At 39.6% G+C, this 72,089-nt stretch overlaps 1 protein-coding gene and 2 long non-coding RNA genes across 5 annotated transcripts; 1 reads left to right on the plus strand and 2 right to left on the minus strand.

Moving 5' to 3' along the window:
- Window positions 1-6,288: 6,288 nt before the first annotated feature.
- LOC114558087 (uncharacterized) lies at window positions 6,289-10,657 on the minus strand. 2 transcript variants are annotated; one of them, XM_028581827.1, is made up of 6 exons: window positions 10,429-10,657; window positions 9,872-10,063; window positions 9,487-9,531; window positions 7,800-7,837; window positions 7,552-7,710; window positions 6,289-6,933 (listed from the first exon to the last, which is right to left on the minus strand). In XM_028581827.1, exons 1-6 carry the CDS (start codon window positions 10,556-10,558, stop codon window positions 6,733-6,735), a joined length of 765 nt encoding a protein of 254 aa, XP_028437628.1. In that variant the 5' UTR covers window positions 10,559-10,657; the 3' UTR covers window positions 6,289-6,732. The 2 variants fall into 2 exon arrangements, with proteins under 2 accessions (XP_028437628.1, XP_028437627.1); XM_028581826.1 differs by having other exon boundaries at window positions 9,487-9,591.
- A 5,737-nt stretch (window positions 10,658-16,394) lies between these two features.
- Window positions 16,395-51,670, minus strand: LOC114558937 (uncharacterized). Of its 2 annotated transcripts, none has more exons than XR_003692998.1 (4): window positions 51,495-51,670; window positions 50,503-50,808; window positions 18,413-18,654; window positions 16,395-17,440 (listed from the first exon to the last, which is right to left on the minus strand). It is a non-coding gene; the product is annotated as an uncharacterized LOC114558937 (long non-coding RNA). The 2 variants fall into 2 exon arrangements; XR_003692997.1 differs by having other exon boundaries at window positions 16,395-18,236.
- Window positions 51,671-51,785: 115 nt separating this feature from the next.
- Window positions 51,786-53,689, plus strand: LOC114559363 (uncharacterized). The gene is made up of 3 exons (XR_003693082.1): window positions 51,786-52,154; window positions 52,411-52,549; window positions 52,904-53,689. It is a non-coding gene; the product is annotated as an uncharacterized LOC114559363 (long non-coding RNA).
- Window positions 53,690-72,089: the final 18,400 nt, after the last annotated feature.

Here is a 72,089-nt window from a genome sequence, read left to right on the forward strand (position 1 = left end):
AGGAAGAGAACAGGGCTTTGTATTAATATCAGCTGGTTGATACTGACACTAATGATGCTGAGATGTCCAGATGAACTCAAACTCACCTCTGTGACATTAGAGTACTCAGTTTCCAGAGGTGGTTCTGAAAATCATGCAGTTCAGAGGATTAGTCACAGCTTAAACATACGTTGTAAAGTGTGTTGTTTTGGGGTTTCATGAGTTTTCGATGTTCAGGTGCTTCTGTTATGTGTGTGTGTGTTTCCTGTAGTCTCACCGTTGGGTTTCCTGGCCCTCTTCCTGCAGAAAATCAGAGCAGCCGCTGATAATAAGATGACCAAGACGACCAGAGGGAGACGCACATACAGCACCAGCCCTGTGGTTGTTTCAGCAGAAGAACACGTTGGTTTTACACTTCTCTGGAATATGATGGTATACGTTACTACTGTTAATTAAAGAACATCTTCTGGCTCTGACATACACACTCGCAGAACAACATCAGCAACAGGAGCCCTGATGTCCAAACCAACAATAAATTCTGTTTTTATAGATGCACTTTGCACATACAACTGATTATCAACTCTAAATATACAACCATCTTCCTCAGGGTAGCTTTATTAGAATAAAAAAAAAAGACAAAACTCAGACAATAAATAAATAAGAGCTGTGGACACCATGGAGGGTGGAACAAGTATTATTAGGCTACATAAACTAAATGTACCTGGTGCTGTGTGTTTCTGTGGAGGCTGCTCGCTGGCTTCAGGGGAGGCTGATGAAGGTGTGGAGATTAAACTCTGTGATGTCATCAGTGTGGAGGCTGATGAAGGTGTGAAGCTTAAACTCTGTGATGTCATCAGTGTGGAGGCTGATGGGACTGATGGTGAAGAAGGTCTGAGAGGAGAGGTTGGAGCTGTGAAACATTAAAAACACAATCAAACAGTCAGATAGTGATTGTAGAGATCCAAAGAAGTGGTGATGATCAGATGCTCCCTGCAGAGAACTCTGTGCTAACATCCATGTGTTTTAATCCCACAGCTAAATGCAGAAGGTCATCAATGGGTTTGGTGCAACAAGATTCCAATCAGCTGCAGTGTGGGACCGTCTGAGTTTATCACATATTTTACACATCAACTGTTAAAGGAGCATTTATCAGAGTTCACAATGATGAAAATATGCAGCTCTAAATACAACTGTTAGACTAAACATGTTGAGTTATTTGAAACATCAGCAGCTGTCAGTGAACAGTTGATAATATGACTCTCAGTATAAACTCACCATCTCGTAATTTGGTAGTAACTCGGATCTCAATCTCCTGGTATGATGGTGGGAATAAAGATCTGTCCAAACGACATCTGTACCGTCCTGAGTCAGACTTATTCAGCTTTGTGATGCTCACAAACAGAACTGTAGCAGACATTATTGAATTTTTATATTCAATGCTGTATCTGTCTCTCTGAGCTGTGTCCTCTTCTGTCTCAATGAGAATGTCTCCATCTTTACATTCGTCCTTACAGAAGATCCTCCTATATCCAGAGAAAGTGAAGGAGCATCCAACTGTGATGTTTCCTCCTTCAGTTCCTGTACTCTCAATGATTTCTGCATTGAGGAGACCAATGTTTCCATCCTGCAGTGCTGTTAAAAAGATGAACAATCAATAGTTACTATCTGTATTTCCTGTAAGATGTTGCAGTCTGATTTGTTTCACATTTCCATAAATCATACATAGATCCCCACAGTCATACGGGGAGCTGCCCAGTTCAACCAGTCTGTGACTGAGGGGTAACAGTTTAAAACAACAGAGATCTGGATTCTTTAAGATTTCAAGCATTAAAATACTCTCACAGTCTGACTCTGATTTAATGTTCCCCAGAGAATAAAAACAACTCAAAAAGCAATGAAGTGATTCAGTCAACAATAATGAAACACATGGAAACATTACTGTGTTCCGACAGAATGGGAGGTCAGTTTTAGAGGCAGCACGATTACATACAAAGTCAAAGTTTGAGTTTATCCTGGGCTTTATGAATCTGCCTCGAAACACATCCAGACACAGTCAGAAGGACAGAAAGTTTGTTTGTTTGTTTGTTTGGAGCAAATCAACACAAACTGTCAAACCGGTACAGATGATACATTTGATGATAAGCATAAACATTATTGAGTGAGAGTTATGTTAATGAAAAGAAATTCTTTATGGCGATTGATTTTGATTGATCATAACTTGTCTGATTGTTTTCAAAAGATTGATTTTCTTCTCAACTATCTGCAGCTGTAGTCAGATAGCAGCTCCACTCGGGGCAGATGGATCTACAGAGTTCAAACAAACGCACCTTTTTGTTTTATCTTTTGTCATTTTATTTTCCTCTGTGAAACACTGAAACGTAACTTCTTACATCCCACTGAGCCACCACTGGTCAGTTATTACAAACTCACACTGATCATCCAAACATTGTTCACACAGAACTTTAGATGACTTTAGATTATTGTTACTTCTAAAGTTCTGATTGGTTGTTTCTCAAACCGGGGTGAGAACCCTCAATTCACATGACCACCAGACATATTGGAATTACTGAACAAACTGGACTTGTAGGCAGAGGTTTAAATATGTCTCCAATTCTGGCTAAAATATATTGAGGTGCTGATGGACTTGAGTACCTCAATATATATACATATTTACAACAGAATCGTCGCCAAGGTAACAGGCCAAACCAGCATCTCTTTATCCAAAAATAGATAGTAGCTGCAGTTTTACTGTTTTTTAATGTTTGCCTTAAATATATTGTTTTTATAAAATGTTGAGAGGGTAATGAACTTTTTTCCTCAGTCAACAGGAGGGTCCAAAGAAAATACTGAAAAGGCTGCAAAGGGCTTTTTAGGAATATAAGATTCTGCCTCTCTCCCACCAAAATAATTAGTTTACAGTCCCTAAAATAGCAGAACAAAATGTGTAAGAAATCGTACTGAAAAAGAACAGTTAAAAATGTTATTTGTACAAAATGTAGACCTATGAAACATTTTATATTATATATTAGTACATATTTATTTAAGTGCATTTTAGTTTTTTCTTCTCCTTCACCACTTCTCATATGAGAATGACGTTGCTGATTGGCTCTCTTGTGAAATGAGGTTTTGCATGTTTAGCTCAACATCCATCCTCAGCTCTAATATAACCCTCAAATATCAAACAATCATAACAGACAGGATCAAAAGCAACATTTAAACATGTTTTATTAAGACATAATGAACCAAATATTTTGTTTAATATCCTATTACGTCTGTGTATGTGTGTGTGTGTGTGTGTGTGTGTGTGTGTGTGTGTGTGTGTGTGTGTTGGTTTGCATGTTTACTGCTGCACTTCTTCTTTTGGAGGTTGTTCAAATAAAATCATTTCAAAGCATTATTTTCTCTCTACCTCTCTAAAAAGGTGAACACTATTATATACCGTAACTACTAAACAGTCTAAACAATATAAATCTACTCTAAAACTACAAGTACAGGAGATCAAGAGTTGACTGCAGATTGTCAGGCTAATTTGAGTAGATAACTTTTAAAGAACTCCATTTTAAAGAGACTCATACCAACTCTGAACATCCTGTTTGACCAGAAACCAACATGTTGTTAGACTGAGACAAGAGGTGATGAAACACAGTCCATCAATAAGAAACTGGTTCCCTTCTGCTGCAAAGTTGAACTGACCCACTGTAGATGAAGAAATAATAAATGAAAATGACATAATTAAGAGAGAGTAGAAGCTGAGTTTACTCACTGAGGAAGAAGAAGCAGATCAGAGACTGACAGACGTTCATGTTGGAGGATCTGATGGTTTAACGCTGCCTCTCTTTCTTCTTCACTGGTAAACCAGGAACTGTTCACTTCTCTAAATGATGGAGTCCCTCCTCCAAACACATTACACCCCCCTCTACTCTCCTCCACTCTTTATTCTTTATTAAGTCTTTTCTTTAATCTGCGAGTTTATGTCTGATTTTACATTAAAACTAGACTTGGTTGTATCTTTAAGTGGGAAATATTTGTGTAAAATCAATAAATGACTATAAAATCTCTACCTTGTTAACACATTTTTGAGTCTTATATTGAATCTTTCATGTTTATTCTTTTTTTTATCTACCAGTTTAACTTCAAATGATCAACATTTTTCAAAAATCCATTTTTTGTTTGTATTTTCCTGTATTAAATGTTTCATACTTCATGCAACATGAAGAATATGATTTATAATAATTTTAAAAGTTGTTATAGCTTTGTGTCTATAGAAGCTATGCAGTAACAATTGGTACAGTGTAATCCCTAAATGTCCTCTCATAATTCAATTGTTGTAGCCTTAGCGAGTGTTCAGACTGAAAACAGACCTGCATTAAAAATGCATGTTGTTATTTCAGGTAAAGGTGGGATGAATAAAAAAGCGGCCCCTTCAGTGTTTACCAAGCACAAACCTGGGGGGCTGAGACATGAAGCCAAAGTGGAGGCTGGCTCCAAAAACAAGCCCCATGTTCAAATGTCCTCCTTTACAGCAGAAATAAACATGTCTACAGCCCAGTACTAAAGACGGTTTTGGTCTCTAAAGCTAAGTTTATCCTTCCTAACAACTGTACAGTTTCAGAACTCTTTAAATTATATGAGAGCTTAAAGCTGCAGGGGGTAGAAAGAAAAGAAAAAATGCCAGAATTTGAAGTAGAGTGATACCTCTTCCTGCAGCTCTCTCTCTCTGTCCCCTCTCTGTCGCCGGGCAATGCATGTAACAGAACAGCCAATAGGAACTCTCTCTCTCTCTCTCTCTCTGAAATGACCTGTGATTGGCCAAAGAGAGAGAGAGAGAGAGAGAGAGAGAGAGAGAGGTGCACTGTTTGCACACTGCGCACAGACTTGTGGCGTTTTTCCATTACATGGTACCTGCTCGACTCGCCTCGACTCGCCTCGACGTGCTGTGCGTCCCTTTTCCATTGCAGATTTTAGTATCGCCTCAGCTTGGCTGGTCGTCATAGCGACTGCCGTGGGCGTGGCTTGGTAGTGTTGCATTTCCCCCGACTCATTTCCTGGTTCTACTTCTCCGTAAACAACATGAAATCAACAAGATAGTTAACTTCTGCTCCAGATTTCCCACCGTGGTCAGAAAGAACAGGGGAGACACTTTGTTTCTCTCACTATATGACGCTAGTCACTACTCGCTGCGGAGATAATCGCCGTCACTCTCTCACTTCTCCCTCGCTCACCAGCTCCTCACACACGGCGACTCTACACACACACCCAATTGCACCTCCACACACCAGCGCACAAGTATAAACATCAGGCCACTTGTATGCTACGGAGAAAGCTCTGCGTGGAGCCTCCGGCAGCAAAAAATCACCGCTGGCTAAACTATTTAAAATGCCGTATGTCGCTAGCAATGCAGTGATCAGTGGCGATTCTTTCCGACCAATCAGCAGCCTGCAGGGTTTCACGTCACCTTCTCGGCTCGCTTCAGCTCGCTTGGAACCTTGACTGAGGAGGTACTAAAAAAAGTACCTGTTAGCAGGTACCAGTTACTTTTTTTCGTAATGGAAAACCAAAAAAGGCGAGTAGAGTCGAGGCGAGGCGAGTAGGTACCATGTAATGGAAAAGCGCCATTGGAGAGACACTGTGCTCGCATGAACTCGGAGAGAAACTACAACAAAAGTATCGATCTCATCACGACAGTATCGATCCGATACCAATACTCATCTTGGTATCGATACTATCGATATTTAGATCGATACGCCCAGCCCTACTAACCACCCATGCTCTCTCCGCTATTAATGTGGTTATGTTGTTTTAACTTGAAACTGTGAGTTGTAATAAAGCAGAAAAGTATGTCTTTTATACTAGGCAAGGAAGGTTTCTTGCATTATTAAAGAAAATAAATTATTTGTTTTAACTTAAAGTATGAAGTTAAACCAAGTAATAAAAAGTTAAATCAACTAAAAGAACAACTTTAACAAAACTAGAACACTGTAGTTACATCAATCTTATTAACTTTAATTTCTAAGTTTATACAAAGGCAGTCTTAAAGTTGAGTGAACTTGAATTTCCAAATTAAACAAACCTGAAATTTCTTACAGTGTGGAATGTTTGCCCAATAACACCCAAAAAATACAGCTTATTACAGTTTCAAAGTTGTGCATAATTAGGGTGTGGCTGCGTTGAGTGACAGGTGGGTGACCTTACAGGTGGCTAGCTGCTTCTTGTCTGCTAGAGCCAAGAGATTAGATTATCTTAATTATTGTATAATGTGATTTAGTTCAACCTTTTGGATTGCAAAGATTATTTTAATGAGTCGTGCTGATGCAACAATAATGGTTACTGCCAGAAAACTAACAATGTTCATACAAAAAATTCATACAAAGTTCATAAATATGTAAATTACCATTGACTATTTGGTATCAGAAGATCAGGAACCTAAAATTGTACAGGCCATTGTTCTCATGATGACTGGATTCAGCACCTAAACACATCCACTACAGTTTGAAAAGTACAGAATAAATACAGTATATAATAATTTAATATATAACTGCTATAAGAACATGTACATTTTTGCAAAAGCAATGAACACATAGAGCTAATAAAAACATTTCATCTTCAAAAAAAAAACATTGTGAGCTGTAACTGACACAGTTTCCCCCAATAACGATAAAAAGAGATTTCTTTGAGTGAATGTGACTCATTCAAAGCCCTTTGTGTCCCCTGTTGGCCCCTGAGAGAGTAAATGTGGCACTGACAGCGTTGAAGCTACAGCTGATCTAAAGTAACAGTAGAGTACAGAGGAGGTGAAGAGTCTTGGGCGTGGCTGCCGGCCGATCTGGCTTCTAACCGAGGAACAGAGTAGACCACGTTATCTGGGTCACCACAGGGGGCGCTGTGCAGCGAGGCAGCTGTACCGTTGGGAAGATCCAGCTCAGAGTAGGTGAGGTCACTCCGGTCGTCTTCAGTCTGCAAGAAAACACAAAGCTCAAACTTCATCACCTGACTTTACTCGCCTGTTTCTTCACAAGAGCATCATTTCAGCGTGAGCTGCTTCATGTAAACTGTTCACAGGGTTTTATCTCTGAATCTATTGTTTAACATGAATATCTGTATCAGCCACACCTTTTCCTCCCTCTCTCTTCACACTTCCTCTTTCTCAATGGCTTTAGATACAGTACAGTATAATCACAAACTGGCCTGGTTCCTGTTCCTCAATAGGTTGCTTTTCTCTCTTGATGAACAAAATAGACAGATGGAAGTCCTCCTCCAACTATATTTATTTATCTTAACATATGAAAACATTAACTCAATTAAAACCCTATTTTTATCCACAATATTCTCTCTATTCTGCAACAAAAAAAGTCCTTTGCTGTACAATAACATTTTCATTTGTCTCAGGCCACATCTCAAAGCCTGCATCCAAACATAAAAAGGCAAATGAACATTATTACATGACTCATGATCACCAAAGATAGGTAGGTGCTAGAGATAGAGAAACAGCTGTGTAAATAAAAACTAGTACCTATCAGCTGCAGCCTGAAGGGGTTTACTAAAACCTAAAACCCTACCAGACTTTTGACTTACTTTCTTCTGAGAAGTGGGTGCAGTGACTAAGCTGTACTCCTCTGTGGTTTCCGCTCCATCTGGTTTGGTGTATTTGGCGTAAGTGTAAACTGTAGACACTTCTACAGGAGGAGATGTGCTCTGTCTGTCCTCTCTGATCTCCTCATACACTCGCTTGGCCTGCAGGAAGAGAACAGGGCAGTGTATTAATATCAGCTGGTTTCTCAAACACTAATGATGCTGAGATGTCCAGATGAACCCAAACTCACCTTTGTGACATTAGAGTACTCAGTTTCCAGAGGAGGTTCTGAAAAACATGCAGTTCAGAGGATTAGAATAAAGAGATGACTTTAAAAAAAAACTTTTGTGACATTTAAAAAAAGAGCAGACTAAACTTTCTGGGCAGACCTTAGTTTCTATATATGAGATTTAAAACATTAATATATCAGCAAACAACTAGCCTGTATGCATCCTGAGCAGAAAATGAAGTCACAGTGTGAGTTATCAGTTTCTCTGTTCTTAGTTTTGGAAGCCGGGCCGGTCGCGTGCCTGTTAGTGCATGTGAGTCCCTCCCTTTAAACTGTCAGCCCTCCTTTTGGTATTAATGAGATTTAAAGTGATGGTTCGGAGTAATTTCACCCTAGGGTCCTTTGCACCATGACCTCCAGCCAAACACCCCCCCCAGAAGCTTTTTTCAGCTGGGTCTAGCATTGGGAAAGTTAGCGTAGCAGCGTTATCAGCTGAATAGCTTAGCGCAGGGGCTAATGGACCCACGTTTGTATCTCGTAAATGACCCCACTAATAATGCCTGAAATGATACCAAACTTTTACACTAGTACAAATAGGTTATGTACTCATAAAACGATGGATTGGAAAGTTTGTAAGTACACCAGAAGTTTATAAACACTTGCCTGGTGGCTTCTGCTCTCTGTTGCTGCAGCTGCTGCTGCTGTGACCTGCAGTTAGACGAGTGCTTAGGGCCGTCTACAAATTACTACACCGAAAAGAGATACAACAAAAATATTTATTAATTTAATGATTAAATAAGGTAATGTCTCCAAACTTACCTCAGTTATTACTTGTCCCCTGCTAGTTATACTACAGCACTTAGTTAAAAAAAAAAAGTTAAATAAAAAAATATTTTTGTTGCATCTCTTTTCGTGTAGTAATTTGTAGACAGCCCTAAGCACTCGTCTTACTGCCGGCAGCAGCAACAACAACAGAGAGCAGTACTTACAAACTTTCCAATCCATCGTTTTATGAGTACATAACCTATATGTACTACTGTAGACATTTGGTATCATTTCGGGCATTATTAGTGGGGTCATTTACCAGATACAAATGTGGGTCCATTAGCCCCTGCGCTAAGCTATTCAGCTGATAACGCTGCTAGACCCAGCTGAAAAAAGCTTCTGGGGGGGTGTTTGGCTCGAGGTCATGGTGCAAAGGACCTTAGGGAGAAATTACTCCAAACCATCACTTTAAAAGTGTTTGATGCTTTTTGTGGTCTGGACGGTGTGGACGGTCCCCATGAACCTCTGGTCGTTCATACTGATTGAGGTTAAAGTGTCTCCAAGAATGGACCTCCTCTCTTCTGTCTCGCTCTGTTGTTGTAGATTAGTCTACTCTTTAGAAACGTCTCCTGAACTGGAGAATAAGAACTTCAGGGGACTGTAGCCAATCATTGCAATGCAGTCTAGGAGACCCCGTCCACGTTGATACAAAAGACCCTCCGTCCACAGTCACCCAGGTCACAGTTATTCAATATGAACATCCACAATGCCCGAGATGGAGAGCCCTACAAGCTTTTTTTTTAAAATGTGATTGTCTCTTTAGTGTGTAAATAGTTGTGATATGACTTCTTCACTGATATAGCGGGTGACATGTGTGTGTGTATGTGTGTGTGTGTGTGTGTGTGTGTGTGTGTGTGTGTGTGTGTGTTTCTTGTAGTCTCACCTTTGGGTTTCCTGGCTCTCTTCCTGCAGAAAATCAGCAAAGCTACTGATAACATGATGAAGAAGAGGAGCAGAGTCAGACCCAGATACAGCAGAGCACTTGGGGCTGTTTGAGCAGAAGAACACGTTGGTTTTACACTTCCTGGTTCATTATTAAATATATCTGGCAGCATAAACTGGACTCCAAGGTACATGAGGGACCTGAGAGATCATTCATGCTGTGTTGTCCAACTAATAGTAACATGAACTTAATATTTATAAATCAATACGTTATAACCATTTTATAACATTTAAACCAACAATGAATAAGTTATATACATACAAGCATACACATCAGTGTATTTACAATAACAGTATATTCACATACAAACAAAAACTAAATGTACCTGAAGGTGTTGTGTGTTTCTGTCGAGGCTGCTCGCTGGCTTCAGGGGAGGCTGATGAAGGTCTGGATCTTAAACTGTGTGATGTCATCAGTGTGGAGGCTGATGAAGGTGTGGAGCTTAAACTCTGTGATGTCATCAGTGTGGAGGCTGATGGGACTGATGGTGAAGAAGGTCTGAGAGGAGAGGTTGGAGCTGTGAAACATTAAAAACACAATCAAACAGTCAGATAGTGATTGTAGAGATCCAAAGAAGTGGTGATGATCAGATGCTCCCTGCAGAGAACTCTGTGCTAACATCCATGTGTTTTAATCCCACAGCTAAATGCAGAAGGTCATCAATGGGTTTGGTGTAACAAGATTCCAATCAGCTGCAGTGTGGGACCGTCTGAGTTCATCACATATTTTACACATCAACTGTTAAAGGAGCATTTATCAGAGTTCACAATGATGAAAATATGCAGCTCTAAATACAACTGTTAGACTAAACATGTTAAGTTATTTGAAACATCAGCAGCTGTCAGTGAACAGTTAATAACATGACTCTCAGTAGAAACTCACCATCTGTAACTCGGATCTTAATCTCCTGGTATGATGTTGGGAATAAAGATCTGTCCAAACGACATCTGTAGCGTCCTGAGTCAGACTTATTCAGCTTTGTGATGCTCACATACAGAACTGTAGCAGACATTATTGAATTTTTATATTCAATGCTGTATCTGCCTTTCTGAGCTGTGTCCTCTTCTGTCTCAATGAGAATGTCTCCATCTTTACATTCGTTATTACAGAAGATCCTCCTATATCCAGAGAAAATGAAGGAGCATCCAACTGTGATGTTTCCTCCTTCAGTTCCTGTAGCCTTGATGATTTCTGCATTGATGAGACCAATGTTTCCATCCTGCAGTGCTGTTAAAAAGATGAACAATTAATAGTTACTATCTGTACTTCCTGTAAGATGTTGCAGTCTGATTTGTTTCACATTTCCATAAATCATACATAGATCCCCACAGTCATACTGGGAGCTGCCCAGTTCAACCAGTCTGTGTCTGAGGGGTAACAGTTTAAAACAACAGAGATCTGGATTCTTTCAGATTTCAAGCATTAAAATAATCTCACAGTCTGACTCTGATTTAATGTTCCCCAGAGAATAAAAACAACTCAAAAAGCAATGAAGTGATTCAGTCAACAATAATGAAACACATGAAAACATAATAGAATAAAATGTCAAAATAAAAAAAAGGAATTTAAAACAAGATGTATTCATAAACTGTAGTTTAGAAAATGCTGTTAGACTGTTGAGCTGTGCCTTCCAGGTTTCTCTGCGTTTCTCCTCTGTAAGATGGCATTCATTCATTTAAAATGAAGTAGTTTATCAGGTAGTTTCCTTTTTTGTGATGCATTTTTTTGAAACCAAAGTGTTGGGATGGGTTATAAGTTTGTTGAGCCTCACAGAAAATCAATGAGTGGCATCTCATCTCATTATTAAAAGAAAAGATAAAGTCAGAGCCTGTACTGGTGAGTTGATCACCTTCCTTCCTCTTCCCTCCCTTCCTTTCTCTCTGTGAACCTCTATAGGTTTAGATCTGGAGTTTCCTGTGATGTGAAGCTACAACAAACTGTAGTCAGGGGGAAGCAGCAGAACTATTTCCTCGGTTACAGTTAGAATACAACATTAATAACTGCTTAGAAAACAAGTACAGCAGAACAACAGGCACAGGTCCAAAGTGAATTAGATTAATAATAAATAAAAAGTTAACTAATATCCAGCAGTATGTAAAGTATTTACAATGAGCTCCACCTTTCCCAGCTGCATCATTAAAGTGATAAACACCTGAATGCATCAATAATTATGATATTATAATCTGCATTATTCTGAAATGGGCCATTCTGCATAGTGAGAACTTTCACTTTTGGTACTTTAAGTACATTTTGATTATAATACTTGGTAAATGTTAATGAAGTATCAAGTTTCTAACAGTGTATTTCGACTGTTATTCGGAGTAAAATAGTCACATAGGATGTGACTATAACCACACATTACATCCTGTTTAACCACAGAAACCATCATGATGTTGGACTAATACAAGATGTGTTGTAACAGAGTTTACTTGTGAGAACCTGTTTCCCTTCTGCTGCAACGTTGAACTGACCCACTTTAGATAAAGAAATAATAAATAAAAATGACATAATTAAGAGAGAGTAGAAGTTGAATTTACTCACTGAGGAAGACGAAGCAGATCAGAGACTGACAGACGTTCATGTTGGAGGATCTGATGGTTTAACGCTGCCTCTCTTTCTTCTTCACTGGTAAACCAGGAACTGTTCACTTCTCTAAATTATGTCACACATCCCCCTCCCCCCTCTACTCTTCTCCTTTCTTTGAGTGTTTCTGGTTCCTGGTTGGTACTTAAAGAGGCATTAATGTCATATTTCTGTCTACACTGCTAAAACGCACAGAGATTCCTCGATTTATAGTTAGATATTTCTGTCTACACTAAAACAGTGCACACTCAGTCCTGCCTACTTGGAGCAGATGACCAATTACAGAAGGCCGGCTTACAGTTGCATAACACTTAAAGGGTAACTACCGTTTTTTTCCTCCTGGAACAAATTTCCCCGTGCATTTGTGTCTAATAGACTGATGTGACAAAAAATCTTTGAATTTGGTCCAGTATTGAGGGAGATCACAATGGCAGGCTGGCGTGAACCGAGCTGCAATGTAACCTAACTGGACTTGCGGTGTGGAGAGTGAAACGCAAAGCGAGAAAAAGGCGTTCAAGGAGTCTGTTGTTTTGGAACAGAAATTATAAGCTCCTGTTAACTAAAAGATTTTCAATGTAATGGCTCAATATTTAAATGATTTTGAGGTTGTTATAATTGGATGGCTGCCCGTATTCATTTGAGCCAGAGTATAAGCTATGGATGAACTATAATGACCTCATCCACACTGTCAAAATCATTTAAATATTGAGCCATTACATTGAAAATATTTTAGGTAACAGGAGCCTATAATTTCTATAGCCTTCTCCGAAACAACAGACTCCCTGAACGCCTTTTTCTCGTCTCGCGTTCCACTCTCCACACCGCTGTCTTCGTACAAAAAGTCCCGTCCTGAGATTGATAATGTTGTCAGACACTTTTAGTAACAATCTGAGCCTGTCAGTCCCAAAATAAATCACTTTTAGTGGACAAAAAACAAGGCTCCACGATTGCCCCATTAGGTTACATTGCAGCTCGGTTCATGCCGGCCTGTCATTGTGATCTCTCTCAATACTGGACCAAATTCAAAGATTTTTTTCCAGGTTGAAAAAAACGGTAGTTACCCTTTAACTGAGAGTAGAAAAAAAAACTGTTAAAGTGGAGCATTCAGAACAGTTGGAAATCTGAACGTTTTAGCTCACGGTGATGTCTCTGAAATACGTTTACCTCATTCTTTAAAATCCAACATTATGACATTATAGATATGACAAGAAAGACGGAAAGCAAAATAGTTGATCTTTAATAAGTTTTAGTGCTTTCTGAACAGAATAAGGCAGACTGATGAGGTAGAATAAAGGGAAATGTCACTTTTTTAATGCAGCAAAGTCTGATGTTTTACGTCTTTTTCTTTAAAACTTATTTTGTACTCACGAAAAATATAATTCATGTAATATATTCATACTGTAAAGCATAACAAGAAGATGAACTATTAAAAATTCTTCCAGTCTGTAGAAATTGTTCAGTCACTTCTTCCCACATTTCATCTGAAAACACTAACCAATAAAATAGAACTCAATAAGAAGCACTGAAAATTCTAATAAAGTTGTGAGATGATAGCAGTAGATTTTGGAACTGTATTTAGTATTCAGTCCGTTTTATAGAGTCATCTTAACAACAATGCATTGTCTGCACTGTTATCTCTTATTTCCTCTTTAGTTTTTATCTGCTGACTTCTTGTGACTGTCTGAATTCCTCATCTTATTTAGATTCCTTAGCTTCTGCTTTATGTATTTTTGTTTACATCCTGGTGTTTGATTATTGTCATTTTACTCTATTTATGTTGTTATATGGTTCCCTATATCTTTTCTATTGCACTTCATTTAACCTTTTTTAGATGAACTGAAATTTGTATTTTCATCTCAATCAACTACTTTGATATTCCACTGATGCTTTTGGCCATTTTTTAAGTATAAATGCAAACTGTTTGCTGGTTCCAGCTTCTCTAATGGGAGGATTTTATGGTTGTGTTTGTCATAACTGATATTAAACTGAATTTTTTGGGAGTTTGGAATGTGGTTTAGAGAAAACAAGACATCTGAAGGCATCATGTTGGGCTGTGGGAAATTATAACAGACAACTTTCACTATTTTCTGACATTTTATAGACAAAACAATTAAGGAATTCATTGTGAAAATAAATATAAAATTCAAAATCAATAATAAAACTAATCATTAAGTTGGAGCTTTAAATAAAAGTTTCGACCAAATAAGTTCAACATGTGAAAACACCAAAGACATGCATACTGATTTCCAAGAAAAAACATGTTTCAATTTCAATCTGACTTGAGGTTTATGGTCTAACAGGATGTAACTGAGTGCTGATGTCTGTGAGTACTGCTGCATCACCACCTGGGGGAGCCATTGACCAAAAACACACAGGTGGTTGGATTAGAAGAACAGCTCTCAACTCTCTCATTCACATATTATTTCATCTCATTAATTCACTTATTTTCATTAGTGGACTACAGTATGAAGGCTTTTCAAAGTAAAGTGGAGAATGAAGTGATGTTTTAAGTCATGTTATGCTCTAGTGTTCCAGCATTAACTTGAACAGTAATAATTCCAGGTCTAAATCACATAGTGAAGACAAGACACTAAGCTCCAGTGATTTTATTACTAAAATTTTCAACCACTCTTGGTCGTTCTCAAAGCTCAGGTTCTTACTAAAGAAGGGAGGAGAGTAGAGGGGGGTGTGATGTGTTTGGAGGAGGGACTCCATCATTTAGAGAAGTGAACAGTTCCTGGTTTACCAGTGAAGAAGAAAGAGAGGCAGCGTTAAACCATCAGATCCTCCAACATGAATGTCTGTCAGTCTCTGATCTGCTTCTTCTTCCTCAGTGAGTAAACTCAGCTTCTAGTTCTATCATTCTGTCTTTTAACTGCATTGTTTCTTTATCTTCTTTCTTTATCTACAGTCACTCAGTTCAACTTTGCAGCAGAAGGGAAACAGTTTGTCACAAGTAAACATCTTTTGTTAGCCCAACATCATGTTGGTTTCTGTGGTTAAACAGGATGTGATGAGTGGTGATAGTCATACTTGTTTAAAGCCCCCAACGCTGGCAGCGCTGCCTGGAAGATGACGTTGGGGGTTTAAAACACCATCCATCCATCCATCCATCTTCGTCCGCTTATCCGGTGTCGGGTCGCGGGGGGAGCAGCTCCAGCAGGGGACCCCAAACTTCCCTTTCCCGAGCAACATTAACCAGCTCCGAACACCAAACACCAAATTTTACTCTGAATAACCGTAGAAATACATTGTTAGAAACTTGATGCTGCATTAAAAAAAAATGTCATACAGTATTATAATCAAAATGTACTTTAAGTACTAAAAGTACTAAAAGTAAAAGTTCTCACTATGCAGAATGGCCCATTTCAGAATAATGCAGATTATAACATTGGATTTAATTATTGATGCATTCATGTGTTTATCACTTTAATATCGCAGCTGGGAAAGGTGGAGCTCATTTTAAATACTTTGTACACTACTGGGTATTAGATTACTTGTAAATATTTACCAGGGATGAATAAAGTTTCATCTAAAATCTATAATATTAAAACTATTCATTTTTTGATTATAGTTTGTATTAATCTGAATCTGCAACATTATAAAACAAATGTAGTGGAGTAGAAAGTAGAATATTCCCCTCTGAAATGTAGTAGAGTAGAAGTATAAAGTAGAAGAAAATAGAAATACTCAAGAGCAGTTCTGAGGTAATCGTGCTGCTGAAAAATAGCCTTGGGAAGGAACTTGTTTTGGTGGAACATGTGCACGTTCAAAAGTTGGTTTAGTTGTGCAACAGTAAACTCAGATTGGACAGATAGTCTAGCTAGCTGTCTGGATTTACCCTGCAGAGATCTGAGGAGCAGTTAACCATAGTCCTCACAAATCCACCGGAGGTTAGAACGCCAACACAAAGAAAGAGGAAGGTGACGGACATCCGGCCGAAAAAGAGCGACATCCTGGCGGCACCGGAGCAATCGTGAAAGTTGAAATAGACAAGTCGTATTATAACTGTAACAGAGGAAATAGTTAAATACTTTACATACTGCTGGGTATTAGTTAACTGCTGCTTCCCCCTGACTACAGTTTTTTTTTTTTTTTGTAGCTTCACATCACAGGAAACTCCAGATCTAAACCTATAGAGGTTCACAGAGAGAAAGGAAGGGAGGAAAGAGGAAGGAAGGTGACCAGTACAGGCTCTGTCTTTATCTTTTCTTTTAATAATGCAATTCCACTCAACAAACTTGTAATCGATCCCACTACTTTTGTTTAAATAAATTGATAACAGAAAGAAAACTACATAACGATTTTAGCACCAAAAAAATGATATCTTACAGAGGAGTAGAGAAACTAAACTGTCTAACATCATTTTCAAAACATTTTGTTTGGCTGACTTGAGCTGAAAAATGAATATTTTTTGTGTATTCTGTAAACTACTAATTTTTATGATTATTTGTATAGTTGACTTGATTTTTTTTATATTTCTTTATATTTTGACACTGCATGTGTCCTCCTGCTATCAATATTGGATAAAACATACATTTTGCATGGGAAAATGTAATTTCACATACGAAGAAGCAGGTAAAAGATGAAAATACAATTTTTATGCAGGAAACAATACTCATATACACTAATAGTTGTAACCCCCTTAAATCTTTAAATCTTTTATTTCCCCTGAAGAATCTTTAAAGATACCCTCTCTGTCTTGACAGAATCACATTTACTTGGTTTTAGATTTCTCCAGCACTTCTTCAAACTATATGGTTTTAAATTGTATGACATATTTAACCCAGGACTCAAAGACTCAATGAACTCAGCACAAACTAATTTGAATTAGAATGCCATCGTGGTGCCTCTAAAATTTACCTTGCATTCTGTCTGAACACAGTACTGTTTCCATGTGTTTCATTATTGTTGACCCAATTACTTAATTCACACACAGCATACAGCTGTGGTTTCTATGGAGACAGAGTAGAAGTACTCCTCTGCCTGAAAAGGTTATGAGGTGATGTTGGAGACCTGAATGAGACCTGTGCACCAATGTCTTAACTGACAAAGCATGAGTTCATAAGCTGGGAATTTTATCACACCCAGTATGACTGTGTGGATCTATGTATGATGAATGTAAATGTGAAACAAATTAGACTGCAACATCAATAGCAAGTAGTAACTATTGATTGTTCATCTTTTCAACAGCACTGCAGGATGGAAACATTGGTCTCATCAATGCAGAAATCATCAAGAGTACAGGAACTGAAGGAGGAGACATCACAGTTAAATGCTCCTTCTATTTCTCTGGAAAGAGGAGGATCTTCTGTAAGGACAAATGTAAAGAAGGAGACATTCTCATTAACACAGAAGAGGACACAGCTCAGAGAGGCAGATACAGCATCAGATATATAGAAGGAGGTTTTCCAGTATTTAAAACAATACTGTATGTGAGCATCAGAAACCTGACTCAGTCTGAATCAGGATGGTACAGATGTTGTTTGGTCAGATCTTTCCCATTCTCACCATCATACCAGGAGATTGAGATCCGAGTTACAGATGGTGAGTTTCTACTGAGAGTCATGTTATTAACTGTTCACTGACAGCTGCTGATGTTTCAAATAACTTAACATGTTTAGTCTAACAGTTGTATTTAGAGCTGCATATTTTCATCATTGTGAACTCTGATAAATGCTCCTTTAACAGTTGATGTGTAAAATATGTGATAAACTCAGACGGTCCCACACTGCAGCTGATTGGAATCTTGTTACACCAAACCCATTGATGACCTTCTGCATTTAGCTGTGGGATTAAAACACATGGATGTTAGCACAGAGTTCTCTGCAGGGAGCATCTGATCATCACCACTTCTTTGGATCTCTACAATCACTATCTGACTGTTTGATTGTGTTTTTAATGTTTCACAGCTCCAACCTCTCCTCTCAGACCTTCTTCACCATCAGTCCCATCAGCCTCCACACTGATGACATCACAGAGTTTAAGCTCCACACCTTCATCAGCCTCCACACTGATGACATCACAGAGTTTAAGCTCCACACCTTCATCAGCCTCCCCTGAAGCCAGCGAGCAGCCTCGACAGCAACACACAGCACCAGCTACACCTGCAGCTCACGGTACATTTGTTGTTTGTATATGTATGTGCATACAGTATATACTGTGTTTATGCAAATACATGAATATGCTTTTATGTATAGAAGTAATATTCATTGTTGGTGTAAATGTTATAAAATAGTTAAAATTTATGAAAAAATTATTAAAAATATTAAGTTGATGTTACCATTAGTTGGACAACACAGCATGAATGATCTCTCAGGTCCCTCATGTACCTTGGAGTCCAGTTTATGCTGCCAGATATATTTAATAATGAACCAGGAAGTGTAAAACCAACGTGTTCTTCTGCTCAAACAGCCCCAAGTGCTCTGCTGTATCTGGGTCTGACTCTGGTCCTCTTCTTCATCATGTTATCAGGAGCTTTGCTGATTTTCTGCAGGAAGAGGGCCAGTAAGCCCAAAGGTGAGACTACAGGAAACACACACACACACACACACACACACACACACACACACACACACACACACACACACACACACACACACACACACACACACACACACACACACACACACACACACACACACACACACACACACACACACACACACACACTTTATATATCTGTGAAGTCACAACATAACTATTTGCACACAGAAAAGACAAATAAAAAAAAAAAAAGTTTAAAAAGTTGTTGAAAAATTCAGTCAAGCAAAAATGAACCAACTCTAATGAGTTTTATGGTTGCCGATTATCTGTCAAGCTGCTATAATCATCATTCATTTCCACCACTTTTTATAAAAGCTGCTGTGTAGACTGTGGAACTCAAGTTTCATGAACAGAGAGGATCCAAACACTGGAAGAACCTCCACGTCCACTCCCTCTAAACTCTGAATTTTGGGGGAAAAGATTTACTTAAATACACAGGTTAAATCATTTAACAAAAAAGAAGTCTCCCCCCCCTCCCTTTTTCTGAATCAGGGTGGAGCCCTTTTAGCTCGTAGGGTTGTCGATCTCGAGCATACCAGACCAATGTTGAGACCAGTGTCTCTTTGTCGGAATTCTTTTTAGCTGAAAACTGTGATTTCTTTGGTGGAGGAAAATCTGGAAGGTTAGCTTCAGCTGAACCAATCGACCTGCTCTCTGCCACCGGCTTTTTTAAAGCTGTGTGGGAGGTCACTCTGTTAAACGTGTTTCATGCTTCTTGCTGTCAGCACGGTCTGGAAATTATTGCGCAATTGTGGCCTGGGCTACTGTGCACTGAGGGTCTTTTGTAACAACGTGGACGGGGTCTCCTACACTGCATTGCAATGATTGGCTACAGTCCCCTGAAGAGCTTATACACCGGTTCAAGAGACATTTCTAAAGAGTAGACTAATCTACAACAACAGAGCGAGACAGAAGAGAGGAGGTCCATTCTTGGAGACACTTTAACTGCAGTCAGTATGAACAACCAGAGGTTTACGGGGACCGTCCACACCGTCTAGACCGCAAAAAGCATGAAACACATTTAAATCTCTTTAACACCAAGGGGAGGGTCAACAGTTTCAAAGAGAGGGACTCACATACACTAACAGTCACGCAGCCGGTCAGGCTACCAAAACTAAGAACAGAGAAACTGTGATAACAACTCACACTGTGACTTCATTTTCTGCTCAGGATGCATACAGGCTAGTTGTTTGCTGCTATATTAATGTTTTAAATGCCATATGTAGAACATTTAAGGTCGGCCCAGAAAGTTTAGTCAACTTTTTTTTTTTTTTTAAAGTTACAAAAGTTTTTTTTTTTTTTTTTTTTTAATCTATCTCTTGGACCTAATCTTCTGAACTGCATGTTTTTCAGAACCTCCTCTGGAAACTGAGTACTCTAATGTCACAGGGGTGAGTTTGGGTTCATCTGGACATCTCAGCATCATTAGTGTCAGTATCAACCAGCTGATATTAATACAAAGCCCTGTTCTCTTCCTGCAGGCCAACCGAGTGTATGAGGAGATCAGAGAGGACAGACAGAGCACATCTCCTCCTGTAGAAGTGTCTACAGTTTACACTTACGCCAAATACACCAAATCAAATGTAGTGGAAACCACAGAGGAGTACAGCTTAGTCACTGCACCCACTTCTCAGAAGAAAGTAAGTCAAAAGTGTGGTAGGGTTTAGGAAACACCTTCAGGCTGCAGGTGATAGGTATTGGATAGGTACTCTCTGCTCTCTATTGACTTGGATTGAAGGAGCCTCCTCCTCCATGCCGTCTGCTAGCAAACAACAGAAAAATGCCTAAAAGCTGCTGGGTGGTGGGACGCACTACCAACAATGTAAATAACCCAGAACTTAAGTTTTTATAAGCTGCCAAAAACTTTTTAGGAAGACAAAAGTAGATACAGATTTGAGGAATTAGCAGGGAGAATGGGAAGACTGAAACCTGACACTAAGCTAACAATACTGTATGCTTAATGTTAAGTTTCCAACAAGCATTTAGTTACAAGTCAAATATCCAAAAGTCAGTTTTAGGCCAACTTTAACATTAAACTAAAACTGCAAGCAGTTATGACGGGGTCCAAGCATCCCAGACGCGAGTCGCCCCCGAAGACACGGGGACCATGCAAAAGCGGGACCCAAAGCGTAACGGTGGGGGGGCAAACGTCAGTAAATATCGAGAGGTGTGAGCCCCAAGGTCTGTTGTACATTGCCATTGCTAATATCCCATTAACGTTGATTGAGTAAAAGGGCCAAAACTGGTCTACGTTGACTATAGCGCCCCCCTAATGACCGATCTTTGCCAGATTTTGTACAGAGCCACAGAGTGGCATGTTGAACAATAATCTCAAGTTTTGTGATGAAAGCCTTTACTCCGGCAGAGATATTGCCATTGCAAATTTCCCATTTAAATGTATTGACTTATTTGGCAAAACACGTCTACGTTCATTATAGCGTAATAATGATAATAATTCATAATAGCCAATCTTTGGTACAGAGCCTAGGAGTGGGATGTCGAACATTAATACAAATATTTGCTCTGATACCTATTAATTTGGCGAAGATATGTTAAAGTTTGTGTTTTGTGGCTAGCTACGAAAATGAGTTTGGTTGTAAATTGTGCATAGTTTAACGTAGCATAATTCTTTTGATAAGTTTTGCTCAAGTCCGTCTGCAGATGCAACGTACCAGGTTTCGTGCAGATCGGTCGCACGGCACAGGAGTTTGAAAAAGTTGGTTTTGCACATTGCGCGATATTGCAAAAAAGTTCTTAGCAGAAATGGTTGTGGCCTTTACTATCAGATTCAGCTCGATTCAAGGAACTGTAAATTTGAAGTTGTCACATTAGTGTAAGTGGTGAATCCTAACCTGGGTCCCGTAGATCAGGCCCACTTTGACGAATCAGTACCCCACTGTAGGCTTGGCCTCAGGAGTGGCCCTAGATAGTGGCCAAATTTTGTATAATTTGTTGGGGAGCCCCACAGGGTCATGCCAAACAAGAATATAAAGTTTTGTGTTTATAGCATATATTTTGGCCAAGATATGGTAAAGTTTGTGTTTTTGTAGCTAGCTATACAAATTTGTTTGTGCATAATTTGCGCAATTTTTATCCGATAAAAAAATCTTTTGATACCTTTTTGTCAGGTCAGTCTGGAGATGCTAAGTTTCGTACAGATTGGTCTCACGGTCTAGAAGGAGTTCCACATACAGAAATGGGCATGGCCTATATCAGGAGATTCAGCTGAATTCAGCAAACGCGTGGATATGTGTATTTTTTATGTGCGATGTACGGTGTGGGAGTTATAAGGCCAAATGCGTTTTTTCTGTTATAGCGCCACCTAGTGGTAGAAGTGGGTGAATTTTCTTTGTCTGAGGTCCTTGCAGGGATCTGGACCAGTCCTGAAAACGGCATCCCCTCATCATGTATGGTTTAGGCTGTAGCATCACTTTTAGGCGGAGAAAAATAATAAACCTTAGGAAAACAAAGGGTTCCACAGCTCCGCTGAATCTGTGTTCCTGGCCCCCTCGGGCTTGGACCCCTAATTAAACTAAAGCATTTTGACAGTATGCTACTTGTATTATAGTGGAAGTGGATATAAAGATATGCAGTAATTTGTATGCAAGTATGTTTGATTTTATGTTAGCTTGCTAACATTAGTTACCAATAGCTATCTTGTCTCTGGTCAACAAAAGGGTGTTGTTAGCGTGGGATTGTTAGCGCCCCCAGGGGCGTGGCTTTCAGAGTATGACGCAATGCGCTCTGTCCTTATAGACTGTAGACTTTATTCGGGACGCCACCTCTGTCTATTTTTTGATTAGGTGACTTCAGGTTCTGCCAATATGGCGAATGAGCCGCCTACTTTGAGCTACATTTTGACTCTTCAGAAATCTATGGGTGACATCACAGAGACTAGGTCCATATTTTAACCCACTATGATCAAACAGGCGAGTAGTCAGGTGATAAAGTTTGAGCTATGTGTTTTCTTGCAGACTGAAGACGACAGGAGTGACCTCACCTACTCTGAGCTGAATGTTCCCAACGGTACATCTGCCTCGCTGCACAGCGCCCCCTCTGGTGACGCAGGTAACGTGGTCTACTCTGTTCTTCGGGTAGAAGCCAGCTCGGCCGGCAGCCACGCCCAAGACTCTTCACCTCCTCTGAACTCTACTGTTACTTTACATCGGCTGTAGCTTCAACGCTGTCAGCGCCACATTTACTCTCTCAGGAACATTTGAATGAGTCACATTCACTCAAAAATCCGTTTTAATAATTTCAGAGAAGTTATTTTAAAAACTTATCTTAATTTATTCAAGGGAAATTAACAGGAAACTATGTCCGTTACAGCTCACATTGTTTTTTTCAGTTTTTTTTAATTAGCTCTTTGTGTTTATTGCTTTCGCACAAATTTATATTTTCTTATTGCAATACTGTATTTATTCTGTACTTTTTAAACTATAGTGGATGTGTTTAGGTGCTAAATCCAGTCATGAGAACAATGGCATGTACAATGTTAAATTCTTCGTGGTGAACAGCGTAGACTGATTAAAGTGCACGTAGCTACTTGGACGTCACACATTGGTTGCTGGATTACTTTTATTAAACTCTAATTTGGCATTTAGCCATCACCATCTTGGTTTACTGGGGCAAGAAGTGACCATTGCAGGATAGAGACAGGTGACAGTACAAACTTTGAATTTAAAACTGTTTCTTAACAATGTCGGAGTTGAAAACGCATCTTTTTGTCAGGTAAGGGCCCTGTTCATTTTGTACAGACATTTTAATTAAATTTGTGTCTGTTAAGAGGCACAAAGGCACTCTTTATAAGATGCCCCGACAACTGCCATTTTAGCTAACTGGGAGCTCTGGACGTAACTGCAGCAACTCCAGTTTGCTAGCAGCGATTTTGCTCGTTTCCTTTCCTATTGTAGTGCCGGAGCAACATAAAACCTTTCAGACCTGACAATGCCACCTCGTATTGAGGGTCAGGACGAACCCTTTGAACCCTTACTATGTTAATTAGTATGTCGTGTGACCAACTCTAGTTCTCCCCTAACAGGAACAATTAACAGGAGGCAAATATTGTACAAAAATAAGTTTAGTTTTATTACAAAAAGTTTAAAAGAATTCCAATTAAAATAGCAAGGGCAGATAAATTAAATAAATTAGATGGCAGATACATGTGGTCTTACTCTCCTCAAAGTAGGAAGGTCGGGTCAGCACGCGCACACCACTCAGGGTGAAGTAAAAATAAAGGCTTAAATGTCAACTTAAAGCTATATTTCAACTCTGTTTGAGGCTGCTATTTAAAGCCATATTGTAAGTCTTATTCAGGCCGCTCTAAAAACCAAAACTCCATATTAGCCAGACTGATTTCATGCCAGGGTGAAAGGATACACATCCCTTAATGTCCCTGTGCATTTTCGGAGCATTCTGATGAAGGATTTTAAAAATAAAGGCTAACTGTAATGCCTGTAATATCTAACTGTAATGTCCAACTGTAATGTCTGTAATGTCCAACTGTAATGTCTGTAATGTCCAACTGTAATGTCCAGCTGTAATGTCCAGCTGTAATGTCCAGCTGTAATGTCCAGCTGTAATGTATGTAATGTCCAACTGTAATGTCTGTAATGTCCAACTGTAATGTCTGTAATGTTTAACTGTAATGTCCAGCTGTAATGTCTAATGTCCAACTGTAATGTCTGTAATGTCCAACTGTAATGTCTGTAATGTCCAACTGTAATGTCCAACTGTAATGTCCAACTGTAATGTATGTAATGTCCAACTGCAATGTCCAACTGCAATGTCCAACTGCAATGTCCAACTGCAATGTCCAACTGCAATGTCCAACTGCAATGTCCAACTGCAATGTCCAACTGCAATGTCTAATGTCTAACTGTAATGTCTGTAATGTCCAACTGTAATGTCTAACTGTAATGTCTAATGTCTAACTGCACATTTTACCTTTGTGGCAAAGCCTAATCGCTCACAGCATTAGTTTGCTTGTAACTGCTCGCCGTTTTAGTTGCTCTAACGGCTTGCGGCTTTAATTTGTTTTAAATGCTTGCCGCTTTAGTTTGCTCCATCTGCTTGCTTCTCGCATCGTGCTACCCACCTCCTCCCCTGCTCCACCTTGTCATTAGTGTTGAATTTAATCAAATACTTGATGCATCGAATCGTGGACGACAATGCTGCATCGATAATCGACTGGGCCATAGTCAATTATTTTTAGTTTACCATTTAATGTAGGCCTAACATCATTTTGGTTTGCATATTGTGTTACGTTTTGCTCATTCAGGTAGTGCCATGTGCTCAGTGCTGTAGTTTTATGTATCCAATTTATTTATTATTAGAGCACTGCAGAATGTTTTGTTTTTGAAGCTTGAACAGCTATGCATTAAATATCCTATATGGCTTCAATAGAAAACCTGTATTTGACGCATCGTGATGCATCAAGATATCGAATCAAATCACGGATATATTAATCGTAATCGAATCTGGAGATCGGTGAAAATTCACACCTACTTGTCGTGTATAACGTGGCATTTGCTTCTATGTCATTGTTGCTGCTCTGTTCATATAGGGGAATAGTTAGCTCTCCCTGTCTTAAACTGTGTGAGCGTCCCCTAATTCTGCTTCTGCTGTCCCCTGACTCTCTGCTTTTTCATGGGGCTCATGAAAGGTCAGTGAACTCCTCTGAACATAGCCATACCGCCAAATTAAAATTTCCTAAAGCATTTTATTGTCTTTGTGTTCTTGACTTTAATGGCTTGACTTCACAAAACCAAGATAAGGGATTAAGCTGGGATTTTCCAGTTATCCTGGATGAATTTAGCCTCGACACGGTTTCACAAAAGCAGAGGCACATAAATCACCATGGAGATTTATTCTGTGCAGCTAGCCTGCTCCCGACCAGCCAGGATTTATTTAATTAATTAATAATTTTCTGATCACCCAGCAGTGGTTTTACCCTATTGTTATCAGCCTGGATTAAAATACAACAGGTGCATATTGCCGTTCATTTAATTATTTAAAGTTGTGACTTATTTATTCATTGCTACTGTATTGCTGTATGAAATAAAAAAAATTTTTTTAAATTTTATAGGAGAAAGTTTTAAATGAAGTCTGTTACTAAGGGCAATATATACAATGCTGTACAGTACAGGCCAAAAGTTTGGACACACCTTCTCATTCAATGAGTTTCTTTATTTTCATGACTATTTATATTGTAGATTCTCAATAAAAGGCATCAAAACTATTAATGAACACATATGGAATTATGTACTTAACAAAAAAGTGTGAAATAACTGAAAACATGTCTTATATTTTAGATTCTTCAAAGTAGCCACCCTTTGCTTTTTGATAACTCTGCAAACCCTTGGTGTTCTCTCAATGAGCTTGGTTGTGAGAGAGAGGGAGAGGAATAGATTGAAAGACATTTTTACGCATCATATTCTAGCGTTTGATCTTCATGATAGTTTCCTGAGTAACATTATCTTCTGCTTACTTTTAAGGCAAAGAGTACAACTGTTAATTTGTGCAAATGATTAGTAGTAGTGGTACGATTATGACTGCTTCAATTCATAGCCGTGGTCAGTTAATGTATTTAGGCTACAATTAGGCATTCAGTCGGTCCGTGATCGTCTGCTACTCTCTCTTGCCGTTTCATTACGCCCGTTTTTTTCTTTTTATACAAATGTGTTTCACATCATCCTACTTCCACAAGAAGCTGCTGCTCACTCTGTATAAAGTATGTACAATGCTTATTCTCCATTTTGGCATCAGTAGATCTGTGATCGACCTCGCGGTCTTTTGAGGAAAGCCGTGGACGAGCATCTATGAATGACTTCAGCCTGTCTCAACCTAGTTGCTCCTCCTCATCCTGGCTCGGCCTTCGTGAAACGCACCAAGCCAGGATGCACAGATTCGACTAGGTCAAGCCTCGCTTTATCAGTTATCCTGGATTTATATATTCTGCTTTTGTGAAACAGGCCCCTGACAGAAATATATTTATGCACCATTCATCAAAATAAAAGTTAATATCTAAATCTTAATGTTGGCTCCAACATTAGGCGAGGACTCTGAAGTTTTCAGGCTTTCTTCCTCTCCTGAACTCAAGTAGTAGTGAAAGTAAGTTTTTATAAGTTATCATGTTAACTTATTGTGTACAGGAACCATTTCAACAGGGGCTAAGGATCGGTCACTTAATCTTCTCAATGAGCTGATGATTTATTTTCATCATGTATTAATGTGTGGATTATTGTCTGGATGAATGGATGAGTTTTTTGGTCTTTACAATGTGGATCTGTGTTCCCCAAAGCCCAAGAGGACATCCTCAAATGTCTTGTTTTATCTACTACTCAACTATATTCAGTTTGCTGTTACAGAGAGAAGAAACTAGAAAATATTCACATTTAACAAGCTGACGACACACAAGTTTCACTGTTTTTAAATTAAAAAAAAAATGACTTTCATGCAAAGTAAGTTATTGCAGAAGGTTCTTAGCCTAATTTAATATATTTTTCTGTGTGATTTAGCATGCCTTTGATTCGTTTGGTGGGTTGTGTCGCCCTGAATCTCCACCTCTGTCTCTCTGTCCCAATGCTTACTAAATGAAAATGTCCTAAAAGCTTAAAGAGCGGCCGCTTTAGCTGATGAGTAGGGGCTGGTTGTGCATGTCACCAGAATAAACAGATCGACAGAGATCTCTCTGTCACAGAGTAGTTTGAAGAAACTCCAACACAAGGCAGAAGTTTGTCACGATGAGAATAAGAGTTTGCTATGTTTCCAGTAGTAACCTTTCATAAATGAGACACCTGAAAACAAACGAGGAGCATCTAAAGCCCAAACCTGAGGACTGTGGGGCTGTTGAAGAAGACAACCATCCCCTTTAAGAAGCACAGGCCTTTTGGAGACGGAATGGCATAACTGTTTTACAAATCAGAATCAAAATGGGATGTTAATTCATTGAAATCTTTGTTCTCTTGTAAAATGGTGTTATTTTTAAAGAATCTGTAGAAAGTGAACCTCCTTTCCTGCGATGCAACCACTAGATGTCGCTGTTCACCAAGGATAACCCACCATCATGTTCAAGCTAACTGACTGAAGGATGGTTCTCTCTTTAGGTCTCCTCACATGCGAACTCCAAACAGTTTCCATGGAATCACAAGTTGACAAGAATCTTCATAGAAATCTTCTGTGAAACAAAATGAGACACTTGACAAAGAGTCGCATGTTGTTTATTTTAAAGTACTCCCAACAAGTTTGGAGCAAACTGGAGTTCACTTGGACATCCAGATGTTGGGTTAGGTTTAGAGTGGGCTAGGGTCTGTCACAGCATGTTCTAAGACAAAGCAACTAAAACACCCAAAAAGGAGACAAATGTTGAAAAAAAATGTAAAAAATAAAAACAAATGGAAAAAGCCAAAACTGAGAAAAAAATGAATATGCCTAAACAGGAGGTTCGTCTTTTCTTCTTTTTTTTTGATCAGCCCGGAAAAAAGTTGAAATGTAGCTTTAATTAGACATTTTCAGAATGGTCCGATGCTACTCTAGTGACAGTCTGGGGGTGATGTACTATCACCCTTAGGTGGCTCAACAGGAGGTTCGTTTTTAGTGCAGCCAGGAAAAGAGTTAAAATATAACTTTAATTGGACATTTTCAAAGCCTTTAAATTTTAAAATCCTACATCACAATGCTCTGATATTACCAGAGTGACAGTCTGGGGTGGTGTACTATCACTCTGAAGTGAAATTAGTCTGGCTAAACAGGCAGTTTTTGTATAAAAGATAGCTTTAACCCTTTTGTGGTGTTCATATTTTTGTTACACAGCCAATGTTCCTGGGTCTGGTGGACCCACCACATTATTAGGCTTTTAAATCAATACAGCCATAACAATTTATGTAAAAATACTTAATGTTTACTTTAGCGCAGTTATCAATGATATATACACAATGGATGGTTCATATTTGCCATTTACCCCTGTGAGATCACAGTTATGATCATATGATCATTTTCGTTTTTTCGAGAAAATAAGGAAATTCTATTATAAAAAAGAAAAGAAATAGAAACAAGATTTTTGATCATTATTGGTGCTTATTTCTTAGAACTTAATCACAACAGGTGGAAGTGCTTGAAATGTAACAAGTATGTAACTGTGTAGGAATAGCAGGTGCAGAAAGACAACAGTTTCATAGGACCTACATTTAAATACACTCATGTCCGATAGACCCGAACACCTCATATGTAATAGTTATGTAGGGGTGGGGGTGTGTACCATGTGCTGTCATTGAAAATAAGTGTTAATTAGCAGCCTGAAAAAGGTTAAAATATAGCTTTGATTGGACATTTTTAAAGCCTTAATTTTAGAATCCTACATCAGAATGCACTGATATTACCCGAGTGAGAGTTTGGGGGATGTACTATCACTCTGAAGTGAAAGGAGTCTGGCTAAACAGGAGGTTTGGTTTCTAGTGCAGCTGCCCATTGAATTTGAATTGATTGCTGATTCACATATTACAGCTCCTCCCCTTCCCACTGAAACCAAGCATGTCCATATCTATCCTGGAGTTATGGAGAAATCCCAGCTCCAAAGAAATCAAGATTTTGACAATTCCATTGCTAAAGTGCCTGACTTTTCACAGCCCAAAAAGGCCAAATTTAGCTCACCGTTGAAATTGAAAGCTGATTCACATACTACAGCTCCTTCCCTTCCCATTGATGCCCAGCATGTCCATATCTACCCTGGAGTTATGGAGAAAAACCAGCTCCAACGAAATCAAGAATTTGATAATTCTATTGCTAAAGTGCCTGACTTTGCACTGGCCCCAAATGGCCAAATATGCTTCCCCATTGAATTTGAAAGCTGATTCACAGTGATAGTACATATTGAGATTCTAAGTCAATAGATTGAGATACTGAGTCCATATTTTGAGATATTACTTCAATATAGAGCTACTAAGTCAATATATTGAGATGAGTCAATATATTGAGATACAAAGTCAATATATTGAGATAATGAGTTAAGAGGAAAGAAGACAAAACAAAGTGCTGCAACACACATTTGTATTACAATTTTTCTCAAACTGAGATATATTTGTTAATTTTACTTCCTTGGGCCTCAAACAACTATTTAAATGAAACCATTTGAGAAATGTAGAGGATCTTCTTTGGCAGATCTGCTAATAAGAACTCATGACAAGGGGCCCCAAGGAGACACTGCTTTTTTTAAGGGGCCGCAAGCCAAAAAAGTTGGGGAACCAATGGTTTAATATTTAATTATTAATCTGTCTAATGTTTTTATGTAAATGTATCTTGATCTGTAAAGTAACTACAGCTGTGAGATGAATGTAGTGAAGTAAAATTTACATTTCATTGGCAAATTAACCATAAAGTAGAACAAAATGGAAATACTCAAGTAAAATATGACTGGTACTTATGTACTGCACAGAGAAAATAAAAATCGATATTGATATAATATTGATAAAAGATAAAATAGAATCACAGCTCAGGATGAACAACCTGGGCTCTGCCTGGGACAGTATGAAGATAATTGTGGGGCTCAAGGGAGGCAGGAGGAGTAGGCTTGAACTGAACAGTTACAAGTCTGACTCACTGCTGGCACAGGACCTTAACAGGTTTTATGTCTGATTTGACATAAAACCTGTTTGACTTCAGCAATCAACATTCTGAACTCAGAAACAGTCTTCTGGCATCTCCCCCATTTATCCCTTCCTTTAATGCACGCAGTGTCATCAACTGTTTTAACACTGAAGACCTAAGAAAAGTCCAGGCCTAGATAATATTAGCAGCCACCTGCTGAAAGTGTGTGCAGAGCAACCAAGTCTAGTATTCTATGATATATTCACCCTGTCACTCTCCCACCAGAGAGTGTCATCTCTATGGAAACAGTCTGTGGTGGTGCCGGTTGCCAAGGTTAGCCACCCCCAAACCCTTAATGATTGCTCTGACTTCCTTGGTCATGAAGTCCTTAGAAAAACATACAAAAGTAGTAGTAGTAGTAGCAGCAGCAGTAGTAGCTTCTAGCTAATAGTTAGGGAAATAGTAGTAGTTAGGGAAAGTTAGGCATTTGTTTTGCAAATCTGCAAAAAATTCTTACCAGTAGCTTTTTTTTACCATGTGTTCCTGTAGGGGTCTAGTAACACCTTCCAATTTATCCACAGCCAAATCCTCAGGGAAACGCCTGGAGAGCCAGTCAAAGTTGGGGTGCCCAGAGGGCCTGGATAAAAATAGTGAAAATATATATATTTTTTTACCAATATTAGCTTTTGAGATATCCAACTAGATGTTTTTAGGGGTGCTGAATCTATCCCAGCCATTAGTTTTGAATAAAAATGACTGCTTAATCCTTCATATTTAAAAAATGGATTTAAATGGATTCTCAACATTCAAATTTGAGATAAACCCACTATACCCACATTTTTTTTTTTTTCAAGACACTACATTAATGACACCTGCTATGCACATGCTCAGTATAATTACAGTACCTCTCTGCATGTGGAGAAGGAGCAGGAGTCTTGCAAGAAAATATAACAGTTACTTTCTGGCATGGTAAGTAGGCTAAATCCATTTAGCTGTTTAAAGTTCAGATGACTATAAATTTATGTATAGGCCCTCTCTCATTTTTATCTTAGTTACTGCCTAAAATGAATGTTAGTAGCTAGCATCCAGCTTAAGTTAGCTAACATTAAAGTGGCCATATTATGCTCATTTTCAGGTTCATAATTGTATTTAGAGGTTGTATCAGAATAGGTTTACATGGTTTAATTTTCAAAAAACACCATATTTTTGTTGTACTGCACATTGCTGCAGCTCCTCTTTTCACCCTGTGTGTTCAGGTCTCTGTTTTAGCTACAGAGTGAGACCTCACTCTCAAAAAAAATTATATTAAAATATTTTTATTTTTAACTTGGATTGGCTCTCCAGGCGTTTCCGAGGATTTGGCCGTGGATAAATTGGGAGGTATTACTAGACACCTATAGGAACACATGGTAAAAAAAAAAAAAAAAAAAAAAGCTATTGGTAAGAATTACGAATTTTTTTTGAAGATTTGCAAAACAAATTCCTAACTTTCCCTAACTATAAGGCAGAACTCCTTTTAGATCCATTTAAGTTTGTCTACAGGGCCAAGAGGGGGGTTCAAGATGCCATACTCAATCTCTTATATAAGGCATCTAGGGTAGTGGTAATCATGCTAGGCTACTCTTCTACTTCTCATCTGCTTTCAACACCATACAACTTCATCTGCTAGCTACAAAATTACTCCGTCATTTTAACCTTGATCCGAGCTTAGTAGGCTGGATACTGGATTTTCTTACTCAGAAATGTCAGAGGGTGAGGGTGAACAGTGTGCTTTCCAGTGAGTTACAGTTTTTTCCAACTGCTTACACACAAAATCTTTTCATGTCACACGATTTTTGAAACCTCTCACAAAGTGCAAAACTACACAGCAAATCTCCAAAACCGTAAGCTATTTCTCAGCCTTTCAATTGCATAAAACACTTTTTTCAAAACATTACACACAATTCTCTACCTAAAACACAAAAATCTAACAGGAAGTGACTTGCTATCCATTTCTAAACACAGCCAATCAAAATGCTATACTTATTTACCAGGGCACACACACACTCCTCACATTTGCTAACACATTATGTCATAACTGAACACTAACCAATCATTGCTTTAGTATAGGCCTATACAATGGTCAAATGTCAGATTACCTGTTTTGAACAATTGATGCCAACAATAGACAGAGAGTAAGAGGAGTAGGAGGAAGAGACAGGGGATAACAACGAGGAGGAGGAAAGAAGAGTAAGAAGGAGAGCCATCTCTGATGAGATCAGGTAGAGAAGCCCATCTTGAGTAGCTTTAAGGTGGCGTCCATACTGCATGCAACTATCTAATGACTATTTCAGCATTATAAATCAGACTTTGTTTTGCACAAAGTGCATACAATTCTGATCTCAGACATCATCCCAATGTCCCCTGTAGTAGTGTTATCAAGGGCCAGGACATAGATATGGTGCCATATTACAAATATCTGGGCACCTGGATTGACAACCGGCTTAAATACGAACTGAACACTGCTTCTCTGTGCCAGAGAGGCCAACAGACTCTTTGCACAAAAGGAAAAAAAAACTTGCTTTGTCCAGGTGGACAAAACATTAATGACTTTGTTCTATAGAGCTTTTATTTAGTCTCTCCTGACATTTGCATCATCTGCTGGTATAGAAACCTCACCATCAAGGATAAAAATGCACTTTTTAAAATCGTGAATGTGGCCAGCAAGATAGTGGGTGTGAAGTTCAGTAGCCTTACTGACATTGTTAAACAAAAAAAAAGCCATGTCTATTTGCAAGGACACCACTCACCCTATGTACGGAGAATACATGTTATTACCATCTGGCTTTCGTTTTAGCACCCCCTTGGCTCTTAAATAGAGATACAAAAACTATTTTATTCCGCTTTCCATTCAGGCACTCAACTCCGCTAAGAGGAAGGGATAGCCCTTGTTTATATTAATGACCCCTTCATTTTATCTTTATTATTATTTATTGTTTGAGTTCTTGTAGTTCTTTTTTACTTTCATTATCATACCAATACAACTCTGCAACTATTTATTTTTTAACTCAGGCTGAAGCTGAGGTTATTGTGTTAATTGTTGTGGTTTGCGTTGTATATTCTTCATGTGATGTCTTCCTGCAGCATACAAATTGCCCTTTTGGGACAAAGAATAAATTGAACTACTTAGTTACTTTCCACTACTGCACTGGGCTGAATAACATGTTGCTGACAAATAATGTTTTTAATATTCAGGCAACTTTTTGATGATGAAAGCTTTGTTAATAGATAAAAAACTGACGGTTCCAAGAATGTCACAAGAAAAATGTAGTGGCGGCATTTTAACCACCAGGGGACATTTGGTCATTAAAGCACGAGGAGCAGGAAAACAACAGATGATTATATATATATATATATATATTACATCATGCTTTCGAATTGCAATGATTATGAATGTAAAAAATATATAACAGTCATGAGAATGTGTTTTTTAATGTGCTGGAGAGGCTTTATTAGAGGCATAATGAGAAAGACTGAGGGAGAGCATCTGTTGAAAAGCAGAATGTGCCTGGTTCTCTACACTTGTTAAGTCCTGGAGGTGAGACAACTGCTCGAGTTCAGTGGGATGCCACGAAGCTCCGAGGCATGACAGAAGCCGAGACGAAACCGGATTATTGTGCCGTCCTCTCTTCAAAACCAAAGAGCCATTCAACTTCACAAAGCCTCTTTTTTCCCCCCCCCTCTCTTTTTGCCCTGCAGATGCACTTTTTCTGTCTTTTACAGTTTCTCCAATTCTTTGACGTGGCTTCAGCCAGGAGGCTCTTTTTATGAATCTGGGACAAACAGTCATGTGTTAAATATGCAGAAGATGGAATAATTGGCTCAGAGGCAAAGAGTGAAATATTTCAAAAAACGGGATTATAAAGAGTAATCGTTGCGCCGTTGCAATTTTTTCTTTTTTTAAGAGAGGACCGAGGGGATGACAGAACAGGCTAATGTTGTATTGTTACTGTGCAGTCAAGCTTTATTTTTAGTTGCTTTTCATGGTAAAAGCAGTCGCGACAGCTGTATTAGACACCCAAAAATAGATGCAGTCTCGAACGGAAGGGCAGATACACAGGATAATGAGTAGGCTGCATGACTTAATCAGCCACTCGAGTTAAGACTACTTCCCTTCAATAAAAATACAGCAAGAGAGTCAGGTTCTCATGGTGAGCCTCAAACCTGAGACGAAGTGAACCATTAGCTAATACTGAAAAAAAGTCATAGATTCTGCTTGTAGAAGACAGGAACCTCAATTCAATAGTTATCTCATAATTCGGCCTACACTTACAACCGGTCAGGGCTACAAACTCCATCACGTCTAAAATGGGCCATTTGTTTCCTCTGTTCATTGAGAAGAGTTTGTGGCTAAATAGAGATGAATGGAAGTGTTACGTCCTGACAGCACATCTGGGAGAACACAGCTGAATATTAAAAACCATGACAAGAGCAAATAGTGTAACACATCCCTGCTTCATCTCATCAGATTTGGTGTGTGAACGTCTTGACTCACAGTACATCAAAACCATTCATTCCTACCAGCATTACACGACTAAATAAATTAGGGAAAATAACGATCCTTTCTGGGTAATAATACTGCATACGGTATAATATTAAAATGCCACTGATGATGATGCACCTTACTGTTGATAGCCCATTGGTGCTAATGACACTGCACTTTGCCATTTTTTATTTATGATGTGGAGATATTCGGGATTGTGTATTGTGGTTGTGCGGGGGGAAGGAAGGGTTTGGTGGTCTTGTGGTTGTCTATGGTCTGTTGTCTATTTGATGAGCTGAATGGTGCAAGATGAATTTCCGAAAGGATCAATAAATGTCTATCTAGTACAGGGCCCATGTGATTTGGGAGCAGTTTTGCAGGTGTATCTCATCAAGTTGCCTACCACCCAGATGATGGAGAATATCTTCCATTCAGAGGTGTCAAAAGTATTCATATTCATTACTCAAGTAGAAGTATAGATACTAGGGTTTGAAAAGACTTTTGTAGAAGTTGAAGTATCAACTCAAACTTTCTACTTAAGTAAAAGTGTAAAAGTACTGGTTTCAAAACTACTTAAAGTATAAAAGTAAAAGTAATGTAAGGCAGAGAACTTCAACCAGGGGTCCTCAACATCATTGCAGGGGGGCCTCCAAATTATTGTAAATTTTTTAGTCTTTTTATTATCTTTGAGTCTTTTAAAATTAAAATGCCTTAACATAATTCCAACATATTATTAGCAAATATAAATTCCCACTGATGATAGGCTTACTGGCCTATAGGTAAGGGAGTCCCTAAGATATCAGCCCACATATACAGTTAATCCTGGATTTACTGTTCCACATACAGTATGTAACATTACAATATTATAAAATCATGCCAACAATTAATATTTTAATAGCTTATGAAAAAACGGGTATGTAAGAACGCTTTAGGTTGCCCTAACTGTTATTGTAGGCCCAGTTTAATAGGCAACTTAATTTCATACAATATGTAGTAGGGGGTCCCTGCTACATCTCACTTTAAGTTAAGGGGTCCTTGGTTTAAAAAACGTTGAAGACCCCTGATGTAAGGGGAAAACAATGCCATTAAGGACAACAGCTTAACCCCAAAACGTTAGGACAAAATCATATGATTATAATAATGTAATATTAAAATCATACCTGCAAACTCAGAAGGGCTGAAAAAGGTGACACATCTCTGTGTCTGTGTTTTTCAGACAACGGCAGCTACAGTACTATGGCGAGTGGATAGTGCCACGGATAACCTACCGAAGGAGACTGTCGTGTGACTCTAACGTGTGGATTGACTACACCGTCGCCAGTGTACATCGTAGTTGATAAGTACGGCGCCACACCTAGCGTCGTCGCCAGACGTGCCCCTCCCCCCGAAAAAAAAAATTTAGTGAATTCAAGTTTAATATACAGTAAGACTATAGCCTATAGGTTTAAATGTATTTCAATTCATTCAATATATGTTCCAAGCCCTTTAGCCATTATACAAGTTGCTCTAAAAGTAGCCTACTGACAGTATAAAAATAATACAATGAATTCAATTGTAGTATCTCATCAGCTTATGTGACCTGCGCACTGTTGGAAAAATGCGTAACTCTAACATTGATTGAACATCGGCGCCATCTACTGGATCATTGGCACTAATTGCCTTACTGTTTATAAGCTTAATAGATCTATTTACATGTAACTTTATGTACGTATGTGTATGTATGCATGTATACACTTTATTATATACAACTTATATATGTAGCCTACATAGTAGTGAAACCTTCATGTTTAACGTTACCTTGTTTATCTTTGTTTTTAGCCATAGCGTTATGTCTGTTTCTGTGTTGAAAGCAACACCTAGCCAGACTCAAATTCCCTTGTGTTTACACTTACATGGCCAATAAAGCAGTTTCTGATAAAAATCCGAAATATACTGTAAGTAAGACCCCCAATTAAAAAAAATTCGATTTGAGACAAAGGCACCACGGTCTCGCTGTGTGGGCTGGCTCTCTGTTCTTTATCTAGCTAGTTGGCCTAGCTAAGACCAGACAAATCACTGACTTATTTATTATGTAATGGGTAAATGTCAATCAAGCACCTTCATATTTGTTTTAACGTTGAATACCCTTAATAGTTAATTTGTTTGTATTTTTTGAGTGAATTGACGTTCATTTTGGGTAACAAGTGGACGCAACTATCACTAAGGCTGCAAGCTCCCTGCAAGTTATTTTTATGATTTTGATCATATATCTTGTGACTATACCTTCGTTACGGTCCTAAGGAGGCATAAGACAGTTGCTGATTGTTGTTGATTTTGGTTAAATATGCCAAATTGTTATTTTATTTATGATTGTTGTTCAAACGGCATCAGTCTCTTGTTGCCATGGAGACATTTCGAGTGTTCATTCAGCAGTTTAATACTTTTTTTATAAGCATGATGATATTATTAGCCACACATTATGAGTAACACATAAGAACCAGAAAGTAAGCAAAAGAACACTAACAAAATGTGAATCTAAACAATGACAATATACTTTACTCTAGTTCAATATTAGGGGAAAAGTCACCCTGACGACGTAGACGTCTTTAGATAGTGAAGGCGTGTGTTTCACACGTTTGTAAGGCGACGTACTTAGTTTAGACGTCTTTAGTAGGTGTAAATTTGAGGGGAATTCTAAACATACGCCTTCGCCACGTCGCCGCCGGAAAATGTTTGTACATGCACTCGCCGCCTAGTCGCCGCTGGTCTCTCGTCTGCAATCCCTATTAAATCAATTCCAAAATTCCACACGGTTTGGCGACGACGGGGAGGGTAACTTTCTCCTTCTCCTGGTTATCCTTTGAATGACACAATCCACTCGCCATACAGTCTGGTGTTACAATCCTCTCCAGTGAAATACAGACACACCGTTTAGCTGTCAGAATTTTAACCGTGTTTACTCCAGCTGCTAGCTAACCGTAGGCTAACGTTAGCTGCTGCCAACTGTAGTGTTAACTAGCGTCCCATGCGGCGATGTTTCAGTTCCCTCTAACGTCCGTTTTCGGAGCATCAGAGAGAAGCGCAGGCATCTAAGTGGCACCTAAATAAGTCACCGAAATCCGCGTTGCTATTCGGTCCGGTAGATAATGGTCGTTAAGGCACCGGTGGTGTATTAGCACCGGGTCTGTGCAGGTTTGATGGATCGCGTACAAACCAATAGGGTGTCGGAATGACTATGTTTATACTTCTCATCCAACTACAATCACATTCACTCTCTCCGGATGGAGCGATTTGGATAGTTTTTTTTGTGTGTGTTTTTTTGAACGATGACGAGCCGGAATGAAAACAAGCCGAACTGAAATACGAGTAACAAGGCTATTTTTAAAATGTAAGGAGTAGAAAGTACAGATAATTCCGTGAAAATGTAAGGAGTAGAAGTAAAAAGTATGCTGTAAAATAATTACTCCAGTAAAGTATAGATACCCAAAATGTTTACTTAAGTAAGGTAAAGAAGTATTTGTACTTCGTTACTTGACACCTCTGCTTCCATTACATTACACATAGTCCCACAAGTAAGGTTTAACTACACCACACATACATTCTGGTATAGAAGAAAAAAAAAAAAAAAAAAAAAAAGAAGAAAAAGAAAACACCCTGGGTTGTTTGCATTTCTTTAAACCAATCACAATCGTCTTGGGTGGCGCTAAGCTCTGGATGCAGAGACGGTGGCTCTGCAAAATAGTCTCGGGAAGAACATGTTTTTGTGGAACATTTGCACCCTGAATAAGAAGGGGACTGCCCACTTCTCCGATGCTCCATTGTTCCGACCTCTCAATAACCCAAAAAAAATTCCCTTCGGTCCTATAGCCCGCTAGTCAGACATCTCGCTGGTGGCAAAATTACGAATCCCACTATGGCCATGCCAAGACCCGCCCTACAAAGCAGCTCGATTGGTTGGGGTTAGGCATTTGACCTAGTGTGGTTAAGGTTAGGATAGCCAGTCAGTCAGGAGATAGGACCTGTAGAAATGGGGTTACGTTACCTTGTGTAAGCATGGACGCCTGGCCAATAAATGCCATTGAAGGGCGGGTCTTGGCGTGGCCATAGTGGGAATCGCAACGTCGGATTAGTGAGCTGTAGGACCAAAGGGAATTTTTTGGGTTGAGAGTTATGAACAATGGAGCGTCGGAGAAATGACATTGCACCGAATAAGAAATACAATATTAAATGAAGTTAACTGTTGACACAATACAGTTATGTAGCTCAGCGTAAATTCTTTCAGGAAGACCTAACAATAAATCAGTTTTCTCCCTACATCGAATCAGCGCTGGAGGCGTTCACCTTCCCGATAAGCCAATATTTTTTCCATTGATCCAGACTACATTGCACGCACCTCCTGAAACAAAAGACATCCGCTCAGCAACATTAATCATTAGTTAACTTAGAAAATGCTGTAAACAATTACAAAAAGAGCTTGGGGATTCGTACAGTGTAAAAATGTCCAACTGAGACTGCTTGAAATGGTTCAAGGCACAGGAAAATAGTGATAAGTATTATAGCAGAACAGAGGACAATAATTGAAAATAACAGCACTTCAGTTTCCATCAAAGACACTAGGCTCGTTCGAGATGAGCCAACTCTGCGCAGAATCGATCACCGGCGATCGCCGCCCAATGCATGCCGGTTAGATTCTTGTCCGACTTGATCCCGACTTGCTCCGACGTCATGCACACGTGGGCAACGATAATCTCACGAGACCAAGGCGGCTGCAGTAGCGCAGTTGCTTTTCACCAACTGCAAGAGCCAGGCGGACGCAGGCGGACCCAGGGCATGCTGGGAAAAGCCGGCCTCTCAGCTGATCGAACAGCTGATTGGTTCAGAATCGACTCAACATAACGTTTTATATAAACTTCTTATCGATTTTGAATCTGAGGGATTTTAACTGCTATTTGTCTGATTTAAAGGCTTATTCTGTACAGAACACCTGTTGTGAGGCTGATAGTTACGTTTAGAAGTCAGAGAAACTAAATCCGTTCAGATTACAGATCATCTACAGTGTGTTAATTAAAATCAGCAACCGATCACATGTAGAGCATTCGGACAGCTACTCCGTCATAATAAAAACTGGAGACTGTGTAGGATCTGATCTATGGGTCTGATAACATTTTATTAAATCGGAATCAGACCACAGTGTTTATGTCACTTCCTGTTCAGCCTGAATGCTGCTGGAATCAGCTGGAAAACTGTCCGACTTGGGAACGGACTTTTGTCACCGCCCCCCGCTGCTGCCGCCTGCTCTCGTCTACTTTACAGGCGAGGCGCAGTTCATCTCGAACGAGCCTATTGACTGCAGAGGATGAGAGATATGTCAAGTGTGTCATCTCTCTTCATCTGCAGGGAAGGGAGACTGTCTGGAAGGAAACATTTTTGGGTTCACATTTGAAAACATTTCACTGAACATATTTGTTCATTAATTGCTAAATGCAGGCAAGAAAAGCCATCTTTGGTTTTGGGGTTGTATATAAAGACTGACAGGACACATTTTGAAACATTGCTTCCATCCACCCTCTTTTTGCCTCTGCTCCCTTCCACTTCCTTTTTGCTGCTCAGTAGATTTATCAAGTTTCCCCTCAGAGGATTAGCAGAAAGTAGAGCACTTTTATCATGTTTCCTAACTTAGGGCTTCCCAAAAGGGAGGCAGTGCTTTGATCTGTTGCAAAGATATTACTGATAACTGCCTAGAAGCCTCAGATCAGACCCCACTGACATTATTCCCCCACCTCCTTACCAGCTAATAACAAGAGACACTCACTTGTGAAAACATCCTAACTTGTGTATTGTCACAGCTGCTTTAATTGTAAATGTTTTCTAAAAACCTTCAGGAGTAAGGTAAATGAAGTACATTTACTGAAGTATTGTAATTGATGGCAGTTTTGAGGTACACATACTTGACTACTTCCACTTTATGCAACTTTACACTTCTAATGTAAATACAGACACATGCAACAACAGAAAACACAACCAAATACAAAAACGTGCAAAGCAAACCCAGCACATAACCAAAGTAAATGTGCAACAAATACAGAACACACAATCAAATACAAAAATGCACAATAAATACAAGAAAGCAAACAAATACACAATGAAATACAAAAACATGCAACAAATCGAAAATATTCAAACCCAATTAGAGCTTTGATTCTCTGCCAGAACCCAAATGGGCCCAAACTGAATCACCAGGTTTGGGCCGGGCTGTAATTTTTCACTATTCCCCAGGCTTGAACAAGGTGAGGTTCGCACACATTTCCTGGAGTTTTTTTTCTTTTTGTTTGAGTTTTTAAAATGCAGACCGTATAGTCTGTAATGTCATGAATAATGTATGGGCCATGTACCGCTTTGTGTGATCGCCATCTTCCGGAAATCTATTAAATTCACATGCATGGATACACTTCTCCATTGGAAATTCAGGTTTTTAAAAATCATGCTCGAGCCCAAAACTGCTGCCGTGTTTTGGGGATAGGGTTGGGCTTGGACAGAAACTATGCGGGTTCATGTAGGGTGTGGCCTGATTTTTTGGGCCCAAATCATAGCTCTCAAGGTGCAAGTTGCACAGAACAAAATAGAACTGCTAAAATCTGACAAACACGCGCAGATACTCAAGTTGTTGCCATGGTTTGTGGTTTATGCAGTTACTGATGTCGCCTAATCAGTGGTGTTGAAAAATAAGCTAAAAGGGCTTTTTTTTCCATTGGCGATTTAAGACCCTTTTTAGGGGGGCTCAAGCCTCCCCTAACTATCATAAAAATTATAATAAAAAAGCTGAAGAAATGAGAGAGGGGGAATGACATGCAGCAAAGGGCTGCAGGTTGGAGTTGAACCCGGGCCCGCTGCGTCGAGGAGTAAACCTCTACATATGGGTGCCCGCTCTACCAACTGAGCTGTTTGGGCACCCATATGTAGAGGTTTACTCCTCGACACAGCGGGCCTGGGTTCAACTCCGACCTGCAGCCCTTTGCTGCAGGTCATTCCCCCTCTCTCATTTCTTCAGCGTTCATGTAAATAAAAGGCTTACAAATGCCCCAAAAAATAAAAATAAATCTATTTTAGGGTTTCAAGTGAGAATTTGCAAATTTGTCAAGGAAAGGGTTAACAAAAACGTAGTTTTGGCCAATCTGAGGTTATGGTGCCAGACTCCCGCCTTTGGCTGAGTCTCTAAGAGCAGGAGTTTGGTTGTAAAGTTTAACGATGGTAGTCCCCAGAGAAAGAGAGGAGCAGTCAATTGACTGACATAAGAGGGTCATGCTTACGTGGCTGATCTTCACACTCCATTGCTCATTAGTGTTAACCTTTTTTTAGAAAATAACTGTGCGTGGAGTGTTCTCCCTCCTTGTCACATTCCCTGAGGCAGTTTGTGACAGTAGTCACTTCGCAGATTAAGATTTTATATAGAAAACCTATGATGATCTTATAAAATGTGATTTGTCATAGACTTAGTTTCACAACAGTATATTAAGTAGTGGAAAAACAGTAACATGCTGCTTACATGTTCCGAATTAGAATGCTTTATTGATTCGCTCAGGGAAATTGTTACATTGCAGTTGCTCAGCAGCAAAAACAAGAGGAAGATAAAAACTCATCAGTAGGTGTGTAAAGTAACATAGCTGAAGTACAAGAAATAAAAAGTTAAGTAAAAGTAAAGTAAGATTGGATTAAAAAGATTGTGCTGCTATTACTGTATATGGATTGTATACATGCTATTAGAGTACACTTAACATAAATAAAGTACAGTGTGAACATAAGCAACAGCAGAGAACAAGTGGCCAAAACAGGTGAGACTACAGTATGTACGTCAGATATTAGGCCTACACATGTAACTAATAAATTATTGTACAAGTAATTATTGCATATAATTGTCCAAGAATATTCACATCATAGAGATGTGGTATGGAAAGGTGTTGTGAGTCAGAGGGAGGAGATATATACACACTGTAGTTTGATGGCCACAGGCAGGAAGGACCTCCTGTGACGCATCGTGGGTGTCTGAGTCTGTGGTGAAGGTGCTCCACAGACTGACTAGTATGTTGTGGAGTGGGTCGGAGGAGTTTTACAGGATAGAATGTATTTTGGACAGCATCTTCTTCTCCGACACGGTCTTTAAAAAGGTGCAGTAGGTAAGCCTTATAAAACTGTGATATTTGCCCTATGTTTGAGGAGAACTACATGAAGCAGGTAAAAAAAAAAAATAAGACTCCTGGCACCACCTACAGCCTGTAGTGCGATTTGCAAAAATCTACTGCTCCCCATTCAGATGCACCAATCAGGGGCAGGGGGGAATCTAACTGCGTGTCAATCACTGCTCATGCACATGTATTTATTCTCCCTTGTGGGGGAGGGAGGGGTTGGGAGAAGGCAAAGTAAATCTTGTCAACGATTCAAATAGATATCCTAATGCGTCACCTCCTCATTATTACATATTGCTCCACATGGTTTTCATCAACAAATTCAAGGAGTCAGATATATATATGAACTTGCCTTTTTATTGCATCTGCTCTTTATTTAAAAAAGGAACACGCCGACTTATTGGGAATTTAGCTTATTCACCGTAACCCCCAGAGTTAGACAAGTCGATACATACCCTTCTCATCTCCGTGCATGCTGTAATGCTGTCTGATGGCTCCAGCGGCATCAATCCAGCACAGAACATGCAGGTGAAAGGTTCCAGTAATCCTACTGCTCCCAATAAGTGACAAAATAACGCCAACATGTTCCTATTTACAGCAGCCGTCTTCTAACTGTAAACAAACCGGGAACTATATTCTTAGGCGGAAGAATATAGTACTTGGGTGGAGTGATATGCTCGCAGCAAGCCTGTCTGAGAATATAGTTCCCGGTTTGTACACGCTGTGACTCTACAAATCACAACATGTAAATAGGAACATGTTGGCGTTATTTTGTCACTTTTGTCACAATTCAGAGCAGTAGGCTAGTTGGAACCAGTTACCTGCAGGATCTGTGCTAGGCTAAGCTAATGCTGGAACTGCCAGACAGCGTTACAGCACGCACGGAGATGAGAAGGGTATGTATCGACTTGTCTTACTCTGGGGGTTATGGTGAATAAGCTAAATTTCCAATAAGTCAACATGTTCCTTTTAAAAAAAAAAAAAAAAAAAAAAAAAAAAAAAAAAAAACTTCCTGAATGTAGTAGAGTCTGATCACAGCAGACATCAAACAAAAAAAGCAGTGACCGGAAAATCAACATCGGTAGGCAATAATCGATTATGGTCCGTCACTGCATCGATGCAGAATCGTCCAAGTCCACATCGCGATGCATCGATGCAGTGTTTTCCCTACGTTTGTGGAAGACTTGGGTACACTTATTCAAAAACAGGGACTTTTAGGGGTCCTCCCTCAAGAAAATGTGAACTATTTAAATAACATGCAATTTCAGGGTATTCCCAGGATTCTAAGGAAGTTAAATGTAAGCCTTTTGTAATACTTCTAAGACTGCACAGGTACCCTGAATGTCGTCATTTTGGACCATTAGTACTTTGTGTCTAAAACGTTGGAAAAGTTAGAACGGATAAATAAATAACGTTCCTAAAGCTTAAAGACAAAACTCGGTAAAGAAGTCCACTGGGGACCAACTACAATCATTAGATTTGAAATAAGTCATTTAGTTTTGAGTCACATTGATTTTACATTTATTAAGCTTTATTATGATAGGGAAAACCCTGCGTGTCTGCCACTCTCAGTCTGCTGCCCCAGTATGCAAGAGCATACAGGAGAGCACTAGCCACCAGACTCATGAAGTATCGTCCAACAGATGTGATGTTAATGCCTCTGTAACAATAATCCAGTGGTGTAATTTATGTCCCAGTAAAACACAGTGAATGGGGCCATTCTGCATAAAGCAAATGTGAATGCAGGACTGTGGCATTGATCTGAGTACTTTCTTTTACCATAAATGTATAATGTGCAGTTAATGTGATTGTTGGTCCAGACAGTGCAAAAATAATTAGAAGTAACTGTGCTAATGTAAAACCTGACGACACAAAAGGGGCACTTGCGTTATGGGTCACTGCCATATGGTGGGAAAGGGAACATTTGGGGTGCAAATGGAGGATTTGGGAGGGAAAATAAGCTAGTAAGTGACAGAGGGGTCGATGTGAGGCGATTAAAGTAAATATCTGATCCCATCAGAGTTGACAGCATGTTTCAAGCCATGAGGCTTGCTGTGTTTGGATGTGAATAACTGTCCCTCCCTTTACGTTTGTAATACATATCCACTGTCTCTTGTCTAATAAGATGCAATCACACAAACTACAGAGACAACATCATTGCTGTACATCTTGCTCTCGGCATGCACTTTGCATGCCTCCAGTGTACATGTCACATTGCATGGAAGACAAGAACACCCTTCCACACTGAATAATGCAGCACAGTTAAGTGTTCAGACAGCTACTGAAATGTTTTGTGATTAAACAACAGTGATTAAAGCAGCTGCAACGCTGCAGAGAGAGAGAGAAGAGAGAAATGTCCTGTGCCAACAGTGCCGAGACACTTTTGTTCTGACAATATGAAACTAGATAAAGTTAGAATTGCGTAAGGCAAAAGGTAGCGAGAGGACAAAGTGGAGCAATTAGTCTTCATGTTCTCTGAAGCTCTGCTGTGTAAAGTTGGTGCTGCCACTCAGAAGAGACCACAATCACACTTCCATCCAAATCAAGTAGGGAGACAAGGAAGAGATCTCCAAAGCTGTCGCGCATAGAGAAGCAAGTGAGGCTTTGACAGTGATTGGTAGGCATGCTATGGATTGCCTCCGAATTTCTGACCTTATCTGTCACTTGAGAGAAAGTAGAGCTGGACCAGAGATGGTCGCCTAGAAACTATATGCTCTAAATGCATACTGCTCATCAAAGTGAGTGAGTGAGTGATTGAGTGAGTGTGTGTGTTAAATCTTTTAGCTCTCAGCGATGTCCAAGACACCCAGTTCAAAAGAGAACAGTGCTTGAACAGAACAGTCATTTCCGATCCTGTGCCCCGCGGTCTCCTGATAGCACTTCCAGCTGGAGACGGCAGACAGATTACATCTCATCCGTATGCAGAATGCAGGAACCGCTGTCATTCCTCCTTCACTGCCAGCCGGTGATTACTCTCAGAGAAGAAGGAGGGGTGGCGATCAATATGAATAAAAAAAAAAAGAGACTGATGGGATATGGGAGTACACCGGCCTGATCTTAAGGGATCCACGTTACTGCCTGGCCAATTCCAAACAGAGACAGGTGTTATGAGGCTGCAGAGGCCTCCCGGGCTATGCACAAGCTCCTATTTGATGTAGTTTCTTTGAGCATCGGGGCACGAAGAGAGCAATCTCTGTGCAAGACAGCAACTGAAGTCATGATACTCCTTGTGAGACCTGAGCAACAAATAGTTGAGAGGAATTGTCAAAACTGGATTTGGGGTGTTCAAGTAAATGAGTGAAAAGGTTTGTTACAGGGAGAGCTCTCGAACGTACGTGTATTTTAAAAGAACACATAATGTAAATAGACAAAACACACTTCTTTTGTTATTCAGTTCCACTTTGTTCTGTGCACAGAACAAAGTGGAACTGAATAACAAAAGAAGTTCCGACAGTAATTATCAGAAATGTGAGTTGCTGCCATGGCTCGTGACTTATGGACTTACTGAATTCAACAAGTGGAAAATAAGCTAACGATATGGTCTAGAAGTCTACTTGCATGATTCAGATATTTGCTACACATCTAGGGCTACCTTCACCAGCCTCCAAATTCAAATAAACTTACAAGATACACATATTAACAACATAACCAGCTCACCGTATATGAAGTCGTTATTTTGTATGTCAGTATGTCAGCTTTTAGTGTCCCCGGACTTATTTTTCTGTATTTAGTTGTGTTTTCTGTATTATTAGTACATTAGTATTGATGACATTTTATTTACGTGTCATGCCACCAAGTGGCCCATCCCACAGGGAATTACATGACACCAATACAAAAGTAATTTCAACTGCAGCTTCCAGTCCAATGTCCACACACAGCATACTCTACTTTGCCCAAAATAAAGAATAATTATTAGTAGTTTTTTTATACAGAGCAGATGCAATAAAAGGAGACATTGATAACAGAGATCCTGCTTTTGCTACACACAAGTATTTAAATGCTAAAGTAGTGGGAGCATCATAAGGTTATATAAAAAAAATGATGTCATTATTTATTGATGAATTATTTGACTTTGTTGTTGTGCTGTGGCGTCAGTTTCATTTAGCAGCACTCTGCTACTTCCATCATGATGCTTAATAAACAAATAATTCAGTGACTTTCCGGCTACATGCAGCATAGGCAGATTCACTACCAAGATACTCCTTTAACCATTAGCATTTTCAGCTCCCCTTAGAATAATAAGTATTCAGCCTAAGGGACAACTGTCGCCCGTCCTCACAAGTACAAACGTCCTTGCAAACCGCAGCTAATAAAGTTGCACTTCAGAGGTCTAATTCAAGAATACATTTCTGGCTTTTGTATGCAATTTTAAAATTGTACTGTACCATAACGTACACATGAAATTTGATCTGTTGAATTGTTGTAGTGTAAGGAGTCTAAACTATTGTGTAACTGAATGTAAATATAACTTGTAACAGTTGCCAAAACATAAGCCTTATTTGCAAAATTAAAGTGCATGGTAGTGAGATTTATAGTCTATTAGAGGCCACTTCTGAAGGTAAAACAGAACAAGATGAAAACAAGTGCATATGTAGCAGCAGCAGCATGACCCTTTGGCTATACAACAGGAGGGTTAATGGCTTCATTAGCGAAGGGTACTAATTAGGATTAACGAGCCTTACCCACAACAAGCCCACATGCCTGCACTCAAACCTCCATCTGTGTCAGCTTTCCATATTTTAACTACATTCATTCTTTCAAGTGGACTTCATATGGTGCCCCTGATCTTAGAGTAGCTATTTCAGTCAATAAAATAAAAAAAAACGAAGGTTAGTTTATTTACTTGAAGTGCTCATATTATACTTTTTGGCTTTTCCCCTTTCCTTTGTGTTATCTTTTTTGTGCACATTATAGGTTTACAAAGTGAAAAAACCTAGAGTCCACCTCAAAGGCCCTTACAATCTCCAACAAAAAACACTGTTCACAAACTGCTCTATTGTAGTCCAGCCTTTACTTCTGTGACGAACGTGCGTCACTTTGTAACACACGTTATAATGCTTGCTGCTAGCGTGGCACGCCCTCATACTCTGCTTCTGACTGGCTAGTAGTCCTTACCTAGCTACTGCGCATGTGCGACTCCCAACAAAGATGGGATAGAAGTGAATTGCCTCACTCTGTAGCTAAAACAGAGAGCTCAACACACAGGGTGAAAAGAGGAGCAGCAGCAATGTGCAGAACAAAAATGGGGTGTTTTTGAAAATTAAACCATGTAAACCTATTCTGATATAACCTCTTTATCAATTATGAACCTGAAAATGAGCATAATGAGCATATTATGCTCATTTCCAGGTTCATAATAAGTCTCAGGTAAGGACTACTACCCGTCAGAAGCAGATTATGAGGGCGTGCCACGCTAGCAGCTAGGCGAGCATTATAACGTGTGTTACAAAGTGACGCACATTTGTCTCTGAAGTAAAGGCAAACAATAGAGTTGTTTGGAGCAGTTTGTGAACAGTGTTTTCTGTTGGAGATGGTAAGTCCCTTTGGGGTGGACTTTGGGCTTTTTCACTTTGTAAACCTATAACATGCACACAAAAAAAAAAAAAAAAAAAAAAAAAAAAAAAAAAAGATATTTAACATGAGCACTTTAAGAAATAGTTATTCTTTTGGAAATGTACTAATTTGCTTTCTTGCAGTGTTGGATTAAAACATCAGTAACAATGTCTATATACTGTATATAAAGCTACAACCAGCAGCCAATTAACTTAGCATAATACCTTCAAGCAGGGGGAAACAGCTAGCTTGGCTCTGTCCAAAAAAAAAAAAAAAAAGAAGAAGTTCACTTGAGGATCTCTGCCTCTGCTTTCTGAATCAAAACTGCAACGGCCGGGTTAAATCAGATCAACAACATCACATGCCCACTTACAATACAAACATTAAATAACTTTAAACCATTAGGTGCAGACAATATTCCATCCACACAAGCTCAGTATGACTACGGGTAAAATGTGGGCTCGGTTTTATTTGCTACGGATGCTGTAATTCGTGCCAAGGCTTTACCACCAGCTGCTATAATACCATCATTAAGTGGAAAAGTGTGGCCCTCTTGGGAAGCATCTATGAATCCACTATATCCCTTTCATCATACTCTGTGGTAGCTGGGACGTTGATGGGTTTACTATAAGGTATTTCTCAACATGCGAGAGCCCTGACAGAAGTAGCAACTGTTACTACAAACAAAACGGCCTGTAAACCTATGAATCATACAGAGCGGCCACTGACAACTTCATTTATCCAAGCCCCAAGCAAACCAACGCACGATGGTCTCAGTCTTTTAATTTTTGAAAAGCTGTCCGATAGGCCAGAGATACAGTAGTCTTTTAAAAAGCCACACACTGTGCTGATATATGAAGTTGGTGGAATATTGCTGGTTCAGCTTAAAGTCCACAGTGAATAAGCTCAAAAGCCTTGATACTCTTAATCTGCTGTGGTATAAATGTGCTGAAACAGAACAAGAGGGTATGGATCGAATGTAAATTAAATGCTTACCGTTTCAGAATGTAATGTCTTCAGTGAGATAGAAAATTGTGATTCCTTTTGGCAGCAGATCTCCAACAGGAACTTTGTTTCTACACAGAGCTCTCAATAAACTACCTGGACATTTACACCGATTTCTATTCATGGACAAAAGGTCTGTTGTGTCAGCTCAAAATGAGCTTGAATCTTTTGTCCAAAACTCCCAGATCAATGGGTTTCATTTCATGAAATGGATGTTTTCTGGCAGTAACAGTTCATGTCCTCACCACTGAATGAAGACTGTTGGTTTTGCACTCAATGGCCGTTCAAAGCAACATCCTCTCTCTCTCCCTTCTTTTTAAAATTCTTTTTGTCTCTGCGACCTTCCTCGCTTTTACAGACAAATCCACAGAAATATTACCCTCAGAAAGATAAAGCCAGTCTCTTCTGGCCATATTCCCATTCTCCATTATAATTATCCTTTATACATCAACACTGCAACCTTAATTCCATTACGAAGGCACATTGTAAAACTGCTTCTCTTTTTAACTTGGTTACAAACTTACACTGTGGTTTCTGGCATGTTTGCATCATTGTCAGAATGACATAACAAAATGTGTCACTTTCTAAGAATAAATACAATAGCAATGTCCTAATTCTATACCACAGAATGCAATTGCATACAGTCACTTAATATTGTAATAACACAATCCAACTGTCTATTGGCCGCCCAGCAGGGGTGGGTGTGGCTTATAAGTGGAAATGAAGGGGACACATGTTACTGAGCTGTTCAGTAACATGTGTCTCCTTCACTTCCGGATGGGGAGGGGGGAGAAGAATCTCATTAGGTACTGATGGACTTGAACACCACCACCAGATTCCAAATAATTACAAAAAGATATAAATTAAATTGGATAATATTGCTTCATATGTACGTTAACAAGAATGACAATTCGGCTCATAGTGTGTCTAGGGTAAGTTCATTCCCTAACATAATGTGCTCTGTGAAGAGAAGGCTGGCTGGCAGTAGGTTGTGTGTGGGTTTACCTCCAGTCAGCACCCACGGCTAGCTCCAACCAAGAGGTCCTTACAAGCGGCTGGTCCAGAGAGCGTCTGTTGATGGATCTGTTCAAGTTTTGTTGTTGGTTTGTCCAAAAAGATATATATAGCTGGGGATAGTAGGCATTCAGTTCTCAAAGCCAAAGTCAAATCACTCTCAAGGATGTTCAGCGCCAAAATCCCAATCTGGCGTACGTCCCAGGTTGTCAAATTGTATCCACGTTTCCTTCACTTGCTGCCCTTCCTCGCATCTTGGTCCATCCCACCGAGGAGGGGAGAGATGCAAGGAAATCCCTGTGAGGAGAGAGGAAATGTTTATTTTAGAGGAATGAGAATTTCCATTTCAGCTGTAAGGGCGGCGTTAGCAACGGCTTTCAGCTGCACGGCTTCCGGAAAGGCTGTTCTTGCTCAGAGCTCCTCGTAGTTCCCTCCTAGATCCTCGATCCTTGCTCCTTGGGGCAGGAATAAGAGCTCTGAGATGGCCTTCACGAAATAGGGCCAGAATGACTCAGTTCGAGCGAGGAGCCAGGAGCTATCACATAAGAGCCACCACATTGATTCCTAAGCCCTGCCCGCTATCAGCCAGCCAAAAGAAAGAAGGGACTACTAATGTGACTCCTAAAGAGCTCACTGCTCACCCTAGTATGTATATCTGACTGTGCTTTATAATCAAACCAATTGTATGATGCTCGAGTCGCATGGCCAAACGTCTTGGAGACTTTTCTCCAGACAGCTGTTCCACAAATATCAAAACACTGTTAAACTAAAGTCAAGTGTTGGCACAAGACAAAGAAAGCTGTGTGCTGCTTTCTGTTATGATGCAGAATAAAAATGAAAGTGAAGGCCGCTGCAGACTCATTCCAAATTATGCATTCTCTGGAGAGACCGTTTACCACTGTCTGTGCGTAAAACTGACATATGGGTCCTTGTAGCTAGTTGATTTTGATGAGTAAAGCACAAAGATAAGATTGCAGACTCACCTTTATAAGCTGTGACACACTCAAAAGCCATCTCTTTGATGTCACTATTTGATCTTTTTTTATATTTTTTAATATAAATCTATACGGGAATTGTCACAAGGATAAGGGAGAGTGTAGATAGGCTGGCAGGGAATAAATGGAACTGGGCCGGTATGAACTGAGAGGCTGATGAGAGAATGAGATGCAGGTGAGCAGAAGGTGAGGTAACTGCAGGGCTGATGAAGGAAGTGGGAACAGGTGTGTAAATAGGTGGGGCAGTCAGGTGATGGGGAAAGGAGGGAAAGTCCGAGGGCATCTCGTGGATGGATGGAAAATGGCAATAAAAAGGGCCTGGATGAGTAACAGTTAAAAGATCTCTTCATGCCCTCCCTCCCCACCAATGATTTCAACAAGTCCTCCAAATCATGTGACCCCATTGGTCTTACCCTCTGCGACCCACAGGAGCGTTTGCAAAATTAGCACCCCTACTAGTGGCAGGAGATCCACCATGGACATATTATATGAGCTGGATACAGCGTTCAAGACAGGGGCAGTGGCACATGGAGCCCTCATGGAGCCAACATCATATATAAAATTACTCGAATGATCGGCACTGCTTCCACACTGTAGCTCATAGAGCAGGCACACTAAAGACCTCCGCTGTCCGATCGACTATTTCAGGTTTGGAGCTCCTCTAACTTAATGGGGATAAAATGTTTTAATCTTGTGGCTTCTTCTAGGCTTTCCAAATGTTATCCGACCACAATTCTGATAGTGAAACAAGTCATTTCATGAGGGTTGTGACGCTCAAAAAATGTACCCATTGATTTATTATGACAATGCACATTAATCAACATTTCTTAAACGTGCCAGTGTTAGCTAGTCTGCTAATTTTCAACTGTAGTCATAGTTACTTAGCATGCATGTCTTAACACAGGAAGAACATGCAAACTCCACACAGAAAGGCCCTGCCCAGACCAGGGATTGAACTCTGCAGTGCATACTTGATGTGAGGCAGCAGTGTTAACCACTGACACACCATGCTGCCCAGCCATCTCTTTCTCCTCTTTCTACAGGTTAGTCTATAGATAAAGTCTTTTGGGCCAGAGCGCATAATGTGACGGACCAGAAAGCTGTAATTCCACTGTTTGGTCACTATGTGCAATTTGCTTCAAAGCCTGGCGCTCTTCAACACGTCCTCATACCTAAACAAAACGGTCGCAGTTTTAAACACGTGGTCAACGTGAAAACGTTGGTAGTTCTGTTGTCTAAGTTTAGGAAAAGATTGTGGTTTGTGATAAAAATCATTACATTTGTTACGTTACTTCACTTCCGTACGTAAGTACATGACGTAATTTCACACGTGACGTAGAACATGACATAGTAATGTTTGTTACGTGAAGTTAAAATAACTCAACATTGACTTTCAGTTACAGAAACGGGACACGAACAGCAGTCTCCTGGGCCAAAGTCTTGTATTTGTCTGACCTATCTGCCTGCCCTAAAAGGACTTTCTCGGCCTTAATACTACTACAACTTCCTGCTTTGTACCTGTCTTTATTATTATGGTCTAGAAATCAACCCCTAACTATAAACGTAAATATGGGTCTTAATAAGCTGCTAGTGCTAACAACTTTTTTCGTCGAGGACAGTCTCTGCAGATAGTCCCTTACTGGCGTTGCTGGTTGTAATCGCTTCACTGTCAGCATTAGCTAATACAAAAAGACTTTTTCTGTACTTTATCCATCTCATATAATAATAATTTTCTTAACGACAGTGTTAATGTATCTAACTTATCTTCAGTGACATAGCAATTAAAACCGACACAGGAAGTTTGTGAAGTAGCTTTTTCTTTCCACCTCTGGAAGCTTAATATCTGTTTAATAGTTGTTGTATTTATGTGGCGTCTCTATGGTTTAACTGCTATAGATTGAAACACAAGTTATGAGCTTCTGTACAGAGAGAATGTGCTGTGTGTTTGCTCGTGTACGTGTGCATGTGTGCATGTCTAAGGTGGGAGAGGTAAATTGGGAGCCATTTCTCTTCCCCGCCCTTCACATTAATGTCTCACTTGGGCTCCCTCACTCGGATTGCTCATTTTCCAGCTGCTGCGTTTTAATAGGAAGTCTAACCTGTGAAACTGGACAATTGGTGGAAATCCACAGAGGGTCATAAAGTACTTTTTTTATTTATTTTTTTTACACACTGTTGTGTTATTAAACCATGTATATCATATAAAGTTAATATCAAATAACATTGTTTAAGTGTTTCAATTTACATCAGACAGTGTTTGGTCAAAATCAAACCTGGAAAGGATAAGAAGAAGACTAAATCAGCCCTGCGTTTAAACAAAGGGGCTGAATTTGTGGGGATGTGTTGCTTTAGGTACGCGTAAGATGATGAAATAAGGGTCCAGGACAGCCAGTTTAAGTAGTAGATCTGTGTTTAAAGGCTTATCAGACACCAAAACACTACACAGCCAGTCTATTACACTCTGGGACAGGATTAAACAACTCTGGGAAGCAGTGGTGGGCTGCTCTCTCTGTGTCCACCAGTGACCTGTAGTGTTATTTTTTTACATTTTTTTACCTCTTACATTTTTTTACCTCTTGTTGCTTTACTATTATATGGTACATTTGGTACGTGTTAAAGTGTCCTCCTGCGTGCCCTTCCACTGGAGAAAACGCGATGCAGTGCCATAAAGGCTGCCCTACATGCTAGAAAACTTTGTACGCACTGGGGCCTTTTATTTCCCCCGCCCCTGCCCCTCAGACAGCATGAGTTCACCACTGCATGTCACACTGTGTTTAGAGGACTCATGATTATGAAAATGAGTTTAATAAGGCACCACTTTCCCATTATGAGCCATATAAATAAATAATAAACTATCATCAACCAGCATGGAGCACAGTGTTCATCAAGAGAAATGATTGGATCTACAGGATTCCCCACAGTCACACACTGCTGCTATTCACTTTCTCAAACATGCCCTCATCACTTCATGACAGGGTCGCAGCTTACTGAACTGTCAAAACAAAAGCACACCATGGAGGATGATGTTCTCTGAACACAAAATCACTGCTGGCATTAATATTTCATCAGCAACTTTTCCTTCTTTTGGCATTTAAGGACTCAAATGGTGGTAGTTTTAGGGTCCATTTATGTGAGCGCTTTTATTTTCAATCTACAATTAACTTGAGTCAGACTTCACGGAGGAGCTTTGCTGTGTAGCTTAATTACCAGCTGCTAAATTGAACTTTAAATTTGCTCTTTCTTACTCCCACTGAGGCAGAGCACTTTCCCAAACTTCAGGGGTGGAATGTCACATTCGGAGCACATCCACGATGGGATGCAAAATACAAAAAGCAATACTTTAAATCTGGGGTGTCCAAACCTTTTTTTAGGGATGAGGTTTATCGTCTCACTTCCACTTAGCAAAATCAATCAAATGTAGGTAAATTGTGCTTGATAATTGAATATGCTTAAAGAAAAGAAAAACAGCCTACATTTCAAGCTTTTTATGCAAATAAATTATTGGGCTTGTTAACACATTGACTGACGTGTGTTAGAAAATGTGATCAACTTTAATTTACTTCATTTATTAAGCAATTTGTCTCATTAACACATGAATGAATATATTTTGAACTCCCCTATAATGGGAACAGCGCTGCACTACCTGGGAGCAGTGATGCAACGCTTTGGACTGAAGAATAACTGGCAGTAGGGCTGGGCAAGATATCAATATTATATCGACATCGATATATGAGGCTAGATATCGTCTTATATTTTGGACATCGTAATATGACGTGATATGACAGTTCCTTTCCTGGTTTTAAAGGCTGCATTACAGTTAGGGTTGGGTACCGAACCTTGTACTTTTACCGGTACCGACCGAATCACGTCGGTATTAGTATAGTATTGATCCAAGTAAAATCAAACCGTGCCAAATTTCGGTACTTTCATGTGCATCAGGATCAGGGAGCACCAGCTGAGGATATCCTGAGTGTAACGTTAGGTCCGGCTCAAAACCGAAAGCAATTATGACCAATTTAGTGCACCATTTAGATTTAAACTTGCATGTGTTGCGCCAGGAGCAGGCATACATTATAAATCAGAATAGCATCCCTTGCAAGGACTTAAATAATGGTGAAAATTGACATATTTATGGAATGCACTCATTGTATTATATTTTTAGTAGGGGGATAAAATGTTCTTATGTGGGGTGGGGAGGGTGTTTGTATTGTGTTTAAATAAAATGTTTGAACTGAGAAGTTGTGAGTTTTGTTTTTTTCTCCATACCGCCCCCACCCCTCCTCCAAGCAGTTGCTAGTAGCTCAAGGAGGAAACGGTGGATTAAAAAACATGATGAACTCTTCAGTAGAGGTAATTATCTTGTAGTTTTTATTATTGTCCTCTTTGTCTCCAAAGCTGACCGTCACTGTTGTAAACATAGCCATACTGAGAAATACAGAGGGAGTTTTGTGGAGCCCGTACCGAGTCTTAATTAGCTTTGTAATAACTCATTTGGCAATGGCTTGAATGTAACGGATGTTCAATAATAATATAAAATAGTTGTGCACTATAGCTTTGACAGAGAAAATGTTTGCTCAAACACTGTATGCAGTGGTGGAAGAAGTATTCAGATTCTAATTAGTAAAAGTACTAATACCACAGTGTAGAAATACTCTGTTACAAGTAAAAGTCCTGCATTAAAAATGTTACTTAAGTGAAAGTATGCAAGTATCATCAGGAAAATGTACTTAAGGTATTAAAAGTAAAATTACTCAATGCTGAAAAATCCTCACATTTTAGAAACTGGAAACAATTCAAACTGTTCTGTTAATCAACTAAGTGTTTAATGGCCTGATCATTTCAGCTTGACCTGTAGGCCATTATATTGTTGGCTAGTTTAATTTATAAGAAAACATTGTATTATATAAACTATGTGTGTTTTTGTCTGCAAAAATCTAAATTTGTAAAGTAACTAGTAACTAAAGCTTTAAGATGAATGGAGTGGGGTAAAAGTACAATATTTCTCTCTGAAATGTAGCAGAGTAGAAGTAGAAAGTGGCATGAAAAGAAAATACTAAAGTAAAGTACAAGTACCTCAAATTTGCACAAAGTACAGTACTTGAGTAAATATACTTAGTTACATTCCACCTGCGTGGCATCTCATCAGAGCATACTTGGCATTTTACAAGCTCCTGTATATTTAATGCAATTTAAGATCTGCTCCGTGCTTCTTTCTATGTGTTCCTCATTCAGGGGCGTAGCACAAAATTCTGGGCCCTATATAAAGGCATTCTCTATGGGCTCCCCTCCCCACATCCACAGCTATTCATTCTAGCATATTTATGGGCCCTCATGGGTACTCAGTCCCCTTTCCACCCCCAGTCCAACACCGTTGTCCTCAACGCTCACACTTATTATCTGTAAATGTGATGTTAGTTATCTGCAGAAAGTGTCAGACAGTCGCTCTGTTAAGTTTTGCCAAACATCCATGAGGTTCATGAATTCAATATCTGCTCTGGGAATCTTCTTCTTTGATATCTCTGCATGCATGCTCCAAGGAGAGATTCCCTCTACCGATTCCCCTTTTTCCGACCTATTTCCTTTTTATGTAACAATGTGGCTCTTTAAGCCCCTTTTCCAAATCTACCCTTGTTTTGTCTGTCTGTCCCTGTCCTTTTCACCACTGCCATTATTCTGCACATGAGTGCTATTATTGTTTCCTTCATACCACCAGTGAGATTAGGACCTCATTCAGTCAAAAAAGGAAAGGAAGCTTATCCCCAAATGATTTTCTGCTCCTTCATTATTCGCTCTTCCATCAGGAGAGCCTCTCTGCAGAGATCTGTGATTCATGCATCTCGGTAGTTGTATAAATATTTACCAGTTGAAATTCAAATAAAGGAGTCCAGTCAGCTGAGTTTTCCATAAGGGAGATGTGTTGAAATAACTCGGTTTATTGTGTGATTTTCAGAGAGGCTTTCATCATGGGCTGTACTGTCACTACAGTACACGGCAATGATGAAACATTTCCCCATGAAATATAAAGAATAATGAAAGACTTAAGTCTTTTTAATTGTCATAAGTCACACAGTCAAATGTTGCCGTATAGAACACTTTCAATCCCATGTGGCTAATTGCATTTTACAAATATGTCAGATATTACAAAAGGGATACGAAGAGAGATACAAGGAGGCAGCTGTATTGTGCTCATACAGTGCACTTATAATTTGTACTATAAAAAGGACCTTCATTTGTAATTTAAAGTGCAAACTCAGTTGCTCCACATTTAGGGGGGTTCATGCCAGGTTTCATGTTGATTAATCAATAAATAAATGGATTACAATAGATGAAATGGTTAAAAACTTTTTTGCTTTCTTTAAATTTGAGACAATCCTACCTTTCCTATTAAGGGTATTTTAATGGATCATGTATGATCTACTGTTTAAAAGGGGTAACCACCCCTTTATGAAATAGCCTTCTGACATCTGGAACTCATAACCAATCCAGGTGGGAGTCAAACCCATAACCTTCAGATGATAAAGCTCTTTCTCTACCAGCTTAGCTATCAGGTCTACATGAGGACAATTGACTCTTGTGGGTTTCAGCCCGAGGTTGTGTTTCAGGATAAATAAATAACATTTGTCTGCTTTTTGTCCAAAAGATCTTTGAATATGTTTATTTTCATCAGCGCGAGCTCCATCAGCAGCTGCTGACAGGTTAAAACTCCTCTGCAGCTCTACATTTCAACAGAGATATGAGTTACTTCACAATTCAGGAAAATGTTTTTACTCATCGTACTAAAAGAAGAACCAATCAGTGTCAATCTCTTTTCACAATAAGAGACACCTTTATGAAACAGCCCTCTAAAGGGTAGACAGAAGGAAAATATAAACAGTCTATGTATGATTTGAACCCACAACCTACAGATTGTAAAGCTCTTTCTCAACCAGCAGGACTCTGTGAGGTGAGCTGAATCTCACACAGAAAAGAATTAGACTTTGTCAGTTTGCCAATGTGAATCCATTTCAGTGTGAAGTCTGTAAACTTAGTTTCTCTGCAAGGTGAAGATGAAGGTGAGAAATATCTTAATTGAAATAACCAAAAATGCTCTAAGGGCATACTCACACTTGGCCCAGGTAAACTACCCAAGCAAGTTTGACCCCCAAGTACGGTTTGTTTGAATAGTGGTGAAAGAGGTAGGCCAGGGCACTATTCGGTTGGCATCAGTGTGATTGCTAAATGTGCCCGAGGACGGTGAAGTAAAACAAAAAAATTACTCCCTCAGTATCAGCTGCCTCCGTAAAAATCTTCTGACACGACTAGCGTGATTTAGTGAAAATCGCTGCGCTGCATAAGCAATAAACCTGTTGGGCAACAGCTCCAAATAAGGGCTCCTGCACACTGCCTGCGTGGCGTGAGCGTGGCGTTTCTATTGCGTGTCAGTTGCGTGGCGGCTGTGTGCCGTTTTCTGTCTTCTAGCCTTGTCTGTACACATGTGTTTACACCCCGGCAGTATTGACGTCAAAATAGGCTACAGAATATTTCGTTCTGTACTGACAGGTGCAATATTTAAAAATCAATAATTATTAATTATTATTTTTTGGAAATTACATTTATATCTGCAGTTATGTCAAAACCTAGAGACTTTCAAACATCAAAATGTCATTTATTATGTGTTCGTGTCAAAATGACATATAAACATCTTTTCGTATTCTATTTTGCCAGAAAACGCTTCCAATAAGCTTGCGTGTCGCGTGAAAAATAGGCGTCGCTCCTATTTCTAGCATGCACGCGTTTTCGGCGCGGGTCGAGCAGCGCCTGAGACGTGCGTTTCAGGCCGGCGGTGTGCAAGCTCTAACCTGGTAACATGGGAGATGAAATAAAAACGGACATGCTCACGCAACGCAGGCCGTGTGCAGGAGCCCTAAGCTACAAAGTAAGAATTACAGTGATGGACTCAATTGTGCTGTACGAGAGCGCTTCACTTCCTCTTTTCTTCAAACCAAAAAGTTGTATCATAATGAGGTAAGCGTGCTCTAGCCCTGTGAATGTTTTATTGTTATTGTTTATCTTGTTTAATTATTATAGTTTTTTGGCAGAATATGTGTTTGTGTAGGATCCTATTGCTCACACCAACAGAGAGTAGGTTTTCATGGCCTCAGAGGCTGGATGTAAATCTTAGGGTTAAAGTGGTGATGCTACAAAGCTTTATTATAATGTATGAAGTCCCGAAACATTCTGCCATATATTATTCAAAGCGGCGCTGCTCTCGGTGGATGAGAAACACTGCATGCTTGTCTGGACTGAAGCTGTGCATCTGATCTCGACTCAAACAGAAGTTTAAGATGTGTTTTGTAGAGGCGGATTTTTAAGCACTTTGGGGTTTGAGCGGCTCCGAGGTAGGAAGGGTTCATAAAACCTGACTGTGTATGAAACAATTAGAGCTTTGCTTAATTATTACTTTCCAGTCCAGACTGCCCCATGAGGACTCCTCTGTGAGGAGAATATTAAGTCTCAGCTCCGACAGGCAATATCTAATTGACATTTGCACAGCCGCCATCCATCGCCGTCCTCTTTTAGGTGATTACTGTAACTCGGCACAGAGATGTCAATCACCGTAATACCCAGTGGAAACTGAATGACATTTTATCATTGCAAGAGATTATTTAATTCTAAAACCGATAGCAGTGATAAAGGAAGTTTTACAATCAGATAAAGTTGAAATATGAAGGGACTGCTGCAGCAAATGATGTTATTTCAAAGGTTTAATGACAGTTTAAAAGATAAAAAGATTAGGGATAAATAACACTGGGAAATAAATATGTTTTTCTTTTATCTTTTAGATGGAGAGCAGGGGACTGGTGGAAACATATGATTGGTCAACTTTGATTTGTAGCGCATCAAGCCCATCATGCAGCAACAAGTGTCAGGTGTCAGTTTGTAGCTTCATGTCACCGGCTTCCATTGAAAATGACTTGTAGCCTGTTTGTCGCTCGTAGTGTGAACATAGAAATACAGATCACCATAGATACTACTGTATTTATACTGTATATATATATATATATATATATATATATATATATTCAAATTCATGTGAATGTCTGTATCCAGGTGAATATTTAGGAGATATTCAAGAGTAAGTCTGGTCTGTTTGTTGTTGCTTATTTTGAAGCGTTAAAAGAAGATGATAATAATGTGATTTTGTATACTTAGTAGACGTAGTGATCTATAAGCCGCCTGACACCTGTCAGACACCACTCTGATGAAGACTAGATAACACTGGTCTGCACCTCGCTGTGAGTTAAAGTTGGATATTGTTAAATGAAAACAGTGTCATGAAGAAAACGGCTCCACGTATTCTATCTCGCCAAGCTCCCTGAGGACAAAAACCTTCATTCCATCAGCCAGTTTTCATTTCCCTTACAGAGGGTCAGAATGTGAGGCAGCCCTCTACAACAGCATTCAGAAATAGCACAAGCCTAATGAATTCAGTGAAGTTTGAAACTGACTTTACCAGTGCATGGCCTCAGCTTGTGGACACTCCTACGTTTTATTATGAAGTCACAGTAGTGTTGTCCACATGCGTCTCATGCAGAATGCTGAGGCGGTGTGAACTGACTAATGTGGGGCTATTTATGGACGTCAGATAGAGCTTCCTGATTAACTGTGTCAAGTGTGGGAGGCAATGCTTTCACACTGGAAAATTTACACCATAGCCTTCCTCTCTACTGATCCTGCCCATGTGATTTATAATGGCTTTGGTATCTAATCTGCAGCATGCCTCCCCAATAACCTTCACTGTGTTGATATAGAAGAGAGAAAGGAAGAGGGGAAAAACATGTGCTTCATATTCAAGGAGGAACAACACATGAATTACGATGTGGCCTAATAAATAAGTGCATACATTTTGAAACAACACTACAGCCATGCTAGCAGCTCTGTGAGGCCATACTGAAGCACAGTGGTGCTTTGGGCTAAATGCTACTTATAAACTCACAGTGACAATGCTAACATTCGGATTCTTTGCAGGGTTTCCATATTCAACATCTTTGTTTAGTGTGAGCTAACATTTGCTAATTAGCAAGAAATACAAAGTACAGCTGAGGCTGAATGTCATTAGTTTTGAAGGTATTTGATCATAAACAACTGATGGGGATGAAAAGTTAAGCTATCATATGTATAAGTTTTTACAATTGCATCGCGGGAGGAACATCTACATACAGTATGTCTGAACCAGATTTCACGTTAATCCATGCAATAGTTGTTGAGATATTTAAAACATCAACCTGCTGCCAGCGCTACAGGAAAATTCAGGGGATTATTAAAATCATTAGGATACATCCCCTGGGAACCATGAATGCCTGCACAAAATGTTGTACCAGTCTTTCTGGCAACTGTTGGGATATTCCACTGGAGAAGTGAGAACATTGGCTTCCAGTGAAATATAGGATCGAATTTAAAATCCTCCTCCTGACTTACAAAGCTCTAAATGGTCAAGCACCATCATACTTAGAAGAGCTCATAGTACCTTATTGTCCCACTAGAGCACTGCGCTCCCAGAATGCGGGGCTACTTGTGGTTCCTAGAGTCTCTGGAAGTAGACTGGGGGCCAGGGCCTTCAGCTATCAGGCTCCAGTATTGTGGAACCAGCTCCCAGTCTGGGTTCGAGGAGCAGACACCGTCACCACATTTAAGAGTAAACTGAAAACTCTTCTCTTTGATAAAGCTTATAGTTAAGGAGTGAGGAGTTGCAGCGTCCGCCTAACCCGGCCCACCTGCTTCTCCTCGTAGTCATCAGTTTTATATACTGTATAATTAATAATCTAGCGAGAGTAGAGGGAGGCAGGCCAGTACAGCCCGAGTTCTAGCCCGACCAGGCACCTCTCTTTAACCTGCCTCTCTTAAGTTATGCTGTTACAATTCTAGACTGCCGGGGAGGCTGTTCCTCCCTAAGACACACTGAGCTGCTCTCTCATCTCTACTTGTTACTTTTGTATGCATCCTGTCCCAGAAATGCTTGTTACTAATCTAGCTCTGGGGAGTTTTCTCCCCGGAGTCCTTATGTTTCTTCTTCGCAGAGCTATGCTCTGCGATTCTCTGCATTTCCCGGCCGCTTCCTGCTGCATCCGCAGCATCCGCAGCCTCCACCCGTGCTCTGCAGCGCCACGTTACATCCCGCAACGCCCTGCTGTGATGTTCCTATGCACAGAGTAGTCAGGATCCGGTATAGGAGACTGCACTACTCAGTATGACACGATGTGCCCTGCTATGACATGAACTTCCACGATAACCTTCGAAGTCACTGTGACTTCTAATGTGACTGTTATCACCGCTGTTCATCACGCCCCCAACCGGCCCGTCAGACACCGCCTACCAAGAGTCTGGGTCTGCCGAGGTTTCTTCCTAAAAGGGAGTTTTTTCTTGCCACTGTCGCAATAGCCACTGCTAATGCTTGCTCTTGAGGGAATTACTGTAATTGTTGGGGTTTTGGAATTTATAGAGTGTGGTCTAGACCTACTCAATCTGTAAAGTGTCTCGAGATAACTTTTGTTATGATTTGATACTATAAATAAAATTGAATTGAATTGAATTGAATTGAATTGAATTGAACATTGACCTGATGATAGTACTAGATGAAAAGTCAATGTATCCCTGAAGTCACCAGGATTCATCCACTGGGGATCATGAATAATTGTACTAAATGTCATGGCAATCCACTCAATAATTATGGAGACATTTCACTTGAAGGGGCGCTATGCAGTTTTGGCTTTTTGCTCGCAGGTTTCTCTATAGAAATATAGCTCCCCCTACAGCTTCGGAACAAATGACTGACTCCTCGCTCGGTCAGTCTGCCATTTCCTCTTTCTCTGTTCCTCCGACAATGCTTTCCTAGCTTTCTGCTTCTTTTTCCAGCTTAGCCATGACGATAGTGTCAAAAACTCCATTGCTACCTTGTTCTTATAGCTAGCCGGTTCCTGTATGTGTGCAGTGCCATGAAGCATTAGTTACATCGTGAGACCTGATTTCACACGATACTTCCTGACGCTGAGGCCGCGGCTCACCGGCCGAAAGTTGCAAGGGTGGTTTTTCCGCTCACAGGCGCTAGGGGGGAGCAAGACAGCCACAATTCAACTCGAAAAAAAGTCATATAACCATTCCAATGACTCAGAAGCTGTTCAGTTAAGGTAAATGAAGCTAAAAAAAAAAAACTGTGTAGTTCCTCATGACCTGGCTCAGTTGGTCATAACAAAGAGGGAGACAACACCATGTTGAATGTATAAACAGTACTTTATTAAACCAAATGGAACCAAATTAGACCAAAAATAAGATGTGGAAGTAAGTGGAAGTGTTGTGTAGGGTGTGCATGAGTGAGTGGGTGTTGGTGTCGGTGTTGTCAAGTGTAAAATCAGCAAAAAGCAAACCTAGGAGAACATAACTTAACCAAGCCAAACCGTAGTGTGCCTGTGGAGACAGCAGGGAGTGGGAGAGACAGAGGATACCGCAGTTTAAGAGGCCTGACCACACCAGACCCAGGTGAGCTGAGATACTCTAATTAGTAACCTGCAAACAGGAGGCACAAATTAAAACACACCTCCTCAATGTAGACAACAAAAACACCCTTTATAACCATAAATGTCAACCTCATGGTGGTGCTAAAGAAAACGTCAGGGGATCACCACAGTCATTAGGATTAGTCCTCGGGGAATTCTGAATGTCTGTACAAAAATTCATGGCAATCCATTCATAGTTGTTGAGATATTTCAGTCTGGACCAAAGTGTTGGACTGACTGACGGACCATCCCTCGAGCCACACAGCTCTGGCTAAAAGATGAAGGAAGGAGGTTTCCTTTGATGCAGTTGACCTGCTTCAAGCATTTCCACACATTTCTGCACTGCACATCTGGCTGCAACACAGCAGAACAGAAAGACGAGTTCTGCTGGGGATCATTTGCCACTCTGAGGCTCAGCTTAGCTGAGGGGCTTGGCGGGGCCTGCCTCTGACAACTGCATTGTTTAAAGCTTCAAGAGATTAGCTGAGCCACAGCCGCTGTCAGGCGCTGATATGACTGCTGCCGAATTTACAGTAGGACGACAGAATGGAAGTCGGGTCTGGGTCTCGCTCTCTGGGTGGCCCTGACAGGCATGTGTGCTTATTCCAGCTAAAGAGTGGGAGCAGGAAAACATCTGCAGTGTTGTCAGAGCTGCATGGGGAATGGGGGCAGATGTTAGGGCCCTCCGGCGATGCCCCCACCAAAAGGCAATCTCATTTTAAAAGGTTCTCATTACCCCCAAGTCACTGCAATCAGGTATGCCGTAAATCCTTCGGATCCAATTTATCCTGGAGTGGGCTGACACAGAACCTCCACACTAAGTAATAGCTTTCCAGGATTTTCCAACCTCAGACTAGCACACACAGGCTAATCCACTGATTACAATAGCTGACAAGGGCAAAGTATGGCTAATCAAATTAAATAATATTAACTGGGTGTCCTGTTCATTATCTGGACAGTAAATTAATTTTTCACATCTTCACTAAAGCACCAAATTACATCTTCTGGTGTGTTTTAAAAAGGTTTATATTTTAACTATCGATATCTACTGAAGTGTAATAGTCTGTCAAATGAAAGTGGTCTTTTGTATCTCTGTCATCTCAGTTTTATAGTTTTAGTTAGTTTTAGTTCCATCCCACATGGGATTACAAGACACCCCTATTTGACAGACATCTTCCAGTCTCGCATATACAAATCATGTAGACAAATGCATGAATAACAGAAAACATTTAAATAAAAACTACACACAAACAAATATCTACCGATCATCTTGGTAAAGAGCTGTTTTTTCCTCTTCTCCCAGGCTTTATCTCAAGATAACTGGCTAATTTATACGTTTCACATGTAAACATCAATTTAAAATTCAACAACATTTATATGTTTTATGTTATAGACATCTAAAGTATTCCAGTGTTTGGCACTCTGTGTTTCTGTGTCTCCTCCCTTAACTGACATCAGTGTTGCGACTAATGGAAAAGCTGAGGCAGTTTTTTGATTTGACATGTGCGGCTCCCTCTGGCTTCTCTTTACATATTAAAGCCAATCAAGTTCAAGAAAGGACTGCCTTCATTGACATTTCCTTGTGGGAATAGCCAAACCTCAAAGTCAGATTAGAAACAAATCTCACTAACTATAACTACGGGAGCCCCTAAATTTCACAGCATATGCTCAGAGAGCTCTGAGCATATGGTGTGGAGGCTCAGAGCCATGTAGCCTGCCCCACAATTTCATCTTCATATTTTTGTGAGTTGGGAAAAAAGCAAAATGAAAGTAAATATTGATGACTATCAACTTCAAATCCAACTAAAACTTGTGAAAAAATACAATTTAATTCAGGGAGAGTATGTCATTTCTGATTCTTGTTTATTTGGGACTATTCCTGAGGATAAGGGTTAGTGGGTTTTGAATATGAAAAGTTCTTCCAAGTGTGAGGCGAGGAGGCCCAGACTTTCTCGGTGATACAACAAAAACTCATATCCTACAGCACTTCACTGACATTGAATGAATATCTGGCGGAGGTAACTATGTTTTTTCCCTGAGTTCAAAGCCTCTGGCACTACAGTAAAAAATACATTTTAATTTGGATGTAAGACACTCGGCTAAAGTCCCTGAAGAAAATCCATCTGGGTATTAATTATTAATGAAACAGCTCCAAGTTTGGTCTCTCGATGATTTCAAAGATGGAGGCTTTGGCTGATTAGTTTTTCAGCATTTTTATATTCAAATAAGATTTAAGAAAATATTGAGCCTGTGTCCAAAACTATAGGCAAAAAGTATACATGCTAATTTATGTATCTATGTCATGAGTACATCTCACACTTATCCGCAGTGGGCTAGATGAGTTGTTATTGTCAGGTCATTACAGAGAATGTAGAATGCCATGCTATTTCCTCCATTTTTCAGCAAATAGTGTACATGAATGAGTAATGAAGACTTGAGGAGGCTCACTGTGTCCACTGTGCATCCATTTGCTGCTGTTAAATGCCTTGTTAGCAGCACATCCTACTACTCTCTCTTTCTCTCTCCCCAGCATGATTGGGAGGTAATTGTCTTCGGTATGCATCATTGAAATACTCCCAGAAAGCAATAAACTGCCAGAAAAACACAGCAGCACAACAGTGGAGACAACGCCTATCTCTCTCCGTCAGATTTGTTGTTCCTACAAATTAGTGGGGTTGTTTTTTTCTTTCTGTATACATTATGATGGCATTTTAATGTGAGCATTTTCACTTACTCTGTAGTGTGTGACTGACTTCCATGCTCGTTATTAGTGGAAGGAGGATGGTGGTGAGATTTGGTCATCAATTTTGATTTTCTTTCAGGCAGAGCTGCTATTGAATACAGCATGAACAGATGTTGCTACAAACCTTTTTGCAGATTAAGGTCATGTGTTTCACATTGCAAGTTTCCACATCCTTTGTCTGCATAACAACTTTGTACTTTACATATTTTACCCTATTTTCTACATATTGAGAGTCAGACAAATCTATGTTGAATTGTGCTGAAATGGATGTCTCTGGAATCAAGCAGTACCTTCAAAAAAGGAGGAACTTTCCACAGAGGGCAGGCGGCTGGCTTTTCACTCTGAGTGGGGCCATTCAGGTCAGGTATAAACACTTTCTACACCACATATTTTCCAGTGTAACCAGCCCGTACACCTGCCAAATATCAGCATGTTAGCATTGTGAGTATGTTAGCATGCTGATGTCAGCATTATTTCAAAGCACCACTGTGCCTACTACATGTACATCCTCAAAGAGCTGCTAGCATGGATGCAGTCTTTTCTGCATGGGTGAGTAGTATAGTTAGTAATAGTTTTCTTTCCTTCTAAAAATCAAACTTTCCCTTTGAATGAGACTCTAAATGAGTCCTTCTGTCTCTAATGATATTTCTGTCTGGTACAGAAGGTGAGCTCTGTTTTGGTGCTCAGGGTCACAGCTCTATAGCTGCTGAGCGCAGAGCGGCAGCTGCCTCGGCCTGAAGAGTCCCCGGGAAGCGAAAAGGATCCTGCAGAGCAAAGCCTGGTTCATGGCTAAATGGAGATGATCCTTGGCCATGCTAAACTTCCTCACAAATCTGCTTGGTCTACAGTGCTGTCTGCTTGCCTCATATCTTCAGATGGCATTTCATCTGTATCCACTGGGAAGGATTGCACCAGATTGAGAGATGCAAAATCAATATAGGAAGATATACAGAAAATGCAAAACCATGTGTGTTTTCATCATTTACTTCATGCATCTTAAATGATTATTACAATTTCCCACAGAAGTTGGTAGAGACCAAAACAGAGCTAAAAGGAGAGTGGATATTGGACATACATTCACTAGGTCAGTGGTTCTCAAACATTTATCAATAATGTACCCTAGGAGGTACTTTAGAAGTAAGCTAATGATGCTCCGTAACTGCTGGATGTGCAAACAGGCAACTGTTTGTTGACTGGTTCACCATATCAACTTAAAAGGTCACATAGGTCAGTGTGGCGTTTGGCCAGATCAGAATCAGAATGGGCTTCTTCCTCTATAAATATAGTTCAAAGTAGGGTAGCTTAATCTGACAGGTAGAAAATATTTATCAGAATGGCATACTTCCTCTATAAATGTAGTTAAAAGTAGAATAGCTCATGCTGGCAGGTAGGAAATATCTATCATAATGGATTACTTACTCTATAAACATGAATAAAGTAGGGTAGCTCGTTCTGACAGGTTGGAAATAGCTATCAAAATGGCATACTTACTCTATAAATGTAGTTCAAAGTAGGGTAGCTCTTTCGTTCAGGTGGGTAATTATCAGAATGGCCTACTTTCTTTATAAATGTAGTTACAGGTAGGGTAGTTCATTCTGACAGGTAGAAATATGTATCAGAATGGCCTATCTCCTCCATAAATGTAGTTTAAAGTAGAGTAGCTCATTCTGACAGGTAGGAAATATCTATCACAATTGACTACTTCCTCTATAATTCAGTTAAAAGTAGCTAAGCTCATTCTATCAGGTAAGAAATATCTATCAGAATGGATTACTTCCTCTATAAATGTAGTTAAAAGTAGAATAGCTCATTTTGACAGGTAACAAATATCTATCGAAATGGGATATTTCTATAAATGTAGTTAAAACTAGGGTCGCTCATTCTGTCAGAAATATTATTAGAATAGATTATGTCCTTTATAAATGTATTTAAATGCAGGGTAGCTCATTCTGACAGGTAGGACAAACTAAAATGTAACTGGAAAACACTTAAATGCTACATTTTAAATGTTTTGAATCCCTAAATCCATTTATTAGTATAGCGTTTCCTTATTTTAGGAATTATGCATGACTAATCTACCTAGGGGTAGTTGAGGAGTAGGCTAATGTTGCTCCGTAACTGCTGGATGTGCAACTATCTGTTGACTGGACAACAGTACTGCGCAACATCCTTATGTAACGAATTTCATTGAATGATGGATTAAAAATTGCTCATGAAAATTGTTACTCAAATGTAATTATTTTTTGCGGATTAAACATCTCTCTACAAAATATTATATATATGATTAATTTGCTTGCAAAGCAGAATTAAAACACAAATATAATTCCATATAATGTGATCATCTTGTTAAACTGTACTTGCTGTGAGTGTACTTCATAATACAGACTTTACACACTCATATGAGCACAGTGAATGCTTGCTAGCGGTGAATGTTACGTAAGTGACCTGGATATATTTCTTGATTTGATTAGCAGTGATAAATCACCATAAGATCAATCTGTTTACCAGCCAGTGTGGGGCAGAGCCATTTGCCACTGTGCATAAACAGTAGCTAACAGTAGCACTTGCAGATCAAAGGCCAGAAACTGTCTTCTATAAAAAGCATAGCCTAAGGACAGACTTTGACATTTGGGGATAACTATGTGGGCTTTGAATTTAACAGAAATGTGATTAAAATGAGACAAGAAAATGAATCTTTGCTCATATGAAGCTGCAGCCATATACCATAATGACCAAGCTAAGGAAAATTAGGAATGAAAAACTATACATTTGAAATGACAGTAATCTTGTATTTTTGTGTATGTACTTGTGTATGTTTCTCACTTGACATTTTGTGCAAAAAAGAAAAAACATTAACGTGCATCAAGTCTGTGGTAAACGGCTTCCTCCCCAATATCCTTTGCGCTCAGGGGTACATCCAAAAGGACAGCGCTGTTTCCTTGTGTTAATTGTAGAATTTTAATTCAATTCAATTCAATTTTATTTAAAATATCAAATCATAACAAGAGTTATCTTAGGACACTTTACAGATAGAGTAGGTCCAGACCACACTCTATAATTTACAAAGACCCAACAATTCCAGTAATTCCCCCAAGAGCAAGCATTTAGTACGACAGTGGTGAGGAAAAACTCCCTTTTAGGAAGAAACCTCGGACAGACCCAGGCTCTTGGTAGGCGGTGTCTGACCGTGCCGGTTGGGGGTGTGATGAACAGTCATAGTAGTTCATGGCTTAGCAGGGCACTGCAGGGGGTTACAGGATGTAGCATGGCACAGCTGAGCATAGCTGTAGGGCACTATTGTAATTGTAGTGTTTTTTTCCACCCGGCTACATAACCAAGATATTAATTTGACGCCTCACTGTGTTTGACACGTGAGAAGCAGCTCTGAGTTGTGAAGAAGACTTTTTTATTCCCCTCAATTATTATGTTTCAAGGCAAACCTCAAGCCCGGCCTTTCAAGTTGTTATTTTGATGCATCCTACTTAACCTGTGAAGAAGATGAAAGGTCGTTACCGAGGTCATTTGGAGGCTCCACTTAGGCAGTCTTCTCACAAAATGGCAGCTCCATTTATGCATTCTTACACATCTCATCTCAGGAACTCAACTTTAGCAGGGATTTCAGCTTGTTTCAATCTTTGAGCGTGTTCCTACAGTACTAAGCTGTCTAACGTTAATGTTCTGTAGAGTTTAACAAGAGAAGTTAAAGTGAACTGACATCAAAATTTATTTTGGCTAAGAAATCAGTATACATATTTGGTGTTTGTTTCGACAGGTACTTATTTAGGCAAACTTGCAAGAACCAAAAAGAAGAAATGTTAGTTTCTTTACTGCAATATATGTCTGTATATACTAAAATAGTTTGTAATACTTCAGTTCAAACAGCCACACAGACAGTTAACCAGCCATCATTGTTAGCCATCGCTTAGTCCCATCTGTGATTTGATTACTCTCTACGTGCCTCCCTGCAACGTACAGATGCTGCTCTCAAATGAGTTTGTGCTTTCCATGTTTATGAAAAGTTATATATATATATATATATATATATATATATATATATATATATACAGTATATATATATATATATATATATATATATATATATTCACAACTAGGTAAGTAGAAATTTGCAGAAAGCTCAAGGTTCACGAGTTGTGATGTATTCAGAAATAGCATAACCAACATTAGGCTTGGTAAAAAACAGATGAAATGTTTATCAATGTTCATCTCAAGGTAAGTTCAGACAAAGTTACCACTGGATCCTTTGTGTAGCCAATGTACCGACTCTTAAGCCCAGCTCTTTCAAGAGCATAACAAATAAGGGAAGTCCACACAACAACGAGTTAAATAAACAAGAATATGTATCAGAGATAACTCAACTAAAGTAAAATATTGTATGTGAAGTCAGTAATCATTAGTGTAGTGTGGATGCTGAATGCTTTGGAAGTGTAAATGTTAAGTTAGTCTTGCTTTGCCAGACCTTCCTCCACAGCACTGCGAAGGAGGGTCTGGCTAGTCCACCCAGAATTCCGGGATGGGAGGAAAATGTGCTCTGGTTTATTGGCATTTCTTTAAACAAATCACAATCTTCTTTGCCGGACAGAGCAACGGTGCCTCTGCAAAATAGCCTCCGGAAGGAACTTGTTTTGGTGGAACACGTGCACGTTCAAAAGTGGCTTTAGTCGTGTAACAGAAAACTCAGATTGGACCAATAGTCTAGCTAGCTGTCTGGATTTACCCTGCAGAGATCTGAGGAGCACTTAAACATAGACCTCATAAATTGACATAAGAAAGCGGAAGGTAATGGACATCCTGCTGAAATAAAAGACATCCAGCGGAATTTCCGGCGGCACCTGAACAATCCCAGAAGTAGAACATCGTGTTTATTGAATACTGTTAAGTTAACCATCTTTAACATAAGCAAAGGATAAACTAAACACAATGAAACCAAACAAAACCAAGTTGGGTGCCAGAAAAGCACCAGCCTTCCAGGAGGGAGAGTGAGAAAGGCATCATGGAATCACCCAGCTCGTATAGACTCTCAGCAGTTGAGGTCAATCCCTAAATGAGATGGGACGAGCCAGTCAATCAGAGCCAACTGAAAGAGGGGAACAGAGACAGGCCAAAACAGGCATATGGTCATAAGGCCCAGGGCCGTCACATTGTACAGATGTTGGCTGTAAGCTAGCTACCAAAACATGTACTGACAGTATGTGCCTTTGTGTGTGTTTGTATGGCAGCTCAGACTCTGACATAACTCAGAAACTCTAGTTCTTCAGTTCAATTATTTCCCTCCAGTCTCTCGTCTTCTCA

This window comes from Perca flavescens, chromosome 7, assembly GCF_004354835.1.
Source record: "Perca flavescens isolate YP-PL-M2 chromosome 7, PFLA_1.0, whole genome shotgun sequence".
In the NCBI taxonomy this organism is placed as follows: Eukaryota; Metazoa; Chordata; class Actinopteri; order Perciformes; family Percidae; genus Perca; species Perca flavescens.

What these genes read in the sequence shown, in the direction of transcription:
- LOC114558087 (XM_028581826.1), bottom strand. Translation starts at nt 10,558, where the DNA reads ATGTCTGCTACAGTTCTGTATGTGAGCATCACAAAGCTGAATAAGTCT. An exon ending in TAAGATCCGAGTTACAGATG is followed by an intron (nt 10,064 to 10,428) that starts GTGAGTTTCTAC and finishes AATGTTTCACAG; the next exon opens with CTCCAACCTCTCCTCTCAGA. An exon ending in CACCCACTTCTCAGAAGAAA is followed by an intron (nt 6,934 to 7,551) that starts GTAAGTCAAAAG and finishes GTTTTCTTGCAG; the next exon opens with ACTGAAGACGACCGGAGTGA.